At 42.0% G+C, this 60,271-nt stretch overlaps 2 protein-coding genes across 3 annotated transcripts; both read right to left on the bottom strand.

Moving 5' to 3' along the window:
- Positions 1-2,337: 2,337 nt before the first annotated feature.
- On the bottom strand, positions 2,338-53,872 carry mtss1 (MTSS I-BAR domain containing 1). 2 transcript variants are annotated; one of them, XM_029502405.1, is made up of 14 exons: positions 52,924-53,872; positions 38,973-39,034; positions 33,804-33,877; positions 20,162-20,246; positions 19,507-19,598; positions 19,317-19,391; positions 10,573-10,730; positions 10,388-10,495; positions 10,120-10,217; positions 9,951-10,029; positions 7,337-7,468; positions 6,959-7,109; positions 6,644-6,670; positions 2,338-6,013 (listed from the first exon to the last, which is right to left on the bottom strand). In XM_029502405.1, exons 1-14 carry the CDS (start codon positions 52,993-52,995, stop codon positions 5,073-5,075), a joined length of 2,154 nt encoding a protein of 717 aa, XP_029358265.1. In that variant the 5' UTR covers positions 52,996-53,872; the 3' UTR covers positions 2,338-5,072. The 2 variants fall into 2 exon arrangements, with proteins under 2 accessions (XP_029358265.1, XP_029358266.1); XM_029502406.1 differs by lacking the exon at positions 6,644-6,670.
- A 2,214-nt stretch (positions 53,873-56,086) lies between these two features.
- On the bottom strand, positions 56,087-58,411 carry LOC115044154 (uncharacterized). The gene is made up of 8 exons (XM_029503023.1): positions 58,294-58,411; positions 58,004-58,206; positions 57,752-57,922; positions 57,318-57,404; positions 57,029-57,226; positions 56,874-56,939; positions 56,673-56,789; positions 56,087-56,585 (listed from the first exon to the last, which is right to left on the bottom strand). The coding sequence occupies exons 1-8, from the start codon at positions 58,316-58,318 to the stop codon at positions 56,517-56,519; spliced, it is 936 nt and encodes a 311-aa protein (XP_029358883.1). The 5' UTR covers positions 58,319-58,411; the 3' UTR covers positions 56,087-56,516.
- Positions 58,412-60,271: the final 1,860 nt, after the last annotated feature.

Genomic DNA, 60,271 nt, shown 5'->3' with positions numbered 1-60,271 from the left:
CAGTGCAAAGTGCAAACAACATGAACGGACACAAAAGAGTAAAAAAAAACCTAAATGTTAAAATGAAGCATGTTTGTCTGAGCAGGCAACCTGGAGGACCTACATTTGAAAAATTTCAAAAAAAAAAAATCATATCAATTAACTAAAAAAAAAAAGAAAAAAAAAGTAATAATTGTGTTTCGATTACTGTAACTTCTTTGTCATACTTCATACCCATTTTAAAAACAATAGCTCACAACGGGACATCCAGGAATTTCCTCATATAACAACAGCCCTAATAGGCCTGTGCCACGGCCTGATTTTCATAATCTAGAGTTTGTCGTCAAGACAACACATCAGCATTAATTTAAAATTACATTACATTACAGTTAAAATAAGAACCTGTGTTCCTAAATCACCAGCTTCATAATGAGGCCAAATAAGATAAAATGACTGACAGGACTCATTTTTTACAGCAGAGAGAATTAGAGCCATTAGTGCTCTGTAGGGTCACCCTCACTTTATTGGGACTTTGCTTCTATTGCTGATGTAAAGAAACAGTTTTTCATTGACAGTGTATGTGAAAGTGTGAATGTGTGAATCTGCATCAAGATCATAAAATGACAGTTTCCTGCTGTCGCAGTCCAGATTACCTCTGATCTGCTGAAGCTTCTTCGTCACTGAGAGAGTGATCAGGTCTGCTGAAGGACAGAGAGAGAGAGAGCTGTATATTCATCATCAGAAAACACGATTCTCCTTATTCCAGAATGTCAGTCTGTCCTTTAGACTTAATCTGCTGCTCTGTGTTTTGGGTCTGGACCTTCATGTGTTTGGCTGTTTGATCACAGTTTCCTTTAACATCTCCAAACAGCTTCAGCTTCAGGGATTTCTGCAGCCTCAGGCTGGTGCGGTAACTCCTGGTCAGCAGCAGCTGTTCTAACTTCCTGTCTGCTAAGAGCTTGGTGTGTTTCAACAGTTTTAACACGGAAACTCAGCCCTCATTCTAACTGACAGATGTGTCCTTATTCCCCAAACTGTTGTGTTTGACACGCAGTATCCTGCAGCCTGAATGCCGTTGGTTTTGTTTTATTGATTATTATTTCATTGAATTCGCAAAAGAGCAGAAAAACTTTGAAGGGAAACAAACTGTCTTCAAAATGGCACCAAAAGAATTTAGTTTTTGGATTTTTTCACAAACAGCAAAGCACAAGAACAAAGTTTTTTGCATCTGTGCTTTAAAAGTTCTTGTCATCCTTCCGCCATTTTCAAAAAAATCTAACCAAAATCTTAAAGTCAGCTGATTATCACGAAAACAATGCTCATATAGAGTTATTAAACTGCTGATCAAAGGTTTGCAACTGTAATCTTTTAAACCCACAATAATCAGTTTTACACAAATCAAATCAAAAACAGCTGAAGATATTGTGATATTCCTTAAAGTGAGTTTCAGTGCAACCTTTGTCTCGTTGGTTAAAACCATTTTCTTTTTCAACAAAGGGATGGAAGGGGTTCCTCTTGGAAAAGTCCCCGAGAGGCCCCAGTAGCACCTTAACTGTTCAAAAGCATGGATATGACTCATTTGGCCCCCCCAGACATTTCCTGAGTTAATACTGAGAACCTCATTCTGCCCGCCGTGTCGCTGTTTCATCATCAAATCTGGTCCGCTCGGTTTTTTTATAGAAACCAAAAATCAATAAAAGTACAGCCCCCATTTTCACAGCTACAGGCAGCTTCTCACACACACACACACACACACACACACACACAAACAGTGCTGCCACAGTTATCGCGTAACTACATGGAGAATCAAACTGTCATAAAATGTTCAGGACATTTTAAACTTACTGGAAATCAAAATGGCCATTAATGACAGTTCATTATTAGTTTAATAATGAAGTTCCATTATATTCCTTCCTATGAGTTATTCAAACAAAGTCAATCTGCTCATGTGAGTCACAAGATGCAGCTTTTCACTTCTTCAGACTTTTCTTGACCATAAAAAGTAATAATAAAAAAAAAAGTGGTCAGATTTGAACAGGTTAAGTTATGACGCTTTTTAGGGAACTTTTCTGATGAATCAGGCAGAAGTGACTCTACAACTATAAATCACAATCAGGTGAATCTTTGATCATTTAGAGTACTGAAGTGGACAGATACTCAAACACTGCAGAGATTTGAGTGATTTTTCCCTTTTAAATAATGAAAAGTAGAAGCAGATGTAGGAAAACCAGAGTAACATATATTCCAGATGCATGTTGGTCAGCAGGAAACTTTAAAACAATAGAATAAATCCCAGTAAAGTGAAGAACCTGTCGTGACAGTAAAGACGGAACACAGAAAGAAAGATCACCACCAAAATGGATGAATCAGTCTATAATTGTCATCGTTGATCCCACAGTGAACATTGAGAGATTAAAAAGGAAACATTTCTACATTCTGTTGGTTCTTGTAGTCCGTTTAGTCCTTTGTTCGCTCCTCAACAGTCAGACAGCCAGTCAGGTTTTACATCCTCAAATCAGGGAAAAGTCAGAGTTTCCTCCTTTAAAACTTTTCTACAAAAATATGACGTGTGACGACCAACAGTGCTGTCAGGTCTGATCGATAAATCAACAAAAATACAATCAGGATATGTTAACATACATTTTATATATAGATCTGAGTCAGTATATACACACACACACACACACACACATCTGCTGTGAGGTTGGTGTCCGATCAATCAGTAAAATCAATCAATCAATCAGTTATCAAAAGCTCTCAGACTCATCCAGTCAACACTATCAACATTTCAATTATCTGCATGAAATCCCAAAATACACAGAAAAAAAAACAACAAACAAGCAAAGCAGGAGCGGCTGACCAGAGACTGGACCACATTTCCCAGCATGCATCTGGTCTCTGGTCTCTGCATGCAGCTTTTCTCAGGCTGTGGTCAGGACTTCAGAAACACTGAGGTCATGAGTCCTGAAGCTCCACCTTTCACCAAACTCCAGCCATTCTTAGAAAAATTCGATTTTAGTCACTTAACTCTCAGGTTTAATATTCTGGTGGACAATAATTTTATTTTACTGTCCAGGTTTTGTTCTAGAAATATCAAAAACAATCTTCAAAAAGTGAAATATGTTCATCATCCATTTATTTTCTAAAGCTATTTATTTGGACTGCAAATCAGAAAAAAAAAAAACAAACCCCATCTTGAGTCAAACACGTTTTACAAAACTGATTTTTAGGTTTAACTGTAAAAATCAGTGATCAATGAATAAAAGAGCCAAAACTGTTGAGCAGCTCGTGTCCTTTAGTCTCTAAAACACGACCTCAGTCCCTCATGGTCAGGATCTCCAACACGTCTCTGTACCGAAGACTGTTTAGTTTCCATCCAAAGAAAAAGTTACCAATGGGAACACAAACACCAGTCAGACGTGATCAAGAAAAATACGACACCCGAACTGCACAAACGGGCCAACAGTCCAAAAAAATGTCAACAAATAAACAGATGGAAGTATTTTCACCGGCTTGGACCAGGATCCGAAATAGAACCAGCTACTGGAGCCCAACCAAAGTCTGTCGACATAAAAAGTGTGATGTGAACTAAAGTCGGGTCACGTCTGAACAGGGACGGGTCACCTTTTGAAGGGAAAAGTGATCTTCAGGTGTTTCATAATAGAAACACACCACCGTGTCGGAAGAAAACCTAAAAATGCGTTTGTGTGTTCACAGAAAGTGAAACGCACAAAACATCTGGATTAATTTTTTAAACATTTCATCAACTGCATGATTCACAGAGAACATGACCGTCAGATATCAGATAGCTGAACAATGAAAAGTAATCATGTTACAGGAAGCTTTAACACTTTTCCTGATGTCGCGGAATATCGTAAAGATAAAAAGAATTTTGTCAGACGTTCTGATGAGAATCCAAATGGAGTGATTCAAGAAGTGGGACCTTTTACAGTGTAAAGATAAAGAAACTTTGTACTGGAGACGTTTTCAAATGGAAGCGTTTAGCGTTTATTTTTATTTACACACAGATACAAACATATCTGCAAATATAAGCAAATTTCAACTGGCTCACTTTTCTGCCTCTGATGTTTTTGCCACTGATTTACTCCAGTTGACTTTAATGTCAGAAGTTTTCCCAGAGTGACGCTGATGTGTAAGTAGAGGGCTGCAACTAACTAATGTTCACGAGTGACAGTTAAAGTTTCAAATAAAGTATCAGAATATCGTGGAAAAAATAAAAATAAATCGAGGTCCTGTTTTGTCACTTAGTTTGATCAAAAAGCCAAAAACATAAAAACGTCACGTGTGACCAAAACATCAAATCCTGAAAGCAGAGAACATTTGGAAGAACAATGAATTGATTGACGAGCAGCTGTTTGCTCAGATTGACTGAATTAGTGTTTTATTATTAAAGCTGATTGTTTCAAGAGCAAATATATCCGCCAAAAAAATGATGCTGAAGATATTCACACCTGACAAGAATCTAAACTGCCAAAATGTAAATGACTCATTTCCAGTTTTTGTTCTTCCGTCAGTGTTGAATCTCTGTGAGAGCAGAAGGTTGAGGTCGGCCCTCCGTCACGGCAGCGTGACCTCAGTAAATGCTGATCTCCACCTCCACATTGGGTGTCCTGGGAGCAAAACATCCAACCTCTGCTGGTGTTCGCAGCTTTTATCTTCAAACGTATTTAAAATCTAACTGATCTGCCGCCTCCACACAGCCGTGGTTCAACCACGTTTCTAACCCCGCCCACCTGGGAGCGCCGGGCACGAGGCAAATGAAATACAGGATCTGGGACACTAACAGCTTCCGGCCCGGCTAACGATCATCTGAGCAGGAAGTGAGCACCGACTAAAACAATCAACAGCTCTACTGGTAAGACTGGGAGAGCAAAAACTTTATGCACAATCAAAAATGCAAACAAACAAACAAACAAACAAAAAAAAAAGGCAAAAGATGGTCACTGATGCAACAGGAAACATTTTAAAAGAGAAATCTAAAGAGGCTAAAAGAAAGCAGAATAAAACAGCACACACGAGTTCCAGCTGATCAGTGTGTCGGTGTCTCCTCCGGATGAACCCTTTAAACTGCCTCATTTGTGATTGGTCGGAGGGGGCAGCAGGGGGGCGGAGCGGTCGTCAGTGATGGTCCTTTTCAGCCTGACACCTCTGATGAGGGTCAGCATGTCTCCTCCTCCTCCCCCCTGCTGCTCTGGTTTCTGGTCTTGGCTGGAGGGGGGAGGAGCCTGGGGCTGGTGCTGTGTGCCTTGGCCCGGCCAGGAGGGCTCTCCCTGGGCGGGAGGGGGTTGAATCTGGGCCTGGTGCTGCTGGAACAGCTTCTGTTTCTGCTGCTGGGTCAGCGGCTGCTGAAGGACGACCTGACGGTGCTGAAACTGATGCTGCAGTTGCTGCTGTTGCTGATAATATTGCTGATGCGGCCGACTGTGGAGCTGCTGGTTGTGTCTCTGTTGTTGCTGTTTGGCGTTGCTGCCCTCTGGTGGCAGGGAGGGGACGGTGGGGACGGGCACGGGGATGGGCATCTGACCCGGGACCAGCTGGTAGTAGGGGGAGGAGGAGGGGGGTAAGGCGCTGAGGCTCTGTGTGGAAGTGCAGAGTTTACTGTGACCCAAACCTCCCGCCCCCCCAGCAGGTGGCGCCACAAAAACATTCTCGTCACTTCCTCCGTTTCCTCCGAGGGATTTTAGGGGCACCTGCGGGGTGGAGATGGGGATGGGGACCCCCCCACTGATGGTTCCCCTGCGATACGCCGGCTTGGACGACGGCTTGCGTCTGATGGTCGCTGTGTGGGACGGCAGCTGGCGGACGGACCCGCCCATCAATTCAGATTCAGCCAATAGGCTAACGGTGGAGGAGGGGCGCTTGGACTGAGCAAACTTCCTGTACTGTAAACTGAGGTCGGAGTTCCTCGGGATGGTCGACGACTTGTCAAAGTCTGACTGGCTGTTTCCGTGAGACAGGTGATGGAGGGAGATGGAGTCTGCGTCTCCGTGGAGAGAGATGGACTCGTAGTCAACTGGAGAGAGAGAGAGACATCAGTGACCAACACACAAACATTCAGCATCATATTCTGAAAAATTTTACTTTATCTGTCTAAATTAATCCTGTTTGAAAACATTTTTGGGCCATAATGCAACTTTTGTAGGTCTTAAATAGGAAAGGTGGAGAAGGACAGGAAACAGAGAGAGAGCGGGAGATCGACATGCAAACAGTCCGACTGGTCGGGAATGAAGGTGGAGACTTCCTGCTTATTTTGTGTCTTTATTGAAGGACAGGACGGACACAGAGAGACGGGAAATGGGACAGAAGAAAGGCAGTGACATGCAGGAGAGAGCTGGAAATGGATCCTTCTCAGATCATCTGAGCTGACTTGGTGGCACCCGACTTGTGAGGGAAAATGCTCTGACGGTCTTCAGGGGTCATTTGTCAAACAGATTCTAATTGTTTTTTTTTTTTTTTAGTAAAGTTCAGCATCGACTCAGACCTGGATCGGGATTTGGGCTGAAAGAAACCTGGCTGAAACAGGTGAAGTAAAAACATTAGTGGACAGTGGAAGCGGAAAGGTTTAGTAGATGAGGCCATTGTTGCAGATGCAGATGTGGACATGCAGGTGGGAGGACAGACAGACAGGTAGTCAGAGACCTACCATAGAGGGGAGGGTCTCTCTTTACAGCTGGAAGAGAAAGGAAGGAAGTTTAACCAAGAAAACACAAAAACTACAACAGAGAACCAGAAAGGAACGAGTGCTCTGGAGGAACACAGAGGAAACTAGTAAATAACAGGCAGCTCAAACAACAACAACAACAACAACAGACGGCAGCTCAGAGACTCAGTCAGACCAGATCACCGAGTGTGTGTCCATTAATCATCTATATTTAAGTAAGACTCTGAGACTCAGAAGCTCATTCACATTTTCTATTTCTTGTCATGAAATCAGGCATGTTTGTGTGTGTGTACTTACTGTGTGTGTGTATAGTGTCTTCAGAGCAGGAGGGGGTGGTGGTCTGGGTGCTGTAGCCGCTGGAGCAGTGAAGTGAGTCCCTGCTGCTCCTCGGGGCGTCCGAATTCAACACACCCAAAGTCAACGCCAGCTGATCCCGAGCCGAGCACGACTGCGACAACGAGAGTTTAAAAGACGTTCAGCACAGATATGACAGGGGAGAGGAAAGGAAAGAAGGAGAGGGAACAAGGCATGAAAAGGAGGGTGAAGGAAAGGGAGGAGCATGAGGATAGAGGAAACAAGGAGAGGAGGAAAGAGGAGACAAATCAAGGAAAAAAGAAGACATGTAAGAAGAAGTAGATGGAAGGAAATGAGGTGAGAGGAAACAGTGTGTGTTACCTTCCCAGACGCAGACATGGCTCGGGCTCTCTCTGCGTGGTGTGTGTAGGCGTTGTATGGGGGGGCCAACAGGCCGTTCTCTGGCCCCCCACCTCCCCCTGCAGCCATCTGATTGGTGGAGCCGAGACCGTCCTGTTGTAAACAAAACAGCCACGAGGTATAAACATCAACAACGATGACATCACCAAAGTACACATGGAGCCGCCACACAAGTCCCACAACAACACAACAAGTGGAAGATTTTCCTGTGCAGACTGTAGACTTTATTAAAAACAATAAGCTAACAGCTAACTGGCATTAGGGTTTATTCATTTGTGTATTTCTTCACAAACATCGCTGTGTTCAGTAGGACTTCTGTCGGGCTTCCTGCTCAGCTTGACTGTGGTGGTTTAAATTCTCCTTTAGGTCATTTCTGTTTATCAAAAAAATCTCTTGAAAAGTCACTTAGGGGAAGTAGCTCGGTTAGCTTGTTAGCTTAGCTTTACTCGATGAAAACAAAGAGTTAGCATTGAAGTTTAAGTCCTTGAACATCAAAACTAAAACTGCTAAAAGGAAGAGAGAACATGAGCTGATTTCCCCAAAGTGACTAGTAATGATGACAAATAACCAACTGTGGCTGAAGAGTCTGGATCCAAAGTGAAGATTTTCAAAAACAGCCCAAAATACCAGAATTAAATTTTAGGCAGGTGTTCATCTCTTTTCTTCTTCTTGTCAACAAATCCCACTGAAAGAAAACTCCCCACTGTTGGTCGGACTCTCAGTACTTTGATTTCTTGTAGATTTTGTTGTAAATCTGAAGAGTGGATGTGTTGGAGTTGCAGTAAACCACAGTGTGCTTCCTGCAGATGGAGCAACTTGGCTCACTCATGTGTTTTATACATTCTTCTGAACAGAGGATGACTCCTGACTGGACTTTCATGGGATTTGTTGACATTAAGATAAAATATCTTGAACTTGTTTGTCACATTAAAACTGTGAAGATGCTGCTTAAACCTGAGCGTTTGAGACTTTCACTTCGACCTTTTTGGAAACAAACTCTTCAATAAGAAACACACACACTTGGCATTTTTCTATCATCACTTCAGAGAGAGAGACAATATTGTGTAACAAAACGACCACTGACAAGACACCACCGACACACTGTAAAAGGCCATTACAACATGTTTTATTTACAGGGCGAGGAGTCTGAGGGAATCTGAGGCCGGTTCAGGTTTGCAGGGTCAGATGATGTGATCGTACGATGGAAGGCACGCACAAAGTAACTGATACAATGGATCCATTAAGATCCATTGAATGAGTCTCATTATCACCTTCAAGACATCATCGTCAGTCACAACAAAAACAAATCAACTGACAGAAAAATGAAGTCGATTCATCTTTGGTTTTTAGACTTCAGGTCATCAGTAGGGCCAACATCCAAACTGGAGCATCTGCATTTTTTGGCATTAAAAAGTTTAAATGCGTCAGAACATTATTCTAACTCCTGGAATTTAAACTATTGATAATTGTTATCAGCTTCAAACTAGCTAAACATTCTTACGTGTACATTTATTTCTGGTGAAGTTGCTGCCTTCACTTGAGGGTCAGGTTCAGTGTTGTTGGAAATCAACAGTGAACATCAGTAATTGATCTAAAGGAGTCGGGTGACATTTGGAGGCTATTGATACAAAAAAAAAACACAAACACACATTTAAAGAACGAACTGACGAGTCAAAAAACAAACAAACAACAACAAAAATCCCACGATAAACACAAGAGAACACACACTAACACAACACCTCTCACTGCACATCAACAGACACTAATGTTTTATGGAGCAAGCTCAAAAATGAAGTTTAAAATGAGAGATCCGACGTGGATGTAAGCAGAGCTGGATTAGATTCAGAATCTTTGTGTGAGCTGATGAAAGCAGACGAGGAAAAATGGGAAAAACATCTGGAGATGGGGTGGAGGTGAGAACAGGACGGTGCTCGGGTTGGGAGGAATTGAACAGTATTTTTTCTCACGGTGGTTTTATCCCTGCGGCTAACGCGGCGGCTCAGCGCGGGATGCTGGCCGCGGCCAACGGCGTAACCATAGCGACCACGGCTGCCCTGACGACCGAGGCGAGAGGGGGAGTTCCCTTCGCTGAGGGATCGCCCGCTTTCATCACAGCCAATCAGCAGATAGGGGGAGGAGCAGCGCTACACACAGGAGAGGATTAGAGCGGTGTGTGTGTGTGTGTGTGTGTGTGTGGGTGTACTGTCGGGGTTAAAGGCTTTTATTTTGTAAAAGGGGGTGTTTTCAGTGAAATGCACCTTTTACCTTTTGATTTTGACTAAACATTCCTGAGTACCGCTGATTGCCAGAAGTATGTGGACTCGTATTTCGCTAAAACCAGATGAGCCTGCTGGTTTGAGGCTGTTGAGCACTGTTGTTCAAAATATTATTTGACTCTGTAGCTTTTAGAGTCCCTTCACTGGAGTTCAGAGCCTCAGGCCAGAAAAAACAAATAAAAAGCACCCACATACTTTTGGCTTTCTGCTGTATGTCATGCTGACTGTAGAAAAACTAATGAACATATGTAAAGTCAAAAGACCAAATCATTTTGTCTGTGTGTGTACGTGTGTGTTACCTGGATGTGTACTCCATCCACAGCACAGCTGATTGAGTCCAAGGAGGGAACATGTCTCACGGATCCAGACTGGTAGTTACTGAGAAAACACAAACACAGTTAATGATTTATAGTGGAGCTGCAACGGAAACACAATAATCTCTATTGATGATGAAAGTGTGTGTGTTACCTGCTGATGCTGCTCTTCCTGGACAGAGTGCTGCTTGGAGAAGCAGGAGGTGTCTGGTAGGTGTAGCTGAAATCAGAACCTTTCAGGTCCGAAATCACCTGCCAAACAACAACAACTCTGCTGACTTTGTGTTTCTGGGTAGAATAAGAACACTTAATATTCTTTGTGTTTGTTTGTTTTTTTTTCTTTTCCTGTCCCTGAAACATGAGGATGATGCTAGCAGAAAGGTCAGAGGTCGTCAGAAACTTCAGGAGGAAGAAGAAGGTACCTGCTCGCTGGCTGGTGGGAGTTTATTGGGCTCGAATGTCAGGTTCATCAGATCTTCCAGAATGGTCTGCAGGTGAGTCACCTCTCCCAGCATGTTGATCTCATGGTCCTACAACAACAACACAAACAGTGGTTATGGATCCGTGTGGTTGTCGTGGTGTAAGAGGTGCCGCGGTGCGTACGGACCAGTACGGGCTTCAGCATGGTGACGAAGCTGCAGTAACGTGCTCTTTCCTCTACCAGCGCCCTGCGCACGGCTCGCTTCTCCGTCTCCTCCAGGACGGTGTAACGAACGTTGACGTCCTGCAGCGCGCTGTCCAGCTGGCCCCGCGCCTCGTCCTTCCCTACAGCAGGACACACAGGAGGACACACAGGAGGATGTGACGTTAGGAAACGAGTTGGGAGGAAACAATGTCGGTGACATCGAAGAGACTTTTGAATTTCTTTACTTTGAACCAGTCAAAAATTATATTTAGATTGAAATGTCTTCACAGATGGTGTGAGTGGAGATCATAACAAACTCCTGCAGGATACTAACATGTTGCCATGGTAACTATTACAGGCGGCTGAACAACAGTCAACAGTTTAAAGACTCAAAGCTGCCAGGCACAGAACAGTCCTAAATTATTACCAACTCCACAAATGATTAACAGACTCACATCATGACACTTAGATGTCACCAGCAGGGGTCAGGACAACACAACACAGCTCACATAATAAAAGACCCACCCACACACACAGAAGCTTTTAAAGACAGCAATCAGATTATTTCCTTCACGATCTCATTCACTTACTTCGGGACACATCTGTTGTTTTTTTTTTTTTATGGCTCATTCATAATTTCATGCCAGTGAATCATAAATGTAGCAGATGGAGGAAGATGACATGTTTCTGACCCTGATCTGATTTACTACGATGTTTACTGGACTCGGACTCTACCACCAACACGTGAGCCCGAGCAGTCGCGCTGTACGATCCGGTCCTGGAACGACAAAAACCTCCAGACTTCCTTGGATGGAAGATGTTTTTGTGGCTGTGAGTCCCCACAGCCCTCATCAGGGCTCACTTACAAACACAGTAAGTGATAAAGACAGAGAGCCAGTAGGAGAAGATCTTACCCTTCAGATATCCTGAACCTGTAACTGCTGCAGCGGACAATGTTTCTGTAAAAGCTAAATAAAGATTTCAGACCCACAAACATCTTCACGCCGCAGACAACCCTAACCCACCTGAGAAGGTTTAAGGCACTCAAGACTTTATTTATGAATTGAGTTTTCATAAAAAGTGGTAAGAAAATTCTAGCGATGACTTTAGATGGTTGAAAAAAGCGTGGGAACAGACAAATACTTTTGTGCCATAAGGCTGGACACAAGTGGCCTTCTGCTCCACTAAAAAGTCCTTCAGAGTCCTTCAGAGGCAGAAGTTTCCACATCACACTTGTTTAAGCTGCATGTTGGACCACGATTGGCTTCCAAAGAAGTGATGTCACTAAATCCTGCTGAGATTTTATTGGCGCAAAAAGACAGTTTCCCCCTCGAACATGAAAACAGCCGTCTGGCTTCTAACATTACTCTGCAGGAAGATGAATTCATTTTGCAGTCTGACACATTTCAAGGCGTCTCTGGAGTGCGTCTTATCTTGTTGAACAAAAAGTAAAAGTGTGTGTTTTTCTTTTTATCTTTAAATTATCTTTAAATTATACTTTATAATTATACGAAGATGGTCTTTGGAGTGAAGGAAATAATTCCAAGGCGCTCTGAATCTTGAGGTATAATGATTAAAAAAGAGAAACCCCAAAACCTTGAAGACATTACACGGTGTTAGATGAAATGAAGATGGATTGTAGCTAAGAGGTGTTGGTGTCAGCCGTGCATCAATAAACGCTTTGATGTGCCGTGTCTTCTTTCTTCTTCTTTGTATATTATAGTATCCGTCTGTTCATCTGACTGGGTGTTTCGCTGCAGCTTGTTCACATTGTTCACACACAATACTGTTCAAACACAAGTTCACAATAAGGAGGCATACTTGGCTCAAGATGTCACCACAGAAAACCAGTTTAAACTATCCTGCATCATTTCAATCTCATCCTCTTCTTGTTTTTATTATTTTTTGGCTATTTTACATCCTTTTTATCTGACAGGACTGTAAATGCGGGAGAGAAACAGCACACCCACAGCTGGGAATCCAACCAGGAGCCTCAACATTCACCACTCAGCTATCAAGTTTCCCCCAAAACTCTCCTTCTAACTCTCCTGTCAATAATAAGAGTCTAACGCCGTGCACGAGGCTCTGACGGGCTTAATTAAACCTGAGCAGTTACTACGGCAGCATGATCACAATGGCAAAGCTAACATGCTAGGGGCTCAGCAGGCGTCCTGTTTACCATCTCAGGTCCGGCTTGCTAACATTTGCTAATTAGCCCTCAACACAAACTACAGTCTGCAGCTCTGCAGGTTGTTTTATGTGACAAACCACACCATTGGACAAAATGAAAATCTGACCTGATGATGGCACCAGAGAGTTAAAAGGAACACCATAGGTTTTAACGCTTGTCCTGACACTGTCATCCAGTTCATTCATTTCGTTTTTCTGCCTCCTCTCATGACACGAAGAAAGCAAAACTGAACATCCTAAGCGAGCTGAGTCATAACGGTGCGGTTGAGTGTTGCTCCAGTCTGAGTGTGGTGGGTTTGAACCTCCAGGTAGAGAAGACAGACGGAGCTCTGACCTGCAGACCACCCAGCTGTAGACAACCACCCACTCAATGTAAAAATAAGTCCAGAGGTGGTGGAGGTGGAGGGAGTGCAACTTTCCACCAACACTGAGGAGCTGGAGAACAATGGACAGAGCTACAGCCCAGATTTATGCTTCCATCTGTACATAAAAAAAAAGAAACGCAGTGATGCAATTATTTTGCAGCTGTTATTGCTCGTTATATTTCACATTCACTTCACAGGATGGCCATTATGTTGTGATAATGAGATTTTAACTTTATATTTTAATTATATTTTGCTTTTATTGAATTTAAGGAAAATTTCCATGCAGGCTTTAATTATCCTCCAGTATTGTAACTTTAACTATCCAACAGTGAAAACGTTGTTCAACAGATTTCAGTTGTATTGTTCTCACAAATTTTGAGACATTTTTCCAGCCGACAGGACACGAACAAATCCTACGTCTAAGAATCACTGGGGAGGAAGGCAGGAAAACGGAGACGCAGACAGTAAATCCTGATGAAAACAGCAAGAAGCAGTTTCCCCAGCCAAACACACACAGTCCCGACTTTGTGTCATAAAGCTCAAACACAAACACAGTCTGTTCACTCAGGTGTACGAGAGGATAATTTCCACTTCGCCAACAGAAGCTCAGTGTCCGAGTGTCGTTGGTCCGCCTAACGTTTGGCCTCCGTGGAAACACACACACACAAGCTCTGTGTTGTCACACTCCCAGAGTCAGAAGAGTCAACGCAGTCGCTCTCAGTCAAAGGTGAAACACAGTTCAAGACGCAGCTAATTCCCATCAGCTGGGAAAACCTTCTGTAATCACTTTCTGAATTCTCATCACGTCCCAATAACAAGAGATTTCTATTTCTCAAAGACAACACAGGAGCGGCCGAACAGCCAACATGTGTCATGTCAGCCAAAATCTAAGACATTCAATCGTAATTTAATTTGATTAAAATCAGACACACGTAATCTGACAAGTTATTGTGTACGCAGGTGTCAGCCCGCTGTGATAATATCTTTGGATATTGGGAAATTCCTTCAGTTGTTCCTAAATGGAAAACCACAGTGACATCACCCTATTTCTATTTTGGACACCGCCATTTTGAAACAAGAAGAAAGCATGTTTGGAGGAGAAGGTGGAGCTGAAGAGGAGTGAGGGCTGATTGTGTGATACTGTATGTCAGTCAAACAGCAGCCACACCAAAATGCATTTCCTGCGTTTCCGCTAAATTGGACCAACATTTAAAAAAGCGAGAGACTGAGGTCTAAAACTCATCAGGAAAACATGAAATGTCTTATTAATCGGAACATTTTTCCACTGGCTGCTTTTTACCAACAGCAGAGTCGCCCCATGATGGTCATTAGCATCAGCAGGTTTAAGGCTAATCAGCTTTTATTTAAAATATACGCTGACCTGTTTACTGATATCTATAACAAATTATTTTAAGAACATGAGCAGCTACAGTGTCAATATTGTCTGTGTCTGTTAACATTCCTGCGTCACAGAGATGCCGCTGGCCTGAAGCCTGATGAGGAATCACCAACGCTGTTCAAGGACAACGAATACGTTTGCTTCGGTGTTTCTGTCTAAATCACTCACAGACGGAGCAGATGATGATGACTTCTTTCCAAATTGTTACGTGATTTGATTCAGTTATGTTTTGCACAAGATTCAGTGTAATTCAACCTATCTGTCACTGCTGAATTAACGCAAGCTGCCGGACTATTTATGTCTGTCGCTTCTCATTATGAACCCAATTTGATTTAAAGAGCCACGACAGAATCCTTGAACCCTTTAAAAAGAGTTCAGCTTCAAACAGAAAAGGTGTTTCTACGTGTTTTTTATGTTTGATGGCAGCAGGACAAAACCACCAACTGCCTATCAGTCATTTTTTCCACCTTTTCTTAGTTTTCTCTCCTCATGAAGTTTTTTTTGCCAATTTGGACTTTTCATTTTAATTATTACTGTTTGCAAATGAGTGTTATTGATGGTTTTAAATGGACCATGAAGTGACACAATAATAAATAATAATAATAATAAAGATAGAGATGATACCCATGTCTTTAAGAGCTTCTGGAGTGCTGGGCCTTAATCACTAAAATATAATTTAAAAAGCTGTGCTTTGTTCAGAGTCTCCTTTGAGGAAAGTAAAAATAACGTTTTAATGATATGGTAGTGGTGCTAACATTGTGGCTCACAGTATGAATTCTATTAAAGTCTGACCCCAGTTAAATTAGACCCACACTTTGAACCAGATATTAAAGAAATCCACAGAAAACCTACCTAAACTCAATGTGACTCAACCTCAAAAGATTGAATTTAAGGATAATTAAACCTGATCCAGGAGAAACACCAACAGAAATGACTCCATTTGGATAATAAAAACCAGCACCATCTCCTAACCTCTATAAAATACCTAAATATCTTCCTACACGAAGTGACAGAAGACAACAAACAGTCATAATGACAAACAGTTAAAGACAGTCAGAATCTTAACACTTTCTGCTGATGTTCCCTTTTTTACCACAGTGGTTAATTTCCTGAACCAGCAGAGCTCTCACAGTATCAAAGTTTAGCTGCCATTAAAGCTTATTCATCTAATAGTCTAGACCATTTGCGTCACACACTGATGATGTCATCAACCAAAGACAGGTGGCCGGACAATTCAGTTCAGTTGTGTTTCTGTTTAGCTCTTGGAGGCAGGTTGGGACATGAGGCAGTTTTATGTATAAACAGCCCGGAGATTCAAAATGAGAACATTTCCCAGACTTCAGTGCTCCTCACTCTCTTCACGTCTTCGCTTTCCATCGAACGTCTCTCCTGTTTTCCTTCGCGTTATTCTCTTCATCTATTTCTTCATCTCCGTGCCTCTGCACTTGATAAACATGTGACATCACCTCTTTCCTCCTCCACTTGAAAGCAACCACGTCAACCACTTCAGAAAACAATAATATCATCCATCTTTATCATTCATTCTTTTCTTTAAAATTAAGAATTGACTCTTTCTTTCTCTGTCATTACACACACTTCCCTTTCTCCAACTTCTTTCTGTTTGTTTCTTTCTAACCACAGTAGCTGCTGAAGGGCTACGGACAGGATGACTTCAACCCCTCTTTCCATCCACCTTCTATCTTTTAATCCTTCAAATATTACCAAACACCAGGCTCTAATACTAACTATCTGGTCATTCTTAGAGAGACCAGGCTGGCATTCAGGGGTACTACTTTCCTTTTTCATACAGACTTGCATTTCTAAAAATACGACCTGGTGTGCTTCTCATTAAACATCCATCGAGAAGAAAAGACCAAGAGTACCTTTAAGTCTTGTGTCTTTCTATTTCATTGATTCCCTTCAGTTCATCTGCCTTTCTGTGTGTGTGTGTGTGTGCAGCTGGAGATTCCCTATCTGAAGTGGTTACGCACCACATAATGACAGAGTGCACACAAACACACAGAAAATCATATGGGACGATTAGTGATAGAACAGATGTTTAGTGTTACTTCACTTTTCTTCCTCTCTGCCGTACTGTGTGTATGTTCGCAACAGTCGACAAAAGGGAGATGAACTGATGTGACCTGAGAAAAGAGAGGCCACACTGAAGGAAAATCATTTAATTCTTGGAGTAAAAACTGAATCTCAGATATTTTGTTAAAGGTGAAACTGTGATTTTGGTTTCTTTTCTTTGTGTGGGGAGGAAACGGGTGGAATGGAGTGAACATCCAATACAGATGATGCATAAGAAGGCAAAAAGAATGCAGGGTTGAAAATAATGGTGCTTTTGTTAAGAATAGTTTTCTTTTACCAACAACAGCTAAAGCAGTTTAGTCCTTCTGCTTGTCCTTACTTATTATATGGAGTGTACACACACACACACACACACACAGCAGGGATAATTATAATGTGAAGCTCTGATTGTTGAGTGTACAGAAACGGTTTTGGTCCTCTGTTCTGTGTGTTCATATGGGCGTGTGTGTGCCGTGTCATTACGTGGTGACAGTATGTGAAGCCGCGGCTGTGACTCTGTACCTTTTTCTTTACCTACTTGTTTACAGCCTTCACTGGTTGACTTTTGTGTTTTATTTCTGTAGATGTGTCACGTCTTTCGGTAATAAGTCGTCATGTTGAGAGCTGAAATTTAGTTATAAAAAGCCACCCAGCTGAATGAAGCGCCATCAGATCTACTTTCTGCTCCGACTTTTACTTATCAAACTACCTCCTTTCAAGTGAGCTCACCTTCAGGGTGACCTCCAAAATAAAAGTGTTGTTTCCAGCCTGTCAGTTTGTCTGTCTGCTTTTATTTCCTGCCCTGTCTGTCTCTGTGTTCCCACATGACAAATATAGCCAGTTCAATATATTATTTACAGCTCCGCACAGACCTGGACAACCTGGGCCTTCTTTGCAGCCTTATTCTTCGGCTGCCAAGTCTGCACATTTACAGTATGTCACAAATCATAAAGAAACTTTGTGCCTGGAGAATATTTCACAGCCGCCCCCCTGTAAGCTGTGAGTTTTGTCCTTTTATTTCATCTGGAAACCCTAAAGCACACTGAAGCTGAGTGGATCCTTAGATTAGTGCAACTATACAAAGTCTGAGCAAAACTGTGACATCTGTGAGACTCTAGTTGTAAATATAAGTTGTAAAAATAAGTACATTTCAATAATTAAATCTTCTCTGGGGATTTAATTTGTGCTAAAACGTCGTGATGAGTGACTGAACGGAGAGAGAAAGGGAAGTGGAGGAATGGTGCAGAAAAGAGGAAAGAAAAAAAGGCATGTAGCAGAAAACATGTCCAGAGATGTTAAACCCACATCAGACATCTCCGTTTACCCTGGGCGGGTCTGCAGAGGCTGCGTGTGTGTGTGTGTGTGTGTGTGTGTGTGTGTGGACTATTTCTGTATCTGTGCATTTCCGTATTGGAGCTGTTGAAAGGCAGGACAGTGGGGATATCTGTATAAAGCCCTTGAGGTCTAGTTTTGATTCTGGTTGCGTGTTTACGTATGAATGTGTGTTTGTGCACGTGTCTGGGCGTTGTCGTTCTATTTCGACCATATAAGGCCGTCTGCAATATCTCTTGGTGAGCTCTCAGTCCCTTTGGTTATGGGATGGCGAAGTGGCAAGGTGCACCCATGGCAACCCCAGGGTGTGCCGCATTGATGACAGCTTAAGGGCGTGGCCCAGGTGTCAATCTTGGAGGTATGCCTGGGTTGCCATGGCAACAGTGAACACAATAGGCTTGAGGAACCCACAAGCCTCCATTAAAATAAACAAATAAATAAATCTACTAAATCTACTGACAGCCCCCAGTAAGTGCAGGTCCGACTCCGGAGTCAAATCCAGCAAGTTCCAACTCAAGTTTACTTCTTAATGTTGGTTTTTCAGTGTACGTAAGCCCCAGTCTGTTTACTGCCCGTGAAGCCATTTAAAATCAGCTTTCAAGATATAAAGGACAAAAAAAAAACTTTAGAGGCTCTCAGGCAAAATACCAGAATATTTAGGACCAACAACCTAAAATAAACAACCTCTGAATGAAAAACAAGTCTGAAACCAAAACCAGCAAACAAAAACAGGTATGATTTCATCGTCTTTCTCTCTTGATAACCATCCTTAGAACCCACAGAAGAGCTCAGTCACTGTATCTACAAACAATCTGTTCATCATGTGTGCAAAAAGTAAAATGTCTGCAGCTCTGACAAATCCATCAGTAGAGCTGGATGGAGAGGTGTTTAGTATTGGAAGAGAAAAGTAGCAAAGTGGGTTTAATTAGTAAAATTAGGCTTTCTTTTTTCTTTATTTTTATAATATCAGCTGGGTGAGCTCACCTTTTGATCTCTCATGTACTGACAGTAAGACATTTCAAACTCTAGCAGAATGAGTAAAGAAAACACATGAAACTTGGCTGCGGCAGTTCGGTTTCAGAGCGATTATTTCTGCCTTCAGGGCGACAGCTGACTGACAGGAGGCCGAGCCTAATGTAAAGCAGCAGGGATCTGAAAACACTTATCTCAGCACAATGGTGGCAGATTCTTTATGTTTACTGTGGAGGATGGTTTTCATTTTCAGCAGGTGGCTTCTTCTTCTGAAGTAAACAGGTTCTGATCTAAGGCACAATCCTTCACCTTCTTTTTGCTGCGGGCCGACTGTGTCAGTTGACTGATGGTGTGTTTGTGTCAGTGCTGCTGGATGTGACAGGCATCTTTCCTACCTTTCTTCACCTTCTTCTGCAGTTTGATGGTGTCGGACGATTTCTTCTTGATGTCTGCTCTGGCTTTCTTATACTCTGAAAAACAAACAAACAAAAAAAAAAAAAAAACAAAAACATGCAGAGGGTGAGGGGAAGTTTTTGTCTGTGCAGGCCTGATTGTTGGCTTGTTTTAGCGTGTTGGCATACATACCTTTGGCATGATCTTTGTCCAGCTGACTGGCCACTTTTTTCCACTCCTCCATCTTCAGCTCCAGTGGAGTGATAAGACTTTCTGAGAGAGCCCTGAAGAAGAAAAGACAAGGAGTCTCAATCAGTATATTTAAATGAATCAAACAACTTGTCCAAAGTGTTTTGACTCTTCTGTTTCATAAATATTTTATTTGATTATCTAAATTGATAAAAATGCTATGTGACACCGACACCAGTGTCACATCAATCTGCCATTAATGTTCATATAAAACATTACCTAATAACAACTCATGTTCACTAATTTGTGTTTCTTCTGGACGATGTATTGAGAGCTGTGTCTTTTCCTCCCAGACGCGAGGGAGGCAGATTATTAGAAAAAGGAGGCAGAAACGAAGAGATGCATCTGACAGACAGCTTCACTAATAAGAGCGGACAGAGAAACTGTTGTGCTGCTGCAGCAGTGACACGTGAAAGCAAGACAACAATCAACACCCAAACACTCACACACATTACACACATGGTCGGCTGTCATCAGTATGAGCATATGACAGTTGAGGGTAATTATTATGTCTGTTTCCCACAGTGTCAAATCAGGTGCCATCACACCTTTACCTGTCCTCCCTCTCTCTCTCTTTCTGTGCGTGTGTGTGTCTTACGTGGTGAACAGTTTGAGTTTGGACTCGATGCTTCGGTGTCTCATACACATCCTGGTTAGTGCTGAGCCGATCTCCTTTGTGGCACCTGGAAAAACAAAGAGCAAAAATAAAAACAAGATTCAGATGATGAGCATTTTCTTTTGAAAAGAAACCTGAAATTAGTGAAAACAAACACGGTTTCCAAAATAAAACTCTGTTTCTTCTTCTAGCTGGCATTTTATCTGTGTGGTTCATATTTATCTCCAAAAGAAATGAAATAGTCTAAACATACATCAGATGTTAAATCTGGACACACAGTAAAACAACCACAAACTACACCTGAAGCAACACAATTGGATATTTTTCCTTCTGTTGTTGTGGACTGAATAATCAGCATGTAACAAGAGCTGAGTTACAAACTGTGTGTGTGTGTGTGCGCACGCGCGCTATCATTGCTACATTAAGAGGTATTAAGGAAAATCAATCTGATTAGGACATTAGGTTGAGTTTTGTAATGTGTTTCGAAACAATGGGGGTGTGTCTCATTGTGCTGATGCAAGATAGAAACCAAACCCTTTCACAATCAGGTGTCTCACTCACACACACACACACACACACACACACACACACACACACACACACACACACACACACAGTGCTGCTGCTAACAAAATAAGAAACACTTTGTGGGACAATGATAATTCAAATGTACAAACGAAGAGAAACTTCTTCACACCTCTGCATTGACTCACACCAGCCTATCTGTCATCTCAACACAATTTTATTTTACCAGACAGACACAAAGTTCACAGTCAAGTTAGTGCATCTTAACAGAACAAAATCCATTTGACACTGACTGGAGTGGTAGTTTCTGCAAATAGACAATATGACAACTAAAACTAACTCCATGAGTGACTTGGTGTGTTGGAAAAATTAACATCAGGGCGGGCATCATGTGGACATCTCCTGCTGTTTATCCAGTTTAATTACAGACCAAGCAGCTAATCAATCTGCCTGGATGATTGACTGTCTGAGATCAACTTCAGTAAACTTTGTAAATTTTTACTTTACGTAAAATGCTAAAAACGTCATTCTCAAATAAATCTCAAATAACGCTCCACTTGTGTGGTTGATAATTATTCTACTTTCATAATTTTCTACGTTCAGAGGTTTTACAGACTCAGCGGGCATCTGAAATGTAATTGGCCCCTGAAGCGCCCCTGTCCTGTCAGTCATCTGTCATTGGTGAATGTAATTCCATGTCCAGCGAGACAAACAGCCACCATCTGACAGAAGAAGACTGTCATCTGAAGGAACACAATGTAAATGAAAAATACAGATGGAGGTTGCTATTCTACCAGTTTTCTGCCATGTGACTTGAGCAGCATGGCGGCATAGTGGTTAGTGGTGTTGCCCCCCAACAAGAAGGTCCGCAGGTTTGATTCCCAGTGTGGGCAGCCGAACATGTTAATCGGTGACGAGTGATGGACTGGGCTACAGCAAGATACAGCCCCCCCCCCAGCTCCTAGACTGGACCAAACCAGACTACAGACCAGAGGCAGGAACCCCCTGGAGACCAGACCAGACTAGACCAGCAATGGGACTACAGACCAGACCAGACTAGACCAGCGATGGGACTACAGACCAGACCAGACTGGACCAGTGATGGGACTACAGACCAGACCAGACTAGACCAGCGATGGGACTACAGACCAGACCAGACTAGACCAGTGATGGGACTACAGACCAGACTAGAGGCAGGAACCCCCTGGAGACCAGACCAGACTAGACCAGCAATGGGACTACAGACCAGACCAGACTAGACCAGTGATGGGACTACAGACCAGACCAGACTGGACCAGTGATGGGACTACAGACCAGACCAGACTAGACCAGCGATGGGACTACAGACCAGACCAGACTAGACCAGTGATGGGACTACAGACCAGACTAGAGGCAGGAACCCCCTGGAGACCAGACCAGACTAGACCAGCAATGGGACTACAGACCAGACCAGACTAGACCAGTGATGGGACTACAGACCAGACCAGACTGGACCAGTGATGGGACTACAGACCAGACCAGACTAGACCAGCGATGGGACTACAGACCAGACCAGACTAGACCAGTGATGGGACTACAGACCAGACTAGAGGCAGGAACCCCCTGGAGACCAGACCAGACTAGACCAGCAATGGGACTACAGACCAGACCAGACTAGACCAGTGATGGGACTACAGACCAGACCAGACTGGACCAGTGATGGGACTACAGACCAGACCAGACTGGACCAGTGATGGGACTACAGACCAGACCAGACTGGACCAGTGATGGGACTACAGACCAGACCAGACTGGACCAGTGATGGGACCACTCCAGAGACGGGAGCCCCCTAGAGACTAGACCAGAAACTGGAGACCAGAGTAGACCAGCGATGGGACCCCTCCACAGAGATGGGGCCCCTCTGGCCCCTCCAGAGCTCTAGATAATGTTTCAGTCAGAACTGGAAACAGCTTTTGTAATTATTTCACTGGAGAAGAGGAAGGTTTTTATGTTGTAAAGAAAACTCAATTTACTGAATGAGATTCATATTAAGCTGCTGAAAATAATGTTTTGGCATTTTTAAAAACATTTGTTCAGAATTGTGCTACATTTGGAAGGAAATGTAAATGTTGACAGACACAGGGAAGAGGCATCACCACAATGAGCCATCTGTCTCATTTCTGTCTCTCACACACGCTATAATGGTTTCTTTGTGTCAGCCGGTCTATATGTGGACAGAAACTTCCTGTTAAACTATTTGTCCAATTTGTCACACTTTCTTATCCGAACTGCTGCTTTTATTTACTAGATGAATAGAAATAACAAAGAATTTATAATGTGTATATAATATAATGTGAAGACTTGATCAGAAATTTCCATTATGTGTAATTTAATTTGATAAAAGACAAAAGAACCAGCAGTTTGGACACAATCAAGCTGATTAATTTTAATATTTCTCCTTTAAATCAATGACGTACTTGACCGTCAAATTAGTTTGCAGCTGTAAACAACTGAGACAGATAGGAGCCGTTTAATTGATCCAAACATCAACACAGACTGAAAAAACTGTGCTGAGCATTTTCAATATGTCACACTTAACCACTAATAATCAATTAACATCATTGGCAGATGAACCAATAAGGAAAAGAATTACAGCTGAGCCATTTGATTGTCTCCAGAGCGATTGGATGAAGTGACACAGCAGATTTACACCGAGGAGTCACACTGACTGAATGCATGGCATTTGAATGTCAAAATCTGAGAGCTGCACAAGCAGGAAACACACACACACACACACACACACACTCTGCATCGCTGAGTCATGGCTGAGTTCATGATTACATAAAGTAATGAACATTCAGTGAAATATCAGGTGTGTGTTCATCCAACAGCTCTCCCACGAACACAAAGTGATGTTGGGTGAAACCTGGACTGACACCAGGACTTTGAAAAGCCTCCCCCTCCCCCTCCCTCTCCCATGTGTGTCTAAGCCAGCTCTAATTTTCTCCCTTTCCCATTTTCTTTCTTCGGCTCACACAAAAACTCATCTATCCATCTGCCTCCGTTCATCCCTTCCCCTCTCTCTCTCTTTCCTCCATCTTTGCCTCATTGTCCTCTAACTGTCCTCCTACTTCCTCTGCTCCAGTCTCCTTCCTTCCTTCTCTTCCTTGTTCCTGTCAACAAAACATTAACTATCAGTTCCACCCTCAGGAGCATGTGCAGAAATGTGGGACGACACACACAGAGGCAAGTACAAGGCGTGGGTTAATCGTTAAGGTGCGCCGAGGTGTGTTTGCTTTATTTGCCTTTCCCTCCCTGTTGCACCAACAGCTCTGAGCTTAGACAACATTAAAGTCAGAGACATTACCTTAATGCAGCTAAAGCAGATGTTTTAAGGTCTGCCTTGTTTTCAGAGCGTGTGAGTTAAACATCAGTAAAATCCTCCTGTTAGGACTCTGTCAGCCTGCGTGATCTATAAAACCTCTAATCAGGATTTCTTTTTGAAGATGCTCTAATAAATGTTTTCGATAATAACAACTCTGTCTGTTGGATGTGTAAACAGCTGTTCACCTGCACCTAAACCATTTTAAAGGTTTGTTGTGTTGCATTCCTAGCTTGTGGCGGCTACAGATAAAGTGATTCAGCTTCACATGGATCCTCCAGGAAGGCTTGGTATCGAAACGAAAACATTAAGCACCTGAAGTCGTTTCCTCATTTCACATATTTGTCTTCAGAGCCTTTTTGCTCTATGACGGTTTGAGCTGTTTTTTTTTTTTTTTAATCCTTTAGAGAATGGATTCAGTGCGTCATCTATTGATTTTCATCTGCCATCTCTGAAAGTCACGTCTCTACATCGCGCACTCCTATTGGCTCCAGTGTGTGATGTCACAGCCAATCAAAGTGTCTCATTCAGAGGCCAAGCTGTCAGCTGCTTGTACAGTCAAAGTCTCTGGGATCAATCCTGATCTGATCTCAGCAACGACAAGTTTGTTGTGTGGACTGAATAAAGACAATCAGATATTTAGAGCTGATTTTTCCTCATTACTGCTCCAAAGAATGAGCCGAACTCCTGACCAGATAAAGATAGAAACTTACCAAATGAGTGTAATTTTCTGTGTTGAATTTTTTCCCAATATGGTTGTGTTATCTATAAAATTCAATGTCGGATTTTAGTTTCTTTTATGGGATATTATCTCCTATTACAGTGAAGATGTTTTTGTTGAGCGGCATATATTCGTGCCGATTCTGAATTTTAAAAGCTTTATAGGGAAATATCTGAGAAGCTGTAATTAGGCTCCTAAATATACTGAAAGCTCTGCTTAGATTCATACTGTTGTTCAATCAAATAAGCACACAAGAAACAGTGTAAAGTATTAGAGCAGAGGAACATAGTGAAATTGAGAAGCGAGTATTTTTTATTGTCTATCTAAAATTTAAATATATATATACATAAATATAACTGCAATTTATTTATGTGTAGTTTTTATTTCCTCCATGTTCTGTCGTTATAATGTCAGGTCTTTATTTATTTTTAATTCAGCCATGACAGGTTAAGAAACAAGAGTCCAAAATATATTGAAGTGATATTAACCAAATGAATAATTCAAATTTTTTTGGAGGTCAAACTGAAAGTGACCACAGCTCAAATGTTCGTTATACAGCTGCTAGTAAAATCACAGCTGTGTTCAGAAACAGCAATGCTTGCGTTTGTTTGGACTTCTTATTTCAAATAAGTATCAGAGAAATAAACACTAAAACTGTCATCTATAACTGGATCTGTTGGTGCACATATTTCAATTCAATATTCCTCATAATATTGACATCAGCTTCACTAAAGTGACATAAATTCAAAGATATTTCATCAGACACGGACCGGTTCTGACTGAAGCTACAGATATTAATTTAGCAACACACAATTTACAGGCTGCGTGGATGGTGTGCATGCTGCAGCCAGGTGTGGAGGACTGTAGGCGTCTGCTGCGTTTGTGTTCAGACACGTTCAATGGAACTCAGAGCCGAGTGGCGATGACTTCACAGAAAAATGTAACCTGACAAGATCGGACAGACTCGCTGTGGGAGTGAGTTTGTTTGTGATTCTCACATGTCGCCTTGTTCTGGTGACTAATGCCATCAGAACTTGACAAATGACTTGTTGGACTTTATCAGCACTCGGCCAAAGAGTGACATTTGATCATGAAAAGAGCTTTTGTATGCATCACCTCCTGCAAATACACTGAATAATGACAAGCATGTGGACACCTGAACATCTCACCCACCATTGGCATCAAACAAAGCTCTGCATGTATTAAGTTTCTCACCAAAATACAGCACGTTTCCCTGAGGCATAAAAAATCTGTTGACTGCAGTTCCTTTCTCATAAAACTTTTGCTAAACATTTTCCTTTTTTAATTTGGGACCTGATTCATTCCCTCCATGTGTTTTTTCCTGGCACATTACGGCAACCTGTTGAAGGCTGGACTATGTGTCGCCACATACAAAGCAGGGACACAAAGACATTGCTCCTGTTCAGACCTGCATTAACAAACGATCAGCTCTCAGAATGTCGGCTCAAGCTTGGCTTTAAAAAACGTTGTGTGATAACTTGTGATTGAATCTCACTTCTCTGCTTCACATGCCAAAAAAACATGCAGTGTTGGTCTTAACTAATCTGACAGACGAAATCAATACAGTTCTAAGATGATATAGAAACTGATTTTTTAACATATTTTCAGCTTATTGTGAACCTGCGTTCAGACTAATTAGCCTGTGACACAGGACATCAGTTGAGTAGGTGGCCCTTGTGGTCCAGGACTCATTTCCATTCACACTGTTTGAAGAATTGTGTGGATGCAGACGAACCTCAGAATGATGGGGTTAGCGTTGATTTAGATCTGACATATCTATTAGATCTGATTTGGCGCTATACAAATAAATCTGATTTGATTTGATTTGATTTGACATACAGCTCAGGAGCATAAAAACCTGTATTTGCAGCTGTTCAGTTGTGATTGGACCACTTGAGACAGAATTAAAACAGCGGACAAAAAACCCCTCAATCTGCTCCTGTCAGCCTCCACGTTCCTGAGAAAATCCCTCCGCCATATTTGGGAACCTGCCTGTGCAGAGATTTGCTTCCATTCAGCTTCAGAAGCTGTGGTGAAGTGGAGCACTGATGCTGAGGGATAAGGTCTGGTTGGATTCATCCTTCCCCATCCAAAACTTGGACGGGGTTGAGGTTTCTGAGCAGGTCGGTCATGTTCCCAGGAAAAGACCTGGCTTGGTGCACGGAGGCTTTCAACAAACTGCTAAAGGCACAGTACTGTGTAAAAGGATTTCCCTGTAGTGAGACTATGCTGTGTCCACATTTTTCTGGTTACACAGTCTTAAAAACTGGGTTTGTGGTGTTTGGTCAAGCTGAGTGCTCAATACACAGCAGGAACGGTCACAAGAAGCATAAACAGACACTTTCATAGTTAAAGTCTTTCCAAGCTTGAAAATGTTCGTCACATTTAAGTAGATTAATTATTTCTGTGCTTTCCTTTTTGTTGTTGGCTTCATCTTCTCTCTTTTCGGCTGATTATTGAGTATGAAGTGCGGTTTCTTTTATGGAACTGTATAAAACGTGCGAAAGATATGAAATGTGAATGATTCAATAAATTTGTCTGGGTGGAAAAAAATTAGAGGAAAATAGAAAGCTGCTCCAGTTATTTTTGATTTCCCTCCATTTTCCAAAGACACAATGCCAGACAGACAGAAAGAAAACTGTTCACCCTCCTCCTAAACCCAGATTTTCCAGCTTCGCTGTCCTCCTCACCGCTTATAATGTGGCCCTTTCAGAAAAGCCTGCAAGTGTGTGTGTGTGTTTGTGTGCGTTTGTGTTAATTCCTGTCGCTCTCTCTGCTCCCAGGTTGTTCCGAATACTAGTTTCTTGTTTTCTTTTCCTCTGAATCTGCTCCCTGGTGTCAGTCTGAATGAGAACATCTGCAAATAAACTTCAGTTATACACTGATTTTTACAAATGTCCACGTTTGCACCCGCACACAACGCACACACTACAGTGGTTAAAAAACAGCAACACAGCTCCCATGTGTCTCTCCTGGGATTTGAAGATTTGATTGGCTTTTACTAACCATAACATCCCAGACCAAACTCCCGGGTCTATAATGAGCTGTAGATCAGCTGTAGTACCAAGAACGCTGGCTGCCATAAAGCATTAGCATGAAAGGACCTAACATTTTTTCCCTTCTTACCGTTGTGGCATTGAACACGAAACATGGGCCTGAAAGGTTTGCTGTACTCAGAGCTAAATGAGGTATTTGGAGCTGGTGACCGCTAACATTAACGACCACAAACAGAAGTACAGCTGTGAACTGACAGCACGCCACAGAAACATCCGCCAGACAACACAGGAAACAGCAATTCTCTAAGGGCCAAAGGACTCCTGGTCTGTCAGGGACTTCTGGGCTGAACTGTCTACCAACTCCACGTCTGAGTGCATACTGGGAAGTGTCCAGTGTCTCTGTGTTAAAGGTCAAGCAGGAGATAACGCTGTAGTAGTAAAAAAAAATTAAACAAACAAAAATTGCCAATCACTGGCAGGCCCCGTGATGGACTGGCGACCTGTCCAGGGTGACCCCACCCTGGGATAGGCTCCCCCGCAACCCGAAGCAGATAAGCAGTAGAAGAGGAATGAATGAACAATCCATAACACACTGTTTGAATGTACCTTCTGTGATTAGCTGCAGTAAACAATGAATTGAAGTAAAATGTGCACACCTTTTACCACCGCTCATTACTGAACCGTCACTGAAAGCTAGACAGCTAATATTTTTGTTATATTATTGCCATCAAAATATAAGTCAATAAAATAAGTCAAAATATACCTATAGGACTTAAAAAAATAAGCTATTGATAAAAACTATTTAATTACAATCAATTTATTGATGCTAACAGGCTCACATGCATTTAGAGAAGTGTTTCAGCTGTCTGATTATCTTACTGATGTGTGTTTGTGTTACAACAAGTTCTTTCTGTTGTGCAGCCACAAAATAAATAACAGGAACACCTGGACACCAAACACCAATTATTAGTCTGATGGATTTCTAATAATCCACATCAGCCCTGGAGAAGCCATTTCAATTGTCCCCGCAACCCTCTCGCTCCTTCTCTCTTTATTGTGATATTGATCCAGTCAATGTTTAACTGACCAGCTGACCGGTTCTTCAAACTGTCTCCCAACATCTGCAAACAAACACCCATCGAGCTGATGTTGAGAAACCTCCAGTAGAGCCAGTCAGCACCTAGTGCATCATCTTGTGATCTGTGTGCACATGTGTGTGTTTGCATGCACGCTACTGAAAACCGCATGACGGCGAGGCCGTTAACAGATCCCCGGTTGCTGCGGAAACCAGTCATGAGGAATCACCAGAGACAAGAGGAACTTGCTTTAAAAAAAACGTAAAAATAAATAAATAAATAAATCAGCTGACTGGAACAAGATTTGGGCCAAGTTAGAGCTCTCATACTGTTCTTATTATCAGCAGTGTCTGCTGACATCTACACATGTCAGGGTTTGAGTGAAACAAACACATTCAGTTGGTAGATTACAGTCTGTGCTCAGTCTGTTAGTGTCGAGCATTGGACTGACTGTTTACAGCTAATTGTGTAAATGGATCAGAGCATCAGACAGAGCAGAGCTTTCCTCTGTTTCCTGAACTATAACAGAATGAAGTCACATGATTCAATTTGATATAAACTCAATCTAGTGTAACTCAATACAGAACACACATCCAGCACAAAGAGGTGAGCTCCTCCAACGAGAAGCAGGGAGACACAATGATGCCTCATAACTTCTTTTGATGTGATTTTGGAAATCAGCGACTCAATCACTGCAGAGTGGGACAGCCCCCGTGACCCGACCCCTCCTCTTCCCACTAGCTGTGATCAGCAGCTCTACCTCCTGAGCCAAAGCTGCAACGTTTAGTGAATGAGTCATCACAACAGGCTGAGGTCAGCGAAACAACAACCAGATCAGATAAACAGGACGGTGTGTGTATTTTTTCCCATGTGGAACTTGTGCACACTAGATTTTCACATTCTGTCTCATTCGTCCTGCCCAGGTGTGCGAAGGCATTTATTTTTTACTTTAGCCACTTTACATTTTTACACATCACAGAGTATCATCAGGGAGCCATCTGATTGGTCGCAGATTCATCCTGTAGCCTGTATTGGTTTGATTATGGGATTGTCCAGGTGAGTTTGTTTGCTGAATCTGCTAGTGTAGCTTGTCCTCCACCTCCTGCACCCTCTGTACTTTCGTGCCCCCCAACCGAACCAGGGTCTGTACCCCATCCCTACTTTTCTCTCCACCTCTTCTATTTCTCCCCCCTGCCTGAACAAGGGTCTGTATCCCCACCCCGCTTTCACTGGTGCAGTTGGTGAGAGCTCAGAGGAGTTGACAGTAGTTGACATTAGGGATCACTGTCTAGCCTCCTGGAGGTGTTGTGGGCCTAACTAGACGAAACACCAGTGAAAGGAGGTTCCCACCTCATGACCCCAAAGACATGTTAGCTATCACTGCTCACTGGCCTAGTTAGATATTATCTGTGGGACACATAGGAGGGCAAAGGTTTGTTGTTCGGGAGTTAGAAACTGAGTCTGGTCCATTTTTTGTTGCACAAGTTTCTTGTGTTTACTCTAAAAAATGTAGTAGGACGACCAGTCCAAACACCAACCAGAGTCATAAAGAACTTCCTACAGAGATGAGGAGTCCTGCAGCAGATGGTATTCATCACTGTGTATTAATGGCCACCTGGAAGGCTTGGTCCTAATGTAGTGACTCTGCTAGCTGTCACCCCCCTGTCCTGCAGCCTGTTTTTCCCTTCACTGCCAAAAGCTTTTGCACAGTGCTGCAGATCTAAACTGCACTGTGTCAGCTGTATGTTGCTAGCTTTTGCACCGAAGCTCAGATGCTGTACTGTGCAATCAGAAGAAGCGTTCGCAGACATCGATCAGGACCTTTTCCTTCACGGTTTCACTCTCTGGGATTACTTTAGCTGGCTTGGCGCTCCGGTTGGGTTCAAAGTACCGATCTTATGAACAGTGACACAACACATGGCCCCGGTCAGGTCAGTGATTCAAACACACTGAATCTGTACTGTTAGAGTCAGCTGATGATTGAAGTCCGTGTTGACAGCGGAGCTTCACTCACGTCCAGATAATTCTGCCTGTGTGCTTTTGAGCAAGGTGTCCAGCTGCCAGCTGTCCTCCTGTCCGTCTATCTAAACAAACAACACACGGCCATGTCCAGAAAGATGAGAACATGAGCATTACCATGGCGACAACCGCAGAATCTGAACACAAACCCACCATACCGGTTCTGACACACACACAAACACGACACGCACACACGGACGCACATACACAACTCTCTGGGTGTTATGAGGGGATGAAAGGAAGTAAACAAATGTTTTCATGTGCTGACAAGACAGCGTTTGTGTGTGTGTGTGTGTGTGTGTGTGTGTGTGTGTGTGTGTGTGTGTGTGTGTGAGAAAAAGCTGTAACAAGTGGCCATCCTTCAAGTCAGCTGTTCTTCTTCTTTCTCTCTCACACACACAAAGCAGCTGGCAGACTTAAGAATCCGGAGAGAGAGAATAGAGGAGGAAGAGGAGGAGGAGGAGACAGCTGTCAAAATACACACACAGACACACACAGACACACACAGAACAGAGGAATGTGCTGGGTCAACACGCCGTCTGTAGAGGCCGTACTAGCTTTACACTGAGCTAACTGCTAACAGATGACAACAGTCCTGTGTTCACTGCAGGACCCGGCGAGGCTAAATCAGGCCAGGACCAAACTGGGCCCTTTGTATTTTTTCAGTGAATGCAGTTTGTAATGGCAGGAATGTAGAAATATTCTTTACTGATCTGGCTGTTATGGATGTTTATCGATTCTGAAATTGATTAAAAGACAGCTAATTTTAAGGATACAGGACAAAGGAGAAAAGCATGTTAGCAGTTCCCGCACTTCTTGACTGACTGATTCTGCAGGCTTATCTGCCCAAAGCAACTTAAATTCCTCCCTCTTACAAAATTTAACAACAGATCACATCAGCCAGCTTTCAAAAAACCAAAATCTGAGCTCAAAAACTTGAATCTACTTCTAAATATAGAAGGTCCACATTAAATCAGTACTCTTAACTCATCTTACAGCATAGACTGCAGAAAAACTATCCTTTTCATCTCTATCTATTCAAGCCGATCAGTCACATCCACATGGGACAAGGAGGGGGCCTTTCCTGAGGACATGACAGGGAAGGACACAGTGGCTGCCTCCGGCCTTGGAGCTGTGATGGCAATTTACTGAGCAACACAAACCAAACGTAGAGGCAGAGATAAACACGTGTTGCATGCTCTGACTGCTGGGTGTCTTGTGATGTGAGATGATACCTTCTGATGCAGTGGCAGGGAAACATCTGCAGATGCAGAGCGTTTATGCTTCAGGTGATGTCATGAGCTGCAGAATGTGACCTGGACCTGCCTGAAGCTGCTCATTTCACTTTAAACTCGAAATATAAATGCAATCTTTCCAGCAGCTGAAAGCTAAAGGTTCATATTTATTCATTCTTAACATTTCAACGTATGTGTGCACGCTGAATGTACAAATGTGAGCTGGAAACATGACAGAGCAGGTCTGCTGACGCTCCTGTGGAGAGGGAGTGGCCACGACTTACCTCCCACACACACACACCCACGTTTTACTGGATTTTCTTTAAATACCAACTAACTTCTGGGTTACATAATCATACCAGCAGCTGACTGTCTTAACAAAATCCTCAACACACAAGCAATGTGGCTTGAAATACACTGCTAGTCCCTGTCTACATCCTCTGTGTCATTAAGCAGTCTGCATCAGCCGGTCTAGTAATGGATACTTTCCTCACAGTTGACTGCATGTTTTGTTAAAGTTTGAAGTTACAGCACAATAAAAATGTTTTACATCTGTTTCATGTCTTGGGTTAGGCAAAAGGAGACAAGTTAAAAATGATTAATATTTAAGGGTCTGGAGTTAGAACCAAGTGAGCTTTCCAGATCTTTTTGAGAGTCCAGGCTACATTAGAACAAAGGCAAAGTCTACACTTTACTTTTTTTTTTAGCCCATCAGGAGTACAACACCAAACCTGGAGAGCACATTTCATCTGTGTGGTCTGTGTAGTAAATGTTCAAGTGTCACATATGACTACAGTGTTCATCATGGCCATTAGATTCACATCGACACTTCACAAGAAGAGATCAGATCTAATTCTTAATGCAAAAGTCCTTCAGCTTTAAAGGTCCCTTTAAGTATACATGTCTATGTCTTTTAGCTATAAAAATCAGGTCTAGGTTCTACATTGACACTGTGAAAGAGCTCAGGTCACAGATAAACACAGAAATGCAGGAGAAAAGAGGCTTTTAGCCACAAATATATCTTCTTATAGAAATAAACACTTTAAATTAAACACTGAGGAAACGCGTGAAATATAATGTGTGCAACCAAATCCAGGGTAAAACAAGGCAGCTGCTCATGAGGCATCACTACACTACGTTATTTCAGAGACAGTAAACAATAAAAAAATAAATAAAATAAAATAGGAGAATAATGACCCACAAACAGCTGAAGTAATTGAGAAAGAAGAAAATCCAAAAAACTAACAAACAAAAAAAATGTGCTGAAAATTTTCTCAACAAATTTTATCTGCCATTTCATTCTACAACAGCACATTCACAGCCCTCAAGGGGTGATACATTTTCTCTGCCTCTGTCAGGTCCAGAGAGACTTCATGTCGCTAATTAGTTCCTTTATGATCTCACTATAATGAACAGTGAGAGATAGTGAAAGATCACACTGAAGGAAGGAAGGAAGGAACAGAGGGAAATCAGTCCTCCTGGGTCACTTGCATGATGTCACACAGAGATGTGCATGTGTACACACACACACACACACACACACACACACACACACACACACACACACACAGAATGATTTCCACCCTGATTTGTCTGGCAAAGAGCACAGAACACAACGAGCCTGTGTGTGTCTGTCTTCCATTGTGTGTTTTATGTGTATTTCTGTTCACCTCTGGTCCCAGTCGCCATGTCTGCCACCTTCTGAAAAGCATCCAGGAAGGCTCCTGTGACCACGATGGTCGTCCTGAATCAAAGACAAACACAACACACTTGTTATTTCATCAAATATACAATATGTACTATGGGTGAAATCTTAAGACAGTCACGCTTGGTTCTGGTTGTTCTAGTTGTGTTCATCAGTGGTCTCCAGGCAGGCTGAAACTAGGCCACGGGGAAGTAACATGATTCAGGGGTAAGGTTAAAAGAGAATTATATAACTATATAGACGATTGCAGGCTTTCTAACATCATCCTCCAGATTTTGTGGAAATGAGCTGTGTAGAGAAACTCCACTCTGTAGAATCAGGGCTTGGTGTCTCGGGCAGTGCAATGCACAAGTGCTGCAATTTGAATGTGTCATTCAAACATCCCATCAGCCCCTTCACACCCAGAATCTCGACATGTAGAATTGATAAGAATACAACAGAAATGTTCTTGCATGTCAAGACAAGTAGCAGGGATGTTTTTGTCAGAGACGGACAGAAAGAGACAGTTTCTTCTTGTAATAAAATGCTGTTTCTTGCAAATCCCACACACAAAAAAGATAATTTCTTTCATGCTACTGCCGTTCCCAGTAGAATTAATGTTAAACCAGTCTGTATTCTAACAACAGGACTGAAAGAAGCAAAAAAATGATTAAAAATGCATTTTAGCTCCATGAACAATAAAGAGGGAACTGGAAAGATAACAACAACCACAATGAAAACAGTATCAGGCTACATGTAATGATGCTCACAGGAACCAGCCACATCCGTTATGATAATGATAAACTGAAATCACATTAACCAAATAAGAGCAGACAGCATTATTCTTTCTGGGGGGATTGTGTTCATGTTTATGTGCTACTAGCTGGCCAGCATGAACCAAAAGAAAACTAAAATACAAAAATACAGCAGCATCACAAACAAATCTCTGCTTGGTTTTCAAAAAGAAAAATAAAGGACTTTTATTTTGGAAGCTGGATTGTTGGAGCCACATGAGAGGCCAGTCGCCCTCAAAGGCCAGCGTTAAGACTGCAACTGGAGAACTCCTGACACACACCCCATCATCACCATCATCATCATCATCATCATCATCAATGGATCTATTGTCTGCATGTGTGTGTTGTATTACCAGTCAGCTCTATGTTTCCATAGCTACACACACACACACACACACACACACATGCTCATTACTAAGACTAAACTAAGAAGATCAGATGACATCGCTGTCAATAGTTTCTGTGTATACGTGCGTGCGTGCGTGCGTGTGTGTGTGTGTCTGCCTGTCCACCCAACCTCAGTGCAAATTCTTAAAATACATACAAAGACGCACGCACGCACACATGCATCATCCTCTAAAGGGTCAAATTTAACATTGTGTGTTGTGAAGAATATCAGTGTTTGAGCGACGAAACAACAATAATGACAAAGAACAAAACAACAAAACAAAAAACCCACTAATGATGATGACTAATGTTAATTATGGCAGAAGAACCAAAGTTGAAACACACAGCAGTTGTTTCATGTGTGCACAGACATGTTTGATTCTGTTTCCCATCATCCACCTCTGAGAGAACTAAAAACACCCAGCGGACTTAGACAACAGCCTTAAAAACTGTGCAGGTGTACTGAAGAGGAGTGACGCAGCTAATCCATCTGTTCATTCATAAATATCTGTTCTATTTCAAAAGCACCCTAACTTTATTTTTACTTTCTAAATTTTCGGCACAGTACTGTAAGCTTACATGTTAGGCCAGTCTTTATCCAAACGAGTCAGGTTGTTAAGATGTGGTTAATGTGGAGGTTTTCAAACTGCAGAGCTACGTGGTGTCAAAAGTAATCCACGTCATAGCCTATGGAAATTAAAGCATTATGACTTGAACTGTCTGGTTTACAGTGTTGTTGGACTAAGTAGCTAAGTTGCTAAACTTGTCCAGTTATCAGCAGCCTGTTAACTATTAAACCCTGAAAATGGGGGAAAAAAATCTTTGGCCAAAGACTGAGGATCAATTAATCGGTCAATTAAAACAGAATGAATCAAAACCTCTGTCACATCGGACGCTACAGGAAGTGTGAAGTTTTGCTGTAACGTCGTCACCATGACTGAGACTGAACACATCCGAGCATTGACTGCTTGTGCGATGGTTACGTGAAATGCGACATGAAGGGCTCCACTTTTTATGTTACAGTTTCTGAAGAATAAACTCTGAAATATATGGCGGTGAACAGGCTTTTGCTGCTTTTCTTCTCTCAGATTTGTCACTGATTATTTTGGACAGTTAGACACACAGAGTTAAAGGCTGTACTGTCCTATCAGCAGAGAGCCATCAAAAGTTTTTGCTTTGGGATTTCTTTTGCTGCCTCGGGGCTCTGGTTGTGTTCAAACGCTGATGTTACTAACACTGACAGAGCACACGGATGTCGTCAGTATCAATGAAGCATACACACCGATACACTACAGCTAATGCGTTTTGATGCAGTTTTTCAAAGCATCCTCCACTTTACTTGCAGTGCCTAAAACTCTTGCTCAGGATGATTTCATGCCATGACAACAATAACAGTAGTCACACTGCACTGCATCTTTCCAGCCTGTTACGTCCTTATAACATATCTGCTGTATGTAGATGTGGTCCAGTCTAAAGCCTTCAGACTTGTTAAATTATATGAACCATGTGTAGACTTGTTCTGGTCTGACTCACAGCAGCCCTTTGACAAGAAAATCTAATCAGATGTTTCCTGAAGCAAATCTGTTAGACTGACTTCAATAATCTGTTGTCTATTAAATTAAAGATTTATCTATGAAAAAGCACACCCAATTATCCCAGCTATGTTCTTTAAATTTTCCAGATAAACAGACAACCCCTTAACGGATGAACGTTTGTTTTGGTGATTCAGATTTGAAAGGACATTTGATTTTTATGGCCTCTCGAACGACGAGCACAACAGTGGAGTTTGGATTAGAGCTGTACAGCAGATCTTTTAAGTAGCATTAAAAATAAGAGCGGTTTGAACGTGGATGTCCTGTTTGTGCCTGCATCTGTGTGAGTGCGTGTGTGGAGCTGGCTGACTGGCGGGGATAATGGACTGTGACCGGCTGCAGCAGGCAGAGCGATGCTTATCAAAGTAAACTGGCCTACTGGGAAAGACAGCCATTATACTGTTATTACACAGAGACAGCTACTGGGTCACTGTGAACGAGCGTGAGATGGAGTGTCAGAGTCTCAACGTGCTCATGTAAAGCCCAGTATATAACAGAAGAAGGAGGTTTCGTAGGGAAACTCTTATTCAAGAATCAACCACAGTTGACTGCAATAATGAAAACACTGCGGTGAAGTTGTCGATAACTTGTCCGTGTTTTGACACAAAGGACAAACTTCTTCAGCAAGGGCCAAATTTTGTTGCTTATTCTCTGAATCAGTTGAACTCCAATTTAAGTTAAATTAACAATCTTCCTTGGATTTGTGTTGTCAATGCTGGATTGATGTTTGTTGGAAGTCAGTCAATACACCTTATGAATCAGTATCTGGTTTTTGGCCAGTCGATTCATTTTTTATGAGCTCTCTTCCTGACGTATGCTGTGGTGTTTAAAAATGTATGTAAATTTCAGCGGGCTCATTCAAACTGGGGCTATTTCATTTCATCAAATGATAAAAGATTTCAAGATTTTATGAATTTATATCAGATTATTCTAATTAGGATTGTTTTTAATTAGAGAATATTTTGCTCCTCAAAAATCAGGCAAAATCATATTCAAATAGATCAACCATCAAGTCAAAACACTTTCCCTGTTTTCCACAGAGTTGCAAAGCCAACTTGGCTATTAGCATAAAAAATATGCTTGCATGGATCTGGTGAAAGGCGTTGAGGCTTTAAATAAAAGACCCTTCATCCTTTCATTCAGTACGAGCCATATATTTAATGAACATGCAACACAATGTCCTGGGAGAAACCCTGAAATAATCAGAGAAAACATCTTACACTTGTGAGCCAGACTCTGGTAAGGCCACAGTGAACAACAGTTAGACTGGGTCACCTGAGAGCGGTCACCTGCCACAGAAGACAGACGCTCTGCAGTGTGACTTTGCTTCAATATTAAGACCAGAAACAGCCCTCTGATGACTCAATGCCAGAAGCTGTGTTGGTGGTATGATGCAGATATTTTATGTCTGGAGATAGAAGAAGAAGCAAGTCACACGCCCTAATCATGAAGTAGGAATGTGCATGTGCACTTATCTGATTAACAACCAAAGCATTTTGCAAGATGGGATTTGATTAAATTCTAAATAATACTTTTTTTTTTGCAGGACAACTCCATGTTTTTGTTTTTTTTTTTCAAGTTATTAGTCCATATTTGAAATTACACGACTTTTACATCAAATGCACTTGTGTTATTGACCAGAGACGAGTATCTCCTAAGAACAGATTTAGTGTTCTTGCCTCCTGACGCCACCGGCCTTCTGGTGAGAGTTCAAGTAAACTGAACTTTAACCCCAAATACAGCAACGTTCAAAACATTTATCTGGTGGGAGCCTGTCATCGACAGGAGGCAGATGCTGGAGCGGCAGCAAACTCGCAGAGAAGAGAAGGGGAAAGGGAAACACTGCAAAGGGAGGTCTCTCTCATACTACAACAACTTGGAAGAATTATGAGCAAGTGAAGTCTGTCTGATTTCGTCTCGTTTAAATTATCTGATTACGTAAGATGTAGCATCCATATCACTGGTCAGTGTTAGAGGTAAGAAACATCCCGAATACATTATCGTGGGAGTTTGGTCTGCAGAGGCAGCATCACTAATGAAACCAGCAAAATTAAAAAGATCGTTATAAAAACACATAAAAAAAATAAAATAAATGCACATGATTAAAGAGTTGGATTAACTGTTTAAACGCAGGCAGTTTTAGCTTCCTAAATTTTACAGTTTGTGCAGATTTGATTGGATCCAGCAGTGAGCAGCCTGTTCAGATTTAATTCTGGCTAACACTAACTGACCTGCTAGGCTCACATACTTCAAACATTTCACAACTATATTTAGGTCATGCTGTGCCTTGAGTTTGATTGGACAGCTTCAGTTTAAAAAGGTTGTGTGACCAGTGGGCTAAATGATTGGTATAAATAAAATGTGGATGCACGTCTTTCTTACCTGAGCTGTGATTGTAGCTTGGCTCCTTTGGTTAAAAAGTCCTCCCATGTTGGATAACTGGCCTGCAGGGAACACAAAGAAAACCAGCGATTAAACCTCCAAGTCCGACCACAAGAGGATTCACAGACTTTAAGGGTAACTTTAACCGTGAGGCTTTAACAATATGCATTTCATAGCAGTAATCCCAAAGAGCTTATAAACTTTAATGAATATAATGATATAACTATCATTAAAGTATTAGTGTCAAACCTGTTTGGCATTTCATTGCACAGGATTTAAGTGCACACACCACAGATAAACACTGGCATGGAAACGCACATTAAAATGATTAGAGATATATTTCATTAACTCGTTTACTTTAACATTCCATCTTAATGCTTATTGCTTTTTTCAAACTACTTCTAGACATGGTATAAATTCTGTGCATAGTCCATACGTATGAATGATTGAATGAATGAATCAGAGATTGGATCCAAATAAAAGCACAGCAGTATTAAGAGCAAAAAAATAAAGATAGAAAGAAAGAAAGCTTTAGGATGCTGAAATTATACAGAAGAAAGAAGTGAGCAGAAACACTGTCTCTGATTATGATTCTACCATTTCTAACCATTTCTTCTTTATCTTCCTTGAACATAACATTGATTTTACAATAATCCCAGATTTTCTCTGAACAGTAGCAGCAGCTGTGGATAGCGTAAAACCAGTCGACAGCTGACTGCCTCGTGTTATTTTTGGCTTTGCCTGAACACGCATGAACACAGAAGCTGCAGACTCATCCATCAAGATGCAGCTTCTTCAGTTTTAACAACACTAATGGATGAAGTCCTGTTCACCGCATCTTTTGCAACTGTGTGTTTAACAAAACTGGAGGACACACCACATGATTAGCTTGCACAACAAAGTGAAAAAAGCAATGTTTGGGGTAGGGGGAGGATCATCATCGTGCTAAATGAAGAAAGACAATGGGAAAAAAGCGGCTCACTGCAATTTTCTCGAGCCTAAGGTGGTGACCTTTATTGGTGGGATTGAGCTGGGGTGGTTGTTAAGCTCTAGAAAAGCCTCCTACTTTGTTGTGCAATACTTAACGCCTTCTAATTAGTTTGTCGCCATTTAGTTTTGTTGTAAACTAAAATAAACCATACTTGGGTGATAAGGCGGAGCTGAGGAGGAGTGAGGATCTGACCTACTTTGTTGTTCAGCTGAAAAAATGAACAGGGTTGCATTTCAGAAGACTTGAAACTAGAAACTGACACAAAGCTTCGAGTCTTTATGATTCAAAAACTGGAACCAAGAGACAATCTGAAGTTTATCTTAAAGATCAACATAAATACTTCATTGATGAACCAAGTGTTTGCTGGGCGATTTTGTCACTTAGATAATCAATTGATTGACTAATCCTTTAACTATAAATCTCCTCACATCCACAATAGGGAGCGGATGTAAACACACACAGACTACCTTTTCATTTTTCTTTAATTTGTGCAGCATCTTAATGTAGACAAACTGAAAGAATTTCTAAAGTAGCTGCTATCATTAGAAAAGTACATTCTTCTTCTACGATCCTTGAAGACGTAGACTGTGCTCTTGTGTCTGCTCTCTGTAACAGCAGCTGATTGATTATGTAATCTAAGGCTGCTTCGTGCTGCAGGCTGTGACCTTCAGTTACATCTGTGACCAGCAGCTGCTGGTGGTGTTCTGCTCTGCTTGTTGAATTAAAAACTCAGGAAAGCCCTGTTGGAGCAGACGATTGAATCCCACTTTCTCCCGCTTCGTTTCCCTGAACCTGGTCAACCTGTGGGTCCTCTGTCTCTGCTGGTCCACCAGGGAGAGGGAGGATAATACCGATTTAACCCCCAACACAGCAGCATTAGCCTCTTAGCTCCATACAGCTAAAGCTGTTAGCTGGCCGCTGCCTCACAGCCAGCCAGGCATGCGCACGGCGTGGGAGCTGACAGGTTTACTAGCTGCAGGGATTTAGCACTGTGTGATGAAATACTGCAGGTGACTGTGCGAATGCCTCAGTGAAAACCTAACAGTGAGCCTGCAATAAATAGAAAAGGGTAGACGTGAATAGGAAAATACTTCACTATATAAAATTTTTGAGCAATCTTTATTTTGTCTCTGACAGTGCAGTACATAACAAAAGGTAATTATTTACTTAACTGATAAATGTTTAAAAAAATTGCCCAACTGCCTCAGATGACAACCGACAGTCCATCTGCTAAAGATTTTTTAATCTATCGTCACAAAAGACAAAAGGAAAAGCTGAAAAGATGAAACCTGCTGGAAAATGACTAAAACAATTCATTGATTATTCTGTTTTATGACCAAGCAATGAATCTTTGGCTATGAACTACAAGGTGATGTTTTTTCCTGTTGGAAGTGAACGTCACTAAGTTCAGACAGTCACGGTATAAACCAACATCGTACAACACAAAGTGTCTCTGCTGCTTGTGTTTCAGTCAGCGCCATTCTCGTAGAGCTTCTCGCCTGAATCTCAAATTCTGCCAGGATTTGTTTTGACTGCCAGGAATGTCACAGTCCGTCGCAGACAAAATATCCCAGCTGAAAACGCCACAGACGGACTAGAGTATCGGGGTCTGCTGCAGCCTGATATTGAGACCTTTTTAAAGTAGCTAAATTCGGGTCCAAGGCCCCCGAGGGTCAGTGACGGTGAGGGGAGGGTCCCACAGACAGACAGCTGCAGACTAAACAGCTGTTGACTATCATCTGGCTGGACAGCTGCTTTTACATCTCCGACTACATCCAGTCGGAGTGAAAACAAGTGTGAACAAATCATATTGGAGTTTGATTTTGGTTATGTCAAAAGTGTGTGTCAGAGCAGGGCTACTTTTGCATCTCAGATTACAAAATAGTGATTGTTCTTCCTGCTGTTTGATCAATCAGCATATTAGTTCATTCTGGATGTTCAATTTCTATGTAAATCACTCTCAACAAATAACAGCAGCACAAAAATGCCAAAGTTATATTTGAGTTAAGACAGAAATATGTTTTCCCTTAAATTTTTTGTAGAATGCAGTGAAAGGCTAACTGTTTTCTCAAACAAATCAAATTATCTAACAAGGCTGTGACTGAAAAGATGGTTCTTTATCTTTGTGCTGAAAAGGTTTGTCAATTAATCCAAAGTTATTTTATCAAGAAACCACAGCCAAAGAATAATTTAGGACATTTGTTGAGGTAAAACAATACTTTCGGTTTACCAATCAACTAGACTCTCACATTTTAAAAGTTGACTTTATCAGTGTCGGGACTTAAACATGAAATAACGGCGACACCAGCTCTTTGAACAACTGAATGGAAATGGCTTTCATGCTCCACAGGCACTGACACAGGAAACCCTATTGGCTCCACGTACAGAAGGTGTACACACCACTGTTATCTTATCTGCTGAGTCAACCAGACACTCGACCAGGTATACTGTTACCCCAGTCTGTGTGTGTGCAGTCACCTGCCGGCGGCGTCTAATCCTGCCATGATAATCCTCCCTTGCTCCACTGACCGACTAAAGGACGGAGCAGGAGAAGGAACGGCTGTGATAAGAGAGTACGGATATTTTTCTGTCGGCTCAGCGACTCTGCAAAGACTAAGTCAGTCGGTCGGTTGGTGGGTCAGGTGGTCAGTAAGTCAGTCGGTTGGTCGGTCAGTCAGTCACAAAGCACCGTAGCTGGATGTTAAATATCAGAACAGGGTTGTAACTAACAATAATTGTTACTCTTAATTCGCTGGCTTCATTGGCAGTTATTTTAATGATTACCTGAAAATGTGTTTGCAGGTTCACCTATTTTACAACTTTCACTTCCTCGAGAGGACTTCACTCAAAAGTCCAACTGGGCAGTGTGTGTGTGTGTGTGTGTGTGTGTGTGTGTGTGTGTGTGTGTGTGTGTGTGTGTGTGTCTGTCTGTGTAACCTACATTACCTGAGCTGCCCCTCTCTGCAGAAACACTGTCTAATCCTCCTCCCACATAACTCACCTGCCACTTTCGCTGCAGCAGCCAAACAGGTGATCAGAATACACAAATGCTGCTCTGTTTAAGTGCTCACTTACTCCCCAGAAACAAAACTACAAAACTAAATCTCTGTCCCTGTTGTGTCGAATGCAGCAGTGACAGCGGACTGACATACACAGAGCTGACTGCAGAGCTCAAAACGGAGAAAATACAACAATTTTCTCACAACTAAACGGCTGCAGGATATGAGCTGTCCTGGTTTTCACCCCCCCCCCCCCCCCCCCCCCCCCCCATACATCTCAGTGTCACAGTGCCAAGAGTGTTATGGGGCAAATTCCTCTCAAACCAGTTTAGAGCGAAACCAAACGGTTACACAAGACGTAATTATTCGTAAAGATTAGATTTACCTCCTTCAATCAAATAGGAAAGTAAAAGAAAAAAATATATTTATTAGTTATTTACTAAATGTGTGTAAACCTGTCACTCTTCATTTCAGTTTACTGAGACTCTTCTGCGTTTGCTTGTTTCCAGTCACATTTTTCTAATGTAATTTGTGTGTCTCAGCACCTCCCCTCACTTACATACACGCACACTTAACATAGCAGAGAGACAGGTTGACAACTCGTTATGTTAAGTGCAATAAAAGCTTTTCAACAAGTGAAATCCCTTTGAAACCCAAAGATGGACAGACTTTGACAGTCACGCTGAAATGTCAGCATTTTTTTTTTCTGTTAATTTATCTAAAAAACAACGATGGAGGGAAAGCTGGTCCTGACAGCACTGACAACTTCCTGTTGTTGCAGCTACAAAGATAAGCTCAATGGTAATGAAGGAACATGTCAGCTGGAACGGCATGTGTTTTTAATGGTCTTCGATAACAATGGGGGTCACAATGAAGAAGATGATATGAATGGCGTTACGTTTAGACAAACCTGTTAGTAGGATCGAGTCGTTGTTGTTTATTGTTTTGCTTTGTTTTCTTATATAAATGGGAACTGCTGATAATAAGAAACAAACAGAATGTCATCAGACTGCTCCTGTACTTTAAAGTGCTGTTTTGGTGAGATATAGATGTTTACTCCCTCACAAAGCATAATTAAAGTTTAGAGGTTTGTGTTGTTCTGATTCAGTTGCCCAAAATACATATTATAAAAAAGTGCTGGACTTTTTATCTGGTCCCTGACAATTATGTTTCAGACAATCAGTCGCCATGTTAAAGTAACAGAGAGTGAGAGAGTTTGAGACTGTTCAAACAGCAGGTTGATGGGTTTGCTTAATGTCGTGTTTGAGCAGCACTGGTTGACTCAAAGAAAGAAAAGGAGAGACTGAGGGGAAAGTAGACAGGCAGGGTGTGTCAACATCAGGTTAATGGTTTGTTAAGGGAAGACCAGGTTCAGCACAGTCCACTCTTTGCTCCTTTATCTGTGAAATAATGAGGTTTTTATGAAGTGAGGCGAACAACTGACGAGAGCATTGACTTTATATTCTGTTTGTCATTCTTACATAACTCCCAATGTTTTCTTTTCTCCAAAATGCCAACAGCAGGCCTATCACTCCTTTCAGCTTTGTTGCCGTTCACTGCATTTTCATTCATCTGCATTTCAAATAGCTAAACTGTTTGTAACGCTCAATACATCCGAGAGTCGCTTCGTAGCCCTCCGACTGAGACAACAGCAGGCTGATGGGGAAAAAAAATAAGATCAATAACAGCCCCAAGTCTCCTCCTGCCGTTCCTTTTCCTTCGACAGGTTGGCATCACACTGTCTGACATTAGGAAACCACCAGAAAACCAAACAAGTACAAAGACATTCTCCTGAGGACTTGCTTCAGATGGTTACCCGCAAACTAGATACAATAAATCTCACTAATCTTTTCAAACGTTACTTGGATTGCTTTTGAAACTAACTCTATTCTCTGTATAGCAGACTGTTTGAGCACAGAAAGGCTGCTCAAACAGTCTGCTTTTCATGAGTTCAGTGGCCAAACTGGTTCCTTCATCTTAGAATCACCACACAATAAAATAAGACCAAGCTGCTGATCTGCTTTCTCAACAAATAATGTGCTTATTACCATATAAAAGTATATACAAGCTGACGTTTGCTCTGGAACCAAAAGAAGCCAAATTACATTGAAATCTTTGCGACAACATCCCAACTTCTCTCTTGATTTATTACCGCTGTAAACATTTTCCTAATCAGTTTATGGTCTGTCTCTAGTTTGAAGCGTTTTTTAATATAATACCATCTTCCTTTTTTTTTATTGATTCTCTTGTATTTCTGTAAACATGGCCTGAACGATTAGCAGTAAAGTCATTTCTTACTGTGTTGCCACAGGGTGCTGGTGGCGTGGAGAGGCGGCAGGAACCAGCAGCTGATCTCCATGTGACTTTGGTCGAGTTCTGCTTCTGAGCATACAATTTGTGTATCTTTTTGTTTCCAGTTGGGTTGATCTCCCACTGACGATGCACACATCCACATTCACAACTGTCAAACTCAAGCTCAAGAAAAAGCATTCTCACGTTTTACAGTAAACCATCAACTTAGTTGAAATACCAATGATAAAGGTCCTCCACACGCAGCATGTGAATGCATTGTTTTTAAGACCTGCTGCCCATGAAGCGTAGTGATTCGCTGAAATTTAAAGAAAAGCAAAATAGATTGTGTAAAATACATTTCAATTGTTTTTTTCTGGGGTTTTAGCTGAGACAATGACTGTGACCAGAATAATGACATTTAACCAGCTAAGCAGCTAATCAACTAGCCAGAAGTCATCACCAGGTAAAATATCAAGATTCTTCTAATGCTAAGCTGCCACAAACACTTTGATTTGTGAGCCTCAGAAGCTGAAAGAGACTTGAAATAAAACCTATAAAACCTATTTGAGCGTTACTGCAGTTGATTGTCTCATTTTACTACATTTTTCAGCAACATTAAAAATAATAACAAACTACATCACACTAAAAGCAGTATAATAAAGCTCAAATGGTTCTGTCTGCTTCAGAGGCTGAAATAAAGTTTGAGGTGGTTTTACAGGACGCCTCAGATCTGAACAGGTTGGGACTCATAAAATTGCAAATGAATGTACTCAGCTGGAGAAGTCAAATATTTAACTCCATATAAGAATGCCTTTAAAAAAAAAAAAAACGCAAACAACTGTTCATAAATCACACAGTGTTGTAAAAATCTCCATCAGTGTGAAGGGATAGCAGTGTTTTCTAAATCCACGCCCTCCATTGTACCACAGGCATCCTGAGCGCCTCATCACCTCCATCTCTACCTGTTGACTCATGTCGCTTTTGCTCTGAACATCTTTCCTAACTTTCCTCACACGGTTTGACACGTCAGAACGAATCAGTTCGATCTACAAGGCCCTTTCGAATGAAGCTGAGTAATGAAGCTTTCTTTCGCTGGATTTCATACCAGTATATTCTCTGTCAGTATCCCTTAATCCACAAAGAACCCCGGTCTGTAACATCTGTCTCACTGGCTTTGGTGACTCAATAAAATCTCTCATCAGGGCTTTTTCTCACAGGTCTTAAGAACAAAAATTTTAACATGGCTTTGGGCTGTTTCTGTGTTATCTCTATGGTAAGACGGATGACTTCTGACTGCAGTAATGATGACTAAACAATGATTCATTTGCTGTTTTCATTCAAAACCTTTAACCATTATCTAATGTGTGGATGTTCTTTATCTAACAGTTTTTATCCACAACATCCGTACAAGCTGTGCTTCACAACCAGAACAAAAACTGTTGGCTCCCTCAGATGTGTTGACCTTTAACCTTTGACAGTCTTGAGCCTGTGCTGAATGGAGTTAGTTAAATGCTGCTGAAGCTGAATATTGAATAAACACTTTCTTAATTCACCCACCCTGCCTATAAAAATTAGGTTTTGATACTTTGGCAATCCGCAGGCTAAAAATCATAGTGTAAAAGCTACAGCAGGTAAAATTTTGCTGGTAGGGTTAGTAGGGTTAGTTGAAATATTCTCAATAACATTACGGAGAAGATTGTCAAAGGCATCTGTGGCCCAGATTGATCCAACATCCCAGCAGTGCTGCAGAAATATATATCCTGCTGGATATATCTCAGGGTTAGGAAGTCAGACAGCGAACGCAATGCAGATGTAGGTGACGGGCGGGGCAGAGGAGTGGTGGGAGGAGCTTCACTTCCAGAACTTGCATACTGCATCGGGAATTATATGAAGTTACTGGTCCATCATTTAATCACAGCTTATTAGGTACAGCTACCTGAAGCTAACAGTGTAACACAACAGCCCTATAATAAATCCTGATGACACCTATAAAGCTCAGTTTGTTTAAAGAGTATTGAGCCAATTTGACTGTGCGACGCTGCAGATTGTTTCACTGTGGAGATGAATTGTGTAATAAAGAAATGGGTGTATATAAATGAGGGGAGGCTGATTCATTCCTCCTTCCTCTCATCCCTGACAGGAACAAACAGAAATGACAGTTATGTGTGTGGCCATGTGTGTATTTCTGTGTGTGTACTTCAACAATGTCTTTTGTGTCATTTTCAGCTGTGTTTGTGTGTCTGTGTCCACACCCACATTCACCTGAGGCTGCTGATTTCCCTGTGAGACTTCTCTAAACCAACCACACCCACACACATTTAACTGGAACTATAAAGGCTCATATCAGTGATGTGACTCAGCCTTCATACAGCACAACACGTTGTGCCCCTGCTGTGGTTAAAGGGTGTGTTTTTGTACATACTGTTGTATACATACTGTATCCTGTAGTCCTGTAGTCAAACTGACAGTGAGGTGGCAGCTGTGTGTGTGTTTGTGTATTTACAGAGTTATCACTGAGTCCCAAACAACTCGTGAGGTAAAGCCTGTACTTTACTCTACACACACATACGTTGACAGACACAGACACACACACAGACACACACACACACATTTAATTATACATAGACAGATTTGATTATAAAATACAGAAATGCAGGCATAACCATTACTTACTTTGGTCTGTGTGTGATTTGTGTGTGTGTGTGTGTGTCCGTCCAGATAGGAATTAAGCACGGCTGCAGTTTGCTTCTGAAAGCTATTTGCCATTCTGCACGCGCGCACACACACACGCACACACACACACACACACACACACACACACACACACACACACACACACACACACACACACACACACACACACACACACACACACACACACACACAATCTCACTCTCAGTTCACCTTCAGTACAGGACATTTAGCGCACACACACATAATCCTACACACGCACACACTTTAACTTAATATCCTGGTGGGGACAGAGAGCAGCTCGACTGTTGTTTTGACTGACATTTTCCTTTAAAGTCAACAGTTAACAAGGAGAATAAATTTAATACTCAGACACTTATTGAATCCTCGTGAAGGAGCAAATTACAGTGGGAGGTGTTTGTGGAGGAGAAAGAGCATGGACGAAGAGACAGGAGAAGAGGAGGAGGAGGAAGGAGAGGTAAAAAGGAAAAGGTGGTGGAGGGAGAGCCAAAGTATGAGCAGAGGTGGAGGAGTGTGGAAGGTCAATGGATCATAATGTCACCCCTGATCCAGCTGAGACAAAAATCAATAAGCTGCCCGTCTGTCTCCAGCTGAACCTAAAGCTTCCCCTGCAGGAGGCAACTTCATTCTGAGATGTGCTGCATTCTAGACACATTTTTATATATTTGTACATCTGACACAGCTTCCATTGCAAAGTTCAGCATATTTAAAGAAAACAGTTGTCTCGTAGAGCTATGGACGCTCAGCAGCACGTTTCATTGAAGTAGAGCACAGAAATGAGTTCATCCGCACACATAAGCTCTGTTTCCCGTAGGGCTGCACAACTTGGAAGATAATCAAGATTGCAAGATTGGCCGTGTGATAGATCCAGATAGCAGGAGCTGAATTGCATTGCATTGCTGTAGCACCACAACAATTCTGGTGTTACCCTCCAGAAGAAACAGAATGCATTTAACATTTCTTTCCTGTTAAAATAAAATGTAAAAGTTATTATTCCAGACCTAGTTTCTTACCAGTACATTCAAGACCAAACTTTTCTAATATTTTGGACGTAGTCATTTTGCAAAGACAGGACAAGACTCTGGTGAGCTGCACAATCAATTCAAATATTATGTAAATCACACTATGGCCGAGGGCAATATCCAAATTGCTGGAGCTACTATCAGACCAGGTCTGTAAACATTAGGCATTGTAGAGCTTCAGACATCAATAACATTCTTCAGACATAAAGGAAAATGATTGTTTGGTACAAGAGCCAAGAAAGAAAGCAAGCCATGCTCTTGGCTGTGGGAGATCATCCACACTCACACTGGATTTATTTTTTTGGTGGAGGTTGGAGGGATTGTACCAGTCTTTGCTTTTAGTGCGCATTTGCTTATGTTTTCGTTCCCACCCCAGTAAAAATTATAGCCACAATTACATCCTGTTTTTCAGGCATCTTACTGTGCAGGTAATGATGTTAATGCAGGTGAGTGATCCCGAGTGCAACAATTAACGTTTATGAGCCTGTTTGGATCTGAGCAGGTCTCTTCTGGATGTTAAGAATCAATTTTCATTTTAATTATCATCGTTAATTTCTTTATCCTGCACTGTTTTCACGGTGTGATGACTGCTTTCAGTATGAAAGACAAATAGTTGTTGACTGGTTGTCATCCGTCTTTAATGGAACAACTCGGCTCACCGTGTAGCTGTGCCAAAAAACACGAGTCGGTGTGTAGTGAGCACATAGGCTGAACATCTTATGGAAATTGAAGTTACTGCAGTAAAGTAATTTTCTGCTTGTCTTTAACTGGCTGCGTGGTTAATTGACAAAGTGACCTATAATGTGGACCGAGGCTCTGTGCCTTCATGTCTGCTGGCTGGTTCAGTGTGAGGCGTGTTATGATGCCCTAAGGAGAGATTTAACTGAACAGCAACTCTCTACTTAATTAGACATGACTTCTCTGCGTGTTGTTTGTGAGGCAGATGGCAGAAGTGATCCCGTTGATTCTCTGCCATGTTGGTAAAACACCAGGATATGATGCCACCAGCTCTGAATCAACAGCACACACACACACACACACATGCGTGCGTGCGTGCATGTACACGCCATGACCATCCCTCTTCCTCTTTATCTGACAGCAGAAGTCACTTGTGTGATGCTCACTGTTCTCACCACAGGATGTCCACAAGTTCTGTCACGTTACATCCAAACTTTGAGAACAGGACAAAATGAGAATGGCCCTAATTTCCCAAACTGTCCTCAACCTCCAGGGAATCGAACCTGCAGGGTCTCCGGTGATTTACGATCACTCACAACAGCAAGGTGCGCTTCCTGACTGGAATCAGGATGGCGACTAAAGTCCAGACGCCCTTTCTGCTGGTGGTGTCCAACTTTCGGAAACCAGAGGCGCAGATACTGTGCTGACTGTGAATTCCCTGATTCATCTGAAGATCCACTCTTACCCAACAACCCTTTTCAGACTGAATCATCATATACAGTGCTGTTTGCTTATGATACACAATTAAACAACAAATAAGTCGGGGCTTTTGTTTTGGTTTTTTTGCAATAATTTTGTCATCATAGCAACTCCTACAGTTTAGCAGTAAAACTGTGACTTCATCCAGCATCATCTTCTTCCTGTGAACCGTCACCTACTGAAGCTCATCTGTCACCTCCCAGCTAACACCTTTTACATTAGTCACAGATCACTCTGCTTTAAAGGCAGTTTTTGAGTATCTAACGTAATGTCCAATCTTCATTTGTGTCTGACACGCTGCAACAATTATCTGAAACTATTCTGATGATTAAAAGAGCATTTTGTCATTTAATATCCAGACTTCCCCTTTTTATTGTTCAGTTTCTAAAATGTCTTTGGATTTTTGCTACTGGATTAATAAAGGATCTCATTTTCAGCTGTGAGAGACTGCAAGTGGCCCCTTTCACTGTTTATTCGTGTTGAAGATAGCAAAAAAAAAAAAAAAGGATTAATCAATAAAACAGCCATAATCAATGAATGACATGTCAAAACCAACTAACCATAAGTAAAAATGATACTACAGAAACATCCAGTTTATAAATCACATCCTTAAGACCTAAAACACAATAACTGTTTCACTGTAAAATACAAATAAATATTCACAAAATCCTCATTTATTTCATTTAAACTTAAATACAAAAATAACCATCTAACTGATATTGTGATTAATCCCAATGTGATTTTCTTTGCAGACTTAGGTGAATAGTAAAAAGTTACTCTATAATAACATCTTCTTAAGTGAGGCCTTGAATGGCAGAGTGGTATCCTCCAGCAGCAGATTTGAGACTTAAATCTTACGAGAAAAAAAATAAAAGAAGATGTTTTGTGAATCTGACACCATGTGGAAAAACAGAACTACTACTGTAGTAGGTTCAGATCACAGCATCTGTTTTTGAGTCATCCTGACAGTAACGCAGGGTGTGCAGTTTTTCCACACAGCGAGTCAACTGGGAGGGCAAAATCTCTGAGGCATGTTCTTGTGGATTATTTTCCATATTCTCAAGCAAATTGCCATCAACTACAGCTATATACAAAGATGTGATGTTTACTTTGTGAATCCAAGAACCTACAGAAGAGGTTTAGCCCCAAAAGTCTGGAGCTTTGGGGAAATGGTGTTCACTAAAGACTGATAAAAACAAACACTGGATCATTTGAATGAATTTGTTTGTTGCATCTAAGCCCACGAAACCTGCTAAATGATGCAGTGTTGAGAAGGCTCGGTCCTGCAGCCGAGTAGCTGTGTGATTAATGTCAGTGGGATCTTGAATGAGGTTTTCATAGTCTGAAACTGACCCTGCAAATTCTGGTCCCAGCCAAGTTTGTCTCGTGACAATGTGACCGAGTTATGACAGATATTTTAGCTGAAAAAACAACAGTAAACTTTGCTGGAAAACAAATATGTAATGATAAGTACAAATCACAACAGAAAGAGAAATCCGGATGCATAAGTCTGTCTTGTTTGTCAGTCCAAGTTTAGCGTCACTCAGTTGTACTGCAGACTACAACCAGTTGTCATAATATTAATGAGTAAGGGTTGTGTGTGTGTGTGTGTGTGCTGTAGTTACTCCTGTGGCAGCAGAGCGGAGGCTATTTCTGCCAAAAAAAAAAAAAAAAAGACGTGTTCAGGGTTGACTTAAAAATAGAGGCTGATAACGATGAACATCTGAGAGCAGTGAAACTCAGACAGGCAGCAAAGGGCAGCCTGCTTAACAAACATCAAAGAGCACACAGCTGGCAAAATCCACCCCCATCCACGGCCCTCTTACCCTCTTACCCTCTCACATGGCCCACTTCCAGCTTTAACCTCTGCTCATTCATTACCCAATCAACATCACCAGCACTCATCATGTGCAGCCTCTCGGCCCTCAGTAACCTGGATTTCCAAAAGGTTTTAACCATCTTAAACTCATTCAGCTTCTGTGTCTCGCTCACTTCTTCTTCAGCTTTCCAATACTTTCAACACGGCGAGGACACCCGAGGTCATAACTGTCCTGTTGAAAAATGATCCTTTTTCATCTCCGGTAATCAGCCAGGTGTTTTTTTTTTTTTTTTTTTAAGAGGGATGTATGAAAAAACACCAACTATAAATTGAGTTTAGACATCTGAGACTGTAAAGGAAAATGCCTAAAAGGATAAATGAATTACCAAATTACTGACGGATCATTCACTCAGTAAATATCTGCAGCTCTTTAGAAAATGAAAACATGGACATTATGGAAATACCAAGAGAGGCAAAGCTGGGAAATGTCTATAAGGAATGAATGGAGGAGCACTGGCTTTTATTTATATACTGCCAGCAGTAATGTGTGGCGCATGAAATCAGAAAAAGACGAAGGGGGATTTCTGCCATGCAGAGCAGGTAAATGAACTTTATCCAGCAGTCAATAACAAACACACAGATGGGACTCGGAGGGGATGGAAAAGTGAATTTTTTTTACCTTCATGTCGCTCATGATGATCTGGAAAAGCCCTCCCAAGGCGCTGCATTCCTTCTCTATTCCCGCATCCATTTTTCCACAGCCTTGGAAAAATCCTCCTCAACTTCCCAACGCGAAAACTTTTTAACCACCTCAACGAGAAGAGCTGGAGGAGGAGGAGGAGGAGGGGGTACAAAAAAATCCAGCCAAGTTTTGAAATACTCCCAACAGCAGGATCAACAGAGGCTCTTTATTTAATAAATCAGCCTGGGAGGAGGAGGAGGAGGAGGAGGAGAAGCAGCCCGGAGCGGAGACTGTCGGTCGGCTCGGTCAGCCGATGCTACCCGCCGGCCAGCTCGATAAACGTCCCCAAAAGCAGCACATCATGAGCGGATATCGGAGCAGACCTTGTCGGGGTGAGGGGTCGGGGGTGAGGTAGAGGTGGGTGGGAGGGAGGGGGGTGAGGTGGAGGCAAAATGTCTGTCGGTTTTTGTTTGTTGTTGTTGTTTTGTTTTTTTTTTTTAACCTAAGCCCGCCGGTTTCTTCGTCCTCCGGTTCCCGGTAACGGCTCCAACAACACGACCAACCGCCGCGGAGCTAACTGAGCTAGCTGCGTTAGCGTCAACTCCGTTAGCAACCTGTGACTGAGTGTGTGTGTGTGTGTGTGAGAGAGAGTGAGTGAGTGAGTGTGTGTGTGTGTGTGTGTGTGTGTGTGAGTGTGTGAGTGTGTGTTTCCAAACGAAAACACACACAAACCGGATCAATCGGTGCTGCTCCGATCTGTCGCCCCGGCTTCGGCTGTAGAATCTCTCCGGTCGACGTTTCCAGAAATGCATCCACGTTATTTTTTCCCGTGAAGGTTTTTGCTGTCTTTTGTTGTTGTTGTCGTTGTTTACCGACAGAGCCGTTCCCTCCGGTTACTCCACCGGGAGTCCCGACCTGAAGTGAATGAGTCTCCCCGAGAGGAGAGTCAAGCTGCCCGCACCCACCGACACATTTCCGGGACGGAGCTTCAAAATAAAAGCGTACAACCCAAAACAGAGGAAGGTGGATTGATTTTTTTTTTTTTTTTTAGATTTATTTGACCTTTATTTTTACCAGGTTAAATGTTTGAGAACTAATTGTCATTGATTTGTTGATTGATAGGTAAGCAGCTTGGTTACTGTAGTTTCCCTTTGTGTTTATATTTTATATTTTTAAAAGCACTTGGCTGCTGAGAGCAAAGTGAACTGGACTCCAATTCCTTCTTCATGTGCACAAACTTGGCCATTAAAATGTTTCTGATTCTAATTCTGATTGTTGATTCACCAACTTATTAGTAGATAGATCGATTGGCATGCAGATGAGATAAATTGATGTCTTACAGTTTCATTTACCATAAAGGTAGGGTAAGGTTCTACATGTTGATGTTTTGATGTTGATATTTAATTGCTTTAATTATAAATTGCAATGTTGCTGTAAAAGAACAAAAAACAAAGCAAAAGCGTTAAACAGGCTGCAAAAGGGAAAAGGAAATCAATAATACAGTTGGGAATAAAGATTTACATTTGGATGCACGGATGTGGGCGCAGAGCTGGTTATGCATTCTGACAGCTGCAGAAAAAAGGGTGATCTTCTCCTTCAAACACTTAGCAGCCTATTGCTGAGAGAGCTGTGCAGACCAGTGAGTGAGTCCTGCGGGGCGTCATTCTTCATCACGGATGACAGCTTGGCCATCACCCTCCTCCATCCCAGCACAGATATTGACTTTCCTGATCAGTGTATCTAAACTTGTCTGGATTCATTTATTTTGGTGACAAAATTCTGTTGTTGATTTGAATCATTTAGCAGCAGTTTCAAATGAGTTCTTTGAGGCTTTTATTTTGTTTCTTATTTTAGTTTCCCGTTGAGGCTGAAGTTACTGCACTTTACACTGCCCTGTGTGTGTGTGTGTGTGTGGGGTGGAGGTATGTTGCGTGTGGAGGACCCGGCGGTCCGGAGGGGCGGAGCTCCAGGGAGCAAAGTAAAGCAGTTTGTGGAAAGAGCCTGCTGAGACTCTGGTGAAAGGTGACTGTGGAGAGTGAAAGTGAACAGTTGGTGAACACAAACTATTCACTCAGAAAACGACAGTAAATGTTCATCTCTTCAGCACAAACAGTTTAACAGCTGAGCCATTTTCACAAACAACTAAATTAATGTAAACAGGGGTGCATAAAAACATAGACGTGTGTCCTAAAGAACCAAAAGAAGGAAGACTTCAGGAACATTCGAACAGCACAAGCCCCAAAAATTTTATTAAACAAAAATATGGAAAAAGTGCATCCATGAAACTTTACACAGAGTTTTGCCTAAAATGACCTTGAGCTTTGCAGTTTGTCTGCTCTGCACATTTGAGCCAGTCTGGGTCATCAGTATGCAGGTAAGCAGCCCGTCTCCCCCCTCCCCGCTGCGTCAGCCTTCAGCTGGAGTGACTCTCTCCGGCTGCTCCTGTGTGACCAAGTTTGCCCTTAAGAATCGGTTCATACAATGTGTTTTGTGAATATAGGGGAAATAAAAATCCTCTTATATGACCCCGATGTGACACAAAATTAAAGGCCATCCATCTGGCTAAACAGCAACTGTAAGGACACTGAATGCTGGCTGGTGTGTTATAACATTTGTTACGTTAAAAAATCCATCTGTATCTGTTTGAAACTTTTCTAGTGTATCAAACTAACTTTATTTCAAGTGTATGTTTCTTATTCCTGCTCACCGGAGGGGGGTTCATATGTGTGGTCTCTCTGTTGGGTTAATTTTCTTGTAATTTTGTCTTTAACTTTAAAAGTTGAGGGGGCAGGAAACCACAGCAACACAACCCGCCGATGATAACACAAACTGTTGTAACTGCATTCCACATTATCAGAGACTCAGGCTGTTTGCTCTGTAACAGCAACCGGCCAGAAACAAACACAAAGCCTTCACACTTTGTGTGCGTGCGTCACCGTGTGTGTTTGACTGATTCAACGGGCTGAGTCACAGGAACAGCAGACTTCCTACTGGCACAGTTACCACGGCAACCGGCTCCACACTGTGTGTGTGTGTGTGTGTGTGTGTGCGTGTGTTTGGGAATGTGCACCATTTTATCTGAGTCACAACGACCCCCCCACACACACACACACAGACGCCACACTGGTGTCCATGGCAACCAAAGCATCAGTATGGGATCTGGATGTGATCAAAAATATCATTGAAAATAACAGAAATTAATATAATAGAATGGAAAAGAACAGAATGTCTTTATGTGTCTCCTTAGCGATAAAAAGTTACATAATTTAAGATGTATTAAAATCAATTAGTCACCATTTGCACATAAATAAGACACAAGTATAAAACTATTGGAGATACAAACATAAGAATAATAAAAGTTGTCAGTGGAAGTGACTTCCTGTTTACGTCTGGGATGGCCACACATCTGTGCCACAACACTGAACGCTGATTTGTATATTTTCTACTGTGAGCCCAGAAACATTTGCCACCCAAGCCGCAGGCTAACTCTGCCTGAGCTGCTTTTCCATCAAGTCAGCAGTGACACCTGCTGGTAGCCACGTGCTCCAACATCAATCATCTGACGTCATCATTGATGATAAATTCCATCTTTATTTGTGTTTAAAGTTGTCTTCGGGGACGCACATAGCTTTCAGATCCTGCATGAAGACATCCGCTTTCTGCCAATCATACATTTATTTTCGATCAGACCAGACAGCAGGAGGTATTTCCAGATTAATCACAGATGTTGAACGTTGGTCACCAACCTTGATCTTATCAGAGTCCTTCCTGAGGCTTTTTTCCATCTCACAGAGCCACCCAGAGAAGTCCTGCCCCACAGAGGGATCCACCGCAGTCACTCTCTCCAACCACTGGTCGTACTCCTGCACATATCAAACAGAGCTGCACAGCCTCAGCAACTCTCAGCTCAAAAGATTAAGATCGCTGTGAGATCAGAGATGACCGACCTTTAGCTCTCCAGAAGCCCCCTCCATCAGCGCCGTCAGGGCCTTTTGTTTAGACTGAAGCAGTTCCTACATGTGAAGAGCACAACCAGAGGTGAGGACACAATGAAACGACTCCAACTTGCTAAAAAAAAAGAGGCACCGATATGAAATCTCACTGTAATGTGTTTTGCAGCCGTTTGGTCTCCCTGTCTGAAGGTGAGAGCCACCCAGAGTTTCAGCTGCTCCTTCTCCAAAGTCTCAGTCAAAGCTTTCATCTGTTTCTCCAGCACCAAAACCTTCAGATCGCCTTTCTGCTGCACGTGCTGCACGGCCCGATCCTCCATCTGCTGCAGCTCTGCACGTTTCTGCTCAGCCTGCATGAGATGAGACCCGCAGGAATAGGCATCATCCCCCGGCTGCGTGAATGAATGAATGAAGTAGATAAACTAAGGATCATCAGCTCACCTGTTCACATTTCAGCTCTAACTCAGCATGCTTCAGGTACATTTCATGTTTTTCCTTCAGGATGACTTCAGTGAGTCTTCTGCTCTTCTGTTGGAGTCACATGTTGCAGGTTAGTAAAAAAAAAGAAGCTGACATGTTTGAAAGATCGAGATAATCGTTCCTTAAACTGTACACATGAGATGATGGCAGCTTTGGCCCTTCAAGTTCAGCACCAGGTGGGATTCACCTCCTGCCAGGGTGTGAGCCCCAAAGTCTGGCCCTTCCGTTCACAATACAATTACATTTTCTTGAAATTCTAAAACTTGTTCCTCCTGAGCGAACTGTTTTCATCAGCTCCGGTCGAATCACATGATTTTGGCCTCAGAAAAAAAAAAACAGATTTATATTTAACATCACTAAAAATCAGCAAGAAGCCAAAAAGTCTCAGAATGAACCTCGGCTCTCTCGGTCGCTGTCGTTCTCTGGACGGACAGCTCCTGGATCAGCTCAGACTCTTTCTGCTCCCCTTCCTGCAGAGACTGTCTCAAATGTGTGTTGTCCTCCTCAGCTGCTGCTAACGCCTTGTCCAGGCATCGGCCCATTTTCCTCTGATCCTTGGACTTTCTCTACCAAAAGGCAACGGACGAGGACATCATGGTTGCAGTTGGCGTTGAGTCTTTATGATTGGGCTCTCTATCACGTCCTACCTCCTTGAGTCTACTCCTCCGTTTATCTAGTTGCGAGTTAGCCTGGCGATAATGGCCATTCTTGTAATACTCCATGTGCTTCTTTTGAATCTCGATAGTGATTGTTTTCATCCTCTCGTCAATCATCTTGAGATCAGTTTCAGTTTCATTCCTGTGTTTTTCATACAGTATTGTTGTTTCATGCATATATCTGGCCTCAATTTCTATTTAAATAGAAACAGAGAGATAGTATAGTTTAGAAAATAATGCATGAAAGCACTGATTGAGAAGATTGGACACTTTTTGTTTACCTCTAAATTGTGTTTCGGCCCACATGTAGAGCTCCCTTAATCCATCCTGATGTTTCTGTTCAGAATAAAAAGGCGTATTTTATTGCAGATGCCTTCTTGGGGAAATGAAAGGTGCCCTGTTCTCACCAGTTTGAGCTTGTTGATGCAGATTTCTGTCATGGTCTCCTTTTCCTCTCGCTCCACCTGAGGGAGGTGAATTTTCTTCTGCAGCTCGACCTCGATGTTGAGTTTCTCTGTGTGGGTCTTTGAGGCCGCCGCCATGTCGGCCATCTTCAGCTCGCAGACTTCACTGTGGTGTGCACGCTCCAACTGTGCCAGCTTCTTCCGGTGCACCTGAAATCAACGCTCACTGTTACATTCACAGGTGAAACTCACAAACCGTCTGGACAGTGATGCGTCCCGGCGTTTCCTGTCTGTTTTTTGAGTTTGTGTGGGATCCGTGTCCAGTTGTCTTCCCCTCCGTTCCCCCAGTTCAGTTCTCTGAGCCGAACCTTCCAGATTCCTGATCTGTTTGTCTTTTAGCCCTCGTGCACCGACCCGCATTAATAACAGTCAAAGCACTGGTCCTGTTATGACAGCTAAAAACGTTACACCGCATTAAAACACATTCATTTCCCACATGCTTTTGTTCAAAGCCACTAATTTGATTGTATTTAATTTGTATTTTAGGAAAATTGAACAATTTGGGAAAAAGAACTGCTGATCTAATTTCATTAGTCTCAGTGTCCGTATAAAATCAATGTGTCAGCGTTCAATCAACTGTACTTTTAACAGGTTCTTTTCATCATAATTCCTGGAACATTTCATTAAACAAAGAATCTGAGTTCGTCTCTCGCCCCTGGATCTGTACAGCTGGAACACAACGTAACATTTCTGAAGTTTCTGTGCCACTTACTTCAGTTTCTGCTCGGTGACGTTCCTCGACCTCATCTTTCAGCAGGAGCTTTTCTCTCAGCCTGGTCTTGGTCTGCTCCAGCTCCCTGTTGTCGTTTCTCGGGGATTTCATGTTATTCTCAAACTTCAAGTGCTTCTTCTCCTTCCTCATCTCGCTGAGTTCTTCTTGGAGACTGACACATTCCTCCCACAACTTCAGGTGAAGAAAGGTTAACCACAAATGTCAGACACTTTAACGGATTAATCCTGATCTGGTGCAGTAAGTGATGAGCTCTAACCTCATCTTGGGTCTTCTCCACTTTAGGCTTCTCCTTCCCAAGCGTTTCATTGGCTTCCTCTGGAGTCTTTGTTTTCCAGACAAAACAAACCAAAACATTGTGTATTGAAGGAGATATGAAACTATAAACTGAGAACATGAACTCGTTATTAAAACATTTACTGAGGTAATAAATCAAGTGAGAAGAAGGGCAAGTTTCCCATAGACTTCAATACAATTTGACTTATTTTTAGGACCAGTGGAGTCGCCCCCTGTTGGTCATTAGACAGAATGAAGGACTGAAGGCTCTTCAGCACTGAACTGAACTTTATGTCCACTTTTATACACAGTTTGAGGTTTTACTGCTGTAATTTCTGTGATTGTGTCTTTTTTATTTGTATCTTTGTCGTCACCGTGTTTCTACCTGTCACATTAGTGTTGAGTTGATGGATCACAACATGAGTAAAACTGCTCATGAGTGTTTGTTTGTTTCTGGATCTGAGTTAAATTCTGTGGAATCTCCCTTTTTTGTGCTCAGTCACCTCAGTCTCCTCTTTCTGCTTCCTTTTCTTCTCTTTGTTCCTCTTTGGTGGCTGGAAACAAAAAAAAACAAACAAACAAACGAATAAGTAATAATAATAAAATAAAAAGATTAAAGATGAAAGATGTCGTTGTTGGTTTATTTAAACTGCTGAACAAGTTCACTCACCATCATGAATATTGATCCGACGCTGATCTTTACGGCGTCTAAATGTGACCTGGATGCGTCGCCATGGCAACCGGGAGAGAATTAAAAACGTAACACATGAAAACAAATACATCATTTAC

This window comes from Echeneis naucrates, chromosome 5 (genome assembly GCF_900963305.1).
Source record: "Echeneis naucrates chromosome 5, fEcheNa1.1, whole genome shotgun sequence".
NCBI lineage: Eukaryota > Metazoa > Chordata > Actinopteri > Carangiformes > Echeneidae > Echeneis > Echeneis naucrates.
Note: the sequence above shows the minus strand (reverse complement) of the source record. Positions and strands in the feature narration are given on the sequence as shown.

Coding starts and splice junctions, on each gene's coding strand:
- LOC115044154 (XM_029503023.1), bottom strand. CDS start 58,318: ATGTGGGCCGAAACACAATTTAGAG. Junction 57,227..57,317: donor TAGAGCTGAAATGTGAACAG/GTGAGCTGATGA, acceptor CATCTCATGCAG/GCTGAGCAGAAACGTGCAGA. Junction 56,790..56,873: donor GGGCTTCTGGAGAGCTAAAG/GTCGGTCATCTC, acceptor TGATATGTGCAG/GAGTACGACCAGTGGTTGGA.
- mtss1 (XM_029502405.1), bottom strand. CDS start 52,995: ATGGATGCGGGAATAGAGAAGGAATGCAGCGCCTTGGGAGGGCTTTTC. Junction 33,878..38,972: donor AAGCTACAATCACAGCTCAG/GTAAGAAAGACG, acceptor TCTTTGATTCAG/GACGACCATCGTGGTCACAG. Junction 6,014..6,643: donor GAGAGACCCTCCCCTCTATG/GTAGGTCTCTGA, acceptor CTCTCTCTCCAG/TTGACTACGAGTCCATCTCT.